Here is a 72,089-nt window from a genome sequence, read left to right on the forward strand (position 1 = left end):
GGAAAATATTATGTGCTATATCGTGGAAAATAAATAAATGTGGCTCTAGATAACACACTTTTAAATGGTAGCATTTATTCTCCCGCAGCTCCGCCGAGAGAATCCTGGCCTCCACCAGTCAAGTAAACAACGCCCTACACGACTTGAAGGATTTCATCGGAACCATGCCGAAAATTGTGAACAGCAACCAATTCTTGCAGATCGATCAGAAACTGGACGTCGAGGAGATGAAGAGGGGTATGAGAAACGCCTCGGCCAGACTGAAGGCTAAGTTCAAAGCCATGCAGGTGAGGTGTATCGTGTTATTGGAAACTCACGTTGTTCTGCGGGCAGGCCTGCCGGTTTCGACTAGATGGATTACAGCAGACCTTTACTTTTTTTCATAGCAGGTTAGGAGAACTTACTCAGAAGTTTAGAAGAATTAATGTAGCAGGTTAGGAGAATTAGGTTGAGGTTAGGAAAGGGTTATTGTCGGAGTTAGCAACAACAAAAAATCCTGACGCTATTTGAACATACAGAGTCTAGCCACAAGCAACAGCCTTCGTTTTCAATAACGCAATTCTGCTTCAGGTGAAACCAACATCAGTGTGCTGCTAACAACTTCACTTCATCAGTGGTCCTCTGATCGCGAACACACTCGACCGCCCTCCTTGAAAACATACCAATCAGTTGTGACACCAAAAAAATGAATATTTTCGATGGCACCATTGAAGACATTTTCAGCTAGATATGGAGTGAACTTAAAGCAAATTCTTAACTCCGTTACACAGGATACTCTGGAGGTCACAGGTCACGTGGCCCAGAAGGTCATCGCCTCCTCCTTCATCATGCTACTTCTGGGGAGCTCTGTCAGTTACCTGGTCAGGTAAACTACCCAATACAGCCTGAAGAGAACTGGTCACCCCTCTGAGCCTGGTTCCTCTCTAGGTTTCTTTCTAGGTTCCTGCCTACCTACTGTAGGTCTCCTTCTTCTAGGGAGGCTTGCTCTTTTGGGCGGGTATCTGTAAACTGCCTGATGTAAAAAGGATTTATAAAATACATTTGATGTGATTGAGTTTTGGTTCCAGGCACCCTTTTTATATGTTTAGACAAGAGGAGTTAGAGTTCTCTTCTTTTCCTCAGGTATCTCACAGACCTAAAGCACGGCAATGTGTATCAGACAGGCCGACTACAGGAGTTACTGAGGGCCCGGGGGGTGGAGAAGCTCCCAGAGGCATACAGGTGGGAAACCTATAGGTCTCTTCAGGTCCAGGCTGGGTATCTGTAGAGCACTTTGTGCCAACAACTGATGTAAAAAGGGCTATATAAAGTACATTTGATTGATTGATTGATTGATTACAGGAAGAGGCTGGTGAGGACCAGGGGCTGGAGGATGACACAGAGGGAGCTGAGACGATGCCTGTGGGGAGGCACCATCCTGGGCTTCTACTGCCTGGTATGTGCCCTGGTCCTAGGGCTCGACCACCTCATCTACTCTGTCCTGCAGACATCTCTGAGCTGGGCACAGGACATTCCTGAGGTGAACACTACCATCTCACTCCATGTGAAGGTCAGTATATTTAATCAGAATTACCATCTCACCCCATGTGAAGGTAAGTATATTCAATCAGAATGACCATCTCACCCCATGTGAAGGTCAGTATATTCAATCAGAATGACCATCTCACCCCATGTGAAGGTCAGTATATTCAATCAGAATTACCATCTCACCCCATGTGAAGGTTAGTATATTCAATCAGAATTACCATCTCACCCCATGTGAAGGTCAGTATATTCAATCAGAACTCATTTTGTACATAGTGTTGCTGCTACTGTATCTTATGAACGAAAATAGCTTCTGGACATCAGAACAGCTATTACTCACCTTGAACTGGACAAAGATTTTTCTTTAATGAGTCGGACGAGAGGTGTTTACTCCAGACACCCGACGAGCACGTAAGGATCCGGCGACGAGCGGCTAATCTGCCTTTGCCATCGGTACTATTGGCCAACGTACAATCGCTGAATAAGAAAATGGACGAACTACAAGCACGTATATCCTACCAATGGGACATTAAAAACGGTAATATCTTAAGTTTCACCGAGTCGTGGCTGAACGACGACATGAATAACATACAGCTGGTGGGTTATACACTCTATCGGCAGAACAGAACAGCAGCTTCTGGTAAGACAAAGGGTAGTGAACTATGTATATTTGTAAATAACAGCTGGTGAACAATATCTAAGAAAGTCTCAAGGTTTTGCTCGCATGAGGTAGAGTATCTCATGATAAGCTGAAGACCACACCATCTACCAAGAGAGTTTTCATTTATATTCTTCGTAGCCGTCTATTTACCACCACAAACCGATGCTGGCACTAAGACCGCCCTCAACCAGCTGTATACGGCCATAAGCAAACAGGAAAACGTTCATCCAGAGGCGGCGCTCCTAGTGGCCGGGGACTTTAATGCAGGGAAACTTAAAACCGTTTTACTTCATTTCTACCAGCATGTTAAATGTGCAACCAGAGGGGAAAAAAACTCTAGACCACCTTTACTTCACACAGAGAGACACGTTCAAAGCTCTCCATTTGGCAAATGTGATCACGTTCTCCGTAGCCGATGTGAGTAAGACCTTTAAACAGGTCAACATTCACAAGGCCGCAGGGCCAGACGGATTACCAGGACGTGTACTCCGAGCATGCGCTGACCAACTGCAAGTGTCTTCACTGACATTTTCAACCTCTCCCTGTCCGAGTCTGTAATACCAACATGTTTCAAGCAGACCACCATAGTGCCTGTTCCCAAGAACACTATGGTAACCTGCCTAAATGACTACCGACACGTAGCACTCACGTCTGTAGCCATGAAGTGTTTTGAAAGGCTGGTAATGGCTCACATCAACACCATTATCCCAGAAACCCTAGACCCACTCCAATTTGCATACTGCCCCAATAGATCCACAGATGATGCAATCTCTATTGCACTCCACACTGCCCTTTCACACCTGGACAAAACAAACACCTATGTGAGAATGCTATTCATTGACTACAGCTCAGCGTTCAACACCATAGTGCCCTCAAAGCTCATCACTAAGCTTAGGATCCTGGGACTAAACACCTCCCTCTGCAACTAGATCCTGGACTTCCTGACGGGCCGCCTCCAGGTGGTGAGGGTAGGTAACAACACATCCGCCACGCTGATCCTCAACACTAGGACCCCTCAGGGGTGCGTGCTCAGTCCCCTCCTGTACTCCCTGTTCACTCATGACTGCATGGCCAGGCACGACTCCAACACCATCATTAAGTTTGCTGATGACACAACAGTGATCACCGACAACGACGAGACAGCCTATAGGGAGGAGGTCAGAGACCTGGCAGTGTGGTGCCAGGACAACAACCTCTCCCTCAACGTCATTAAGACAAAATAATTGATCGTGGGCCGGGCATGCCCCCATCCACATTGATGGGGCTGAAGTGGAGCAGGTCGAGAGCTTCAAGTTCCTCAGTATCCACTTCACTAAGGAATTATCATGGTCCACACACACCAACACAGTTGTGAAGAAGGCACGACAACGCGTCTCCCCCTTAGGAGGCTGAAAAGATTCGGTACGGGCTGTCAGATCCTCAAAAAGTTCTACAGCTGCACCATTGAGAGCATCCTGACTGGCTGTATCACGGCCTGGTATGGCAACTGCTTGGCATCTGACCGCAAGGCGCTACAGAGGGTAGTGCATACGGCCCAGTACATTACTAGGGCCGAGCTCCCTGCCATCCAGGACCTCTACACCGAGCAGTGTCAAAGGAACACCCTAAAAATGGTCAAAGACTCCAGCCACCCAAGTCATAGACTGTTCTGTCTGCTACCCCACAGCAGGCGATACCGATGAGCCAAGTCTGGAACCAACAGGACGCTGAACAGCTTCTACCCCCAACCATAAGACTGATAAATAGTTAGATAAATAGTTAACCAATAGTTACCTGGACTATCCGCATGGACCCTTTATGCACTAACTCTTCAGACTCATCACATACTCTGCTGCTACTGTTGCCTAGTCATTTTATCCTTACCTATATGTACCTACATGTATCTACCTCAACTACCTCGTACCCCACTACGTCAAATCAGTACTGGTACCCTGTCTATATATTATATATATCGTTACTCATTGTGTATTTATTCCTTGTGTTATCATTTTTCTTTTATTTCTCAATTTTTCTCTCTGCATTTTTCTCTCTGCACTGCATTTCTCTCTGCATGGCCCATAAGTAAGCCTTTCACTGTTAGTTTACCACTGTTGTTTACGAAGCATGTAACAAATACAATTTTTTTTGTTGATATTCAGTCACAATTTGAGAAATATAACAAAACTTCAAGCAGACTAAGTCTTATGCCAGCCTCAATGAAAATCTCTAGGTCTGTACGTTACCTGGTTACGTTACCTGGTTACGTTACCTGTTCACATTACCTGGTTACGTTACCTGGTTACGTTACCTGTTCACATTACCTGGTTATGTTACCTGGTTACGTTACCTGTTCACGTTACCTGGTTATGTTACCTGGTCACGTTAGCTGTTCACGTTACCTGGTTACGTTACCTGTTCACGTTACCTGGTTACGTTACCTGGTTACGTTACCTGTTCACATTACCTGGTTACGTTACCAGGTTACGTTACCTGTTCACGTTACCTGGTTATGTTACCTGTTCACGTTACCTGGTTACGTTACCTGGTTACGTTACTGTCACGTCCTGACCAGTATAGGGGTTATTTGTATTTGTAGGTTGGTCAGGATGTGGCAGAGGGTATTTGTTTTATGTGGTTCGGGGGTTATGAGTATTGTAGAGGGGTGTTTTATTTATGTATTACAGGGTTTTGGTGTATGTTCTGGGTTTTGTATTCTAGATTGGTTTTCTAGTTTGTTTATTTCTGTGTGGTCTGTGTGGCTCCCGATCAGGAACAGCTGTACGTCGTTGTTCCTGATTGGGAGTCATATATTAGTTGCGTGTTTTCACCTGGGGATTGGTGGGTATTTGTATTTCGTACTGCTGTTATTTATTTAGCCTGTGAAACTGTCGGTCTGTCGTTCTTTGTTTTCTTGTGTTTTTCCGTGTTCACAAATTATTATTAAATATTATGATGAACATGCAACCCGCTGCGCCTTGGTCCTCTCTACCCAACGACACCCGTTACAGTTACCTGGTTACGTTACCTGGTTACGTTACCTGTATCAACAGTATCAGTTGTATTACCATCCACTAAACTCCACCCCCTGTCTGTTTTTTTAGATTACAATCCTAATCGTTGGTTTATTCCATGAACCTGTGGGACAACTGAACAAAAAGTATCGCTACGGGATCCGACTGTTGCCCCCGGACTGCGTTCATCCCCTGTCCCCCCCAGACCCGTCTGTCATCTCCATCATCGCAGCCCTCTTCCTCACCGCCCTGGTCATGATTCTTGGAGAGGTGAGAGGTGATCCTGTGTAGCTTAGTAGGTAGAACCCGACACTTGCAACACCTTTGTTGCGGGTACGATACCTGCTGCCACCCATTTCAAAATGTTACTACTCTACGTATAACTTTGGATAAAAGCTTCTGCAAATGCCATGTATCAATATTACGATGTTATTATGTCAGGTGTTCTCCAGGAGGATCAGGAGGAAGATCTGTTCGTCCTTCTACAGAGACAGAGAGGAGGAACGAGCCATGTACCTCCGGGACAAGATTCTGATAAAGCTGGAGGATGAGAGAAATATTTCGTAGATCGGTGTATGGAATTAGTATTTTTTGGGGGGTTATTTGATGTCTTTATGATGTCTATTCTTCAGATAAAATCAATCAATGAATGAATCAATAATGTGATTATGATATAGTAAGTCAAATTGAAATCTACTTTATAGAAACTGGAAGGAGGAACAGACCATATACATCTCGGGAACAAGATTCTACTGCAGGCCAACGATGACTGGAAGGAACAAGATCTTCTGCGTTCTACATTTTGTAGATTGGTGTATCAACATTTGTGCTGATTGTTTTTTTAGAACAACGTCGATCAATCATATACAATAATCAATTGATCAATCAATCATATATATTAATCAATCATATACATGAATCAATCAATCATATACTGTACATTAATCAGTCAATCATGTGAATAAGATAAGTTAATTTAAAAATCTTATTTATCAATCATATTAATCACTACACCAAACACGACCAGTTATTTATAGAACATAATAATCATTACACTGCGGGAGAAAATGATTACAGTTCAGGAGCAAGGAGCTTGATCCAGAAGCTGCCTACTATATGGCCCTGTTGGGTCCCAGTTTATATCAAGTCTACTATATGGCCCTGTTGGGTCCCAGTTTATATCAAGCCTACTATATGGCCCTGTTGGGTTCCAGTTTATATCAAGCCTACTATATGGCCCTGTTGTGTTACAGTTTATATCAAGCCTACTATATGGCCCTGTTGGGTACCAGTTTATATCAAGCCTACTATATGGCCCTTTTGGGTTCCAGTTTATATCAAGCCTACTATATGGCCCTTTTGGGTCCCATTTTATATCAAGCCTACTATATGGCCCTGTTGGGTACCAGTTTATATCAAGCCTACTATATGGCCCTGTTGGGTTCCAGTTTGTATCAAGCTTACTATATGGCCCTGTTGGGTACCAGTTTATATCAAGCCTACTATATGGCATGTTGGGTCCCAGTTTATATCAAGCCTACTATATGGCCCTGTTGGGTCCCAGTTTATATCAAGCCTACTATATGGCCCTGTTGGGTTACAGTTTATATCAAGCCTACTATATGGCCCTGTTGGGTTACAGTTTATATCAAGCCTACTATATGGCCCTGTTGGGTACCAGTTTATATCAAGCCTACTATATGGCCCTGTTGCGTTCCAGTTTATATCAAGCCTACTATATGGCCCTGTTGCGTACCAGTTTATATCAATGCTACTATATGGCCCTGTTGGGTTCCAGTTTATATCAAGCCTACTGTATGGCCCCGTTGGGTCCCAGTTTATATCAAGCCTATTATATGGCCCTGTTGGGTCCCAGTTTATATCAAGCCTACTATATGGCCCTGTTGGGTTCCAGTTTATATCAAGCCTACTATATGACCCTTTTGGGTCCCAGTTTATATCAAGCCTACTATATGGCCCTGTTGGGTCCCAGTTTATATCAAGCCTACTATATGGCCCTGTTGGGTTCCAGTTTGTATCAAGCCTACTATATGGCCCTGTTGGGTTCCAGTTTATATCAAGCCTACTATATGGCCCTGTTGGGTTCCAGTTTATATCAAGCCTACTATATGGCCCTGTTGGGTTCCAGTTTATATCAAGCCTACTATATGGCCCTGTTGGGTTCCAGTTTATATCAAGCCTACTATATGGCCCTGTTGGGTCCCAATTTGTATCAAGCCTACTATATCCTCTATGGGACTGGCGGGACGAATTCGTCCCACCTACGTAACAGCCAGTTGAATCCTGTGGCGCGATTTTCAAAACCTTTGAAATGCTATTACTTCAATTTCTCAAACACATGACTATTTTACAGCTATTTAAAGACAAGACTCTCGTTAATCTAACCACACTGTCCGATTTCAAAAAGGCTTTACAACGAAAGCAAAACATTAGATTATGTCAGCAGAGTACCAAGCCAGAAATAATCAGACACCCATTTTTCAAGCTAGCATATAATATCACAAAAACCCAGAAGACAGCTAAATGCAGCACTAACCTTTGATGATCTTCATCAGATGACACACCTAGGACATTATGTTATACAAAACATGCATTTTCTGTTCAATCAAGTTCATATTTATATCAAAAATCAGCTTTTTACATTAGCATGTGACGTTTAGAAAAAGCATACCCCCCGCAAACTTCCGGGGAATTTACTAACAATTTACTAAATTACTCATGATAAACGTTCACAAAAAGCATAACAATTATTTTAAGAATTATAGATACATTACTCCTCTATGCACTCGATATGTCCGATTTTAAAATAGCTTTTCGGATGAAGCACATTTTGCAATATTCTGAGTAGATAGACCGGCATCACAGGGCTAGCTATTTAGACACCCGGCAAGTTTAGCACTCACCAAATCCCATTTACTATAACAAAAATGGTCTTACCTTTCCTGTTCTTCGTCAGAATGCACTCCCAGGACTGCTACTTCAATAACAAATGTTGGTTTGGTCCAAAATAATCCATCGTTATATCCGAATAGCGGCGTTTTGTTCGTGCGTTCAAGACACTATCTGAAAGGGTAAATAAGGGTCGCGCGGATGGCGCAATTCGTGACAAAAAAAATCTAAATATTCCATTACTGTACTTCGAAGCATGTCAACCGCTGTTTAAAATCCATTTTTATGCCATTTTTCTCGTAAAAAAAGCGATAATATTCCGACCGGGAATGTCCATTTAGCTAAACAGAGGAAAGTAACAAAGCTTTCGGTCGACGCGGGCACGAGCCTGAGTCTCACAGTACTGTAACCAGCCACTACCCAAACGCGCTACTTTGTTTCAGCCAGAGCCTGCAAAGCCACGATTCAACTTTTTGCCGCCTTCTGAGACCCTATGACAGCCGTAGGAAGTGTCACGGGACAGCTAAGATCCTCACTCTTCAATAAACAGAGACAAGAAGAACGACACCTTGTCAGACAGGCCACTTCCTGCATGAAATCTTCTCAGGTTTTTGCCTGCCATATGAGTTCTGTTATACTCACAGACACCATTCAAACAGTTTTAGAAACTTTAGGGTGTTTTCTATCCAAAGCCAATAATTATATGCATATTCTAGTTACTGGGCAGGAGTAGTAACCAGATTAAATCGGGTACGTTTTTTATCCAGCCGTGTCAATACTGCCCCCTATCCCCAACAGGATATGGCCCTTTTGGGTACGAGTTTATATCAAGCCTACTATATGGCCCTGTTGGGTCCCAGTTTATATCAAGCCTACTATATGGCCCTGTTGGGTTCCAGTTTATATCAAGCCTACTATATGGCCCTGTTGGGTACCAGTTTATATCAAGCCTACTATATGGCCCTTTTTGGTCCCATTTTATATCAAGTGGCTCTTATAGCATGGTATGTACATTGTACTTACAGTGTAATGGTGTAGATATACACTGAGTATACCATCACCTCAAACCGGTGTTTTTGGCACCTACTATCATACCCCATTCAAAGGCGCTTAAATATGTTGTCTTGCCCATTCACACTCTGAATAGTACACATACACAATCCATGTCTGAATTGTCTCAAGGCTTAAAAAGCCTACTTTAACCCGTCTCCTCCCCTTCATCTACACTGATTGAAGTGTATTTAACAAGTGACATCAATAAGGGATCATAAATTTCACCTGGATTCACCTGGTCAGTCTATGTCATGGAAAGAGCAGGTGTTCTTAATGTTTTGTAGACTCAGTGTACATATTGTAACATACTGTATGCTCCCAATCAGTTGTCTGGAAAATAGTCAAATGAATCAACTCAAGGTAGTTTGTAAATACATTTTGATAATATAATTGCACAAACACCATATAGACATGCAGTTTCGAGTACTTTCCAAATAGTTAGGCTAATACCAACATTTAACATCATAGAGCATATTATGCTCATTGGGATCATGCAAAGAGAATAACCAGCATCAAATATCAACATGGCTGTTACTAAAAACATGACTGTTATTAAAAATAAGACAAACACAATTGGATCTATTTATAAAATGTACAAGAGCGCAACTTTCCCTGGGGGCGGGGGGTCAGGGTCATGTCTCCCCAACATTCTGAAATTGCATTTTTTTTGTGTGTGTGTTCAGCCTGCTGGATTTAGGACAATGTGGAAACCACAGAGCGGAATGACAGTTTGTTTGAAGCCTACTATGTGGCCCCTGTTTGGTCCCATTTTACATCAAGTGGCTCCGATAGCAAGGTATTTACAATGTACTTACAGTGTAATGATGTAGAAATACACTGACTATACCAAACATTGGGAACACCTTCCTAATATTGAGTTGTGCCCCAATACCACAAGAACTGGTCGACCACAGTCCCACAATGTTATTTTAGGCATATAGTGATCCAGCTCACCTGCCAGCCATGGTCCCAGCAATGTTGTGCCCTGTAGGCAATATCGAATGTGCAAAAATAACTTAAGAAACAGATTAAATTACCAGAGATTCTCACATGGCCCTTATATTAGGCTATCTGTGTTACTGGGCTACATCAGCCAATATGCTAGATGTAGTTTGAAGAGAGCAGAGTTGGAGAGACTTGCACTTTCTCTTTAACTATTTTTTATAGCCTACCTTTTAGGAGTGGGAAGATTTTCAGATTGAGAAATATGGGTGATCCATATTTAAGCCTTTCTAAGCAATGTGGTAAACTATAGCTTAGCCATGGGCCCATTTAGGAAGTACATTTCTTTGGCACGATAACTGTCACCGTGCTTCTCCGCCCATGCATAGGCTATAGCCCACTCTATTTAATAGAGTCCACACGAGCACCTGATCGTAAAGGTATATGGCTACTGAACTGGAAGCAGCCAGAATGATGACAGCGACACTTGCTCCATTTTGCTCAGGCCTATAAGGATATAGCCGGCAGAGTCCTCTTTTTAGGAGGACGATTTGCCGGCAGAGTCAAATAAATGGGTAATACTTATTGAAAATGAAAAGGCGCAACGCTCGCTCACCATAGTAACCTGACCTATGGTCACCATGGTAACCTAACCTATGGTCACCATAGCACCCTAACCTGTGACCACCATGGCAACCTAACCTATGGTCACCATAGTAACCTAACCTATGGTCACCATAGTAACCTAACCTATGGTCACCATAGTAACCTAACCTATCTGCGCTTTGTGCCTTTTCCTTTTCAATCACAATTACATGTTTTTCATTGTACTTCGACTCACGTTGGATGAGCACCATCTTTGTTCCTTTATCAATATTTATTTACAGACACTGTAGTAAACTACATTCTAATCATATTTAATGTAATTTCATATTTAAGTTAACTGCGACTTGTGTAGGCAGCCTACTCTATTTAATGAGACTAACCACTGAGACCACGTAACTGAATTCTCATGCACAACTAGGACAGGTAGGCTACTGAAATTGAAGCAGCGAATTGAATAATGCGAAGAATATGTGATCTTAAATACATTAGTTAGGCTAACGCATATAAAGCAGAAAGAGGACTATTTCCAAATAATCTGTGGGACAACAAAAATATATTCATCTCAAAATCGTCCGTCTGACCGTCCGCTCAGATCAATTCATGATTTAAAGTATGATTTTTCCTCCTGTGACTCCCACGGAATTGGATCTTGCGTATTCACCCGCTCTGTCCAAAAGTGTTCCAAGTCAGGAAAAATCTTCCGCGCTGCAGTGTCTGTGCGCAGATTGCGCCCCTCTGGCGTCTCCAAAGACGCGTGTTTCAAGTCCACTAGCGGATAGACGACAATGGCTCCTCTTCCCTCTGCTCCGTCCTCCTCCATATTTGGACTTGTGCTAATAACGTTGCGTTTCGAGCGTCTGCAAGTTCTGAAAAGCCACAGACCGTAGAGCCCGTGTCGCACGTCGTCATGTGCGGTGAGGAATATGACGGGAGACAGGGAGCTACATGAGTACATAAGGACCTGAGAGAAGATGACGCACCCCACAGGAGGTGTATAGTTGTTACTGTATCCCAGCCGAACCCAAGTCCACGAGATCCATTCAGGCAGTAGCATGAGCGCGTTGGCCACACTGACAGATAACCACACCGCAGTGGCCCCTTTGTTCTGGGGTTGAACACTGGTCACGTCAAGGGTACCCTCCTTCGGCTTCGTGTCCAGTAGCGTCTTGGTGTAGTGCACAACGGTAAAGAGAATAGGCACCACGTAAGTTAGGGATGGGTAGATCTTGTAGAACAAACCCATGAACCCAGATGCGCAAAATGGTATTTCAGTTACGCACAGCTTGAGGTCACGGTATGGCTGTAAAGACGTGAATATCGTAAGAGGGGTGGAGGAGACCAGTGATGCTATCCAAATGAACACTAGGGTTCCATAGATTTGCATGTGGCTAAAATATTTGCTATCAGAGGAGCTTGAAACAAAGTTAAATCTTGCCCTGGTTGTGGCCGCCAGGATGAACGTTTTGGCGATCAGGCAGGAGTGCTGAAACCAATCCGCTGTTTGGCACAACAAGCTTCCCAAGATCCAGGTCTGTCTGTAGTAGGTGACTGCGCGCACAGGTGCACACAGCAGTATGATCAATAGGTCTGTAGAGCTCAGACCGGCAAGTAGCGCTTTGATTTCAGATGCTGTCCCGTTTCTCAGGTCGTGGATGAGACTCAGTAGTATCAATAGGTTCCCTATGACGCCAGTCCAACATATTCCTATCAGAATAACAGGGAGGATTGACCTGGCGTCCTCTCCACGGAGTAGTTGAACCCCGCCGGCAAAGTCAAAAAATGAAACGTTCCTCGGTCTATCAAAATCCATATTTCCTGTAATCTATGTTTATTTGTATTTATAAAAAAAAAAAAATATGCTGTAATCAACTAGTTTATGAAACAGATTGATCTCTAGATTTTCCCTTAGAAAGAAGGATCTGTCTTTGACCTGTGGTGCTGAAATGCTGCTATCTCATAAGAGATGTTCAGCTGTAGCCTAGTTAGTAGTGGTTGAGCGGACTGGCAGGACAGCTATTTCAAGTGCTGTCGTTTATTGTCGTCAACCACTTTCGTCATTGACGGCTGTAGGCTCCAGGGTAGTATTCTGAGAGGAAGGGGGGTACTTGAGTGTGCTGTAGGCAAAATCTACACTTACTACTTACATTTTTATTGGGGGGTAAAGGCTTATTTTCTAAAAGACATTCAACTCATTCAAACTAAAATAGGCCAACGTTAGGACAAATGTTCAGTATTCAGTGCCTTATTTTGAGTAGCAGCAGTGGCATACGACCCCCCCCCGGGCCCCGTAGATAGCATATGAACACTCATAAGCCACAGAAACAAAAACATTTTTTTTTTAGAATTGCAAGAAGTTCCTTGTTTTCCTTAAAAAAAAGACTGTTTGAACCTTATGGACGAAGGTGTGTGTCCGTGTGTATTACATTGGCGCACACACACATGGCTGTCACCTCCTTACATTTCAGTCATTTAGCAGACACTCTTATCCTCAGCAATTTACAGTAGTGAATGCATATATTTCATATATTTAATTTCATGCATTTTTTTGTTTGTTTGTACTGGCCCCATGGGAATCAAACCCACAACCCTGGCGTTGCACACACCATGCTCTTCCAACTGAGCCACAGGGAAGCCATGTTCCTTGATGAGAAGGCCTGTTAGGAAGAGACATGGCCCACCATAGAGCTGTCTGTAAAGGGAAGCGTTATGAAAAAGAACATAGAGATTTAGGAGACTACCTGACTACCCACCTGTACTCAGCTAACTGACTCCCTCCTCTACACTCAGCTAACTGACTCCCTCCTCTACACTCAGCTAACTGACTCCCTCCTCTACTCAGCTAACAGACTCCCTCCTCTACACTCAGCTAACTGACTCCCTCCTCTACTCAGCTAACAGACTCCCTCCTCTTCACTCAGCTAACTGACTCCTTCCTCTACACACAGCAAACTGACTCCCTCCTCTACACTCAGCTAACTGACTAACTCTACACTCAGCTAACTGACTCCCTCCTCTACACTCAGCTAACTGACTCCCTCCTCTACACTCAGCTAACTGACTCCCTCCTCTACACTCAGCTAACTGACTCCCTCCTCTACTCAGCTAACTGACTCCCTCCTCTACACTCAGCTAACTGACTCCCTCCTCTACACTCAGCTAACTGACTCCCTCCTCTACACTCAGCTAACTGACTCCCTCCTCTACTCAGCTAACTGACTCCCTCCTCTACTCAGCTAACTGACTCCCTCCTCTACTGAGCAAACTGACTCCCTCCTCTACTCATCTAACTGACTCCCTCCTCTACTCAGCTAACTGACTCCCTCCTCTACTCAGCTAACAGACTCCCTCCTCTACTCAGCTAACTGACTCCCTCCTCTACTCAGCTAACTGACTCCCTCCTCTACTCAGCTAACTGACTCCCTCCTCTACTCAGCTAACTGACTCCCTCCTCTACACTCAGCTAACTGACTCCCTCCTCTACACTCAGCTAACTGACTCCCTCCTCTACTCAGCTAACTGACTCCCTCCTCTACTCAGCTAACTGACTCCCTCCTCTACACTCAGCTAACTGACTCCCTCCTCTACACTCAGCTAACTGACTCCCTCCTCTACTCAGCTAACAGACTCCCTCCTCTACTCAGCTAACAGACTCCCTCCTCCACTCAGCTAACTGACTCCCTCCTCTACACTCAGCTAACTGACTCCCTCCTCTACACTCAGCTAACTGACTCCCTCCTCTACACTCAGCTAACTGACTCCCTCCTCTACTCAGCTAAGTGACTCCCTCCTCTACACTCAGCTAACTGACTCCCTCCTCTACACTCAGCTAACTGACTCCCTCCTCTACTCAGCTAACAGACTCCCTCCTCTACTCAGCTAACAGACTCCCTCCTCCACTCAGCTAACTGACTCCCTCCTCTACACTCAGCTAACTGACTCCCTCCTCTACACTCAGCTAACTGACTCCCTCCTCTACACTCAGCTAACTGACTCCCTCCTCTACAGTCAGCTAACAGACACCCTCCTCCACTCAGCTAACTGACTCCCTCCTCTACACTCAGCTAACTGACTCCCTCCTCTACACTCAGCTAACAGACTCCCTCCTCCACTCAGCTAACTGACTCTCTCCTCTACACTCAGCTAACTGACTCCCTCCACTACATTCAGCTAACTGACTCCCTCATCCACTCAGCTAACTGACTCCCTCCTCTACACTCAGCTAACTGACTCCCTCCTCTACAGTCAGCTAACTGACTCCCTCCTCTACACTCAGCTAACTGACTCCCTCCTCTACTCAGCTAACTGACTCCCTACTCCACTCAGCTAACTGACTCCCTCCTCTACACTCAGCTAACTGACTCCCTCCTCTACTCAGCTAACTGACTCCCTCCTCTACACTCAGCTAACTGACTCCCTCCTCTACTCAGCTAACTGACACCCTCCTCTACATTCAGCTAACTGACTCCCTCCTCTACTCAGCTAACTGACTGCCTCCTCTACTCAGCTAACTGACTCCCTCCTCTACTCAGCTAACTGACTCCCTCCTCTACTCAGCTAACTGACTGACTCCTCTACTCAGCTAACTGACTCCCTCCTCTACTCAGCTAACTGACTCCCTCCTCTACTCAGCTAAATGACTCCCTCCTCTACACTCAGCTAACTGACTGCCTCCTCTACTCAGCTAACTGACTCCCTCCTCTACATTAAGCTAACTGACTCCCTCCTCTACTCAGCTAACTGACTCCCTCCTCTACACTCAGCTAACTGACTCCCTCCTCTACTCAGCTAACAGACACCCTCCTCAACTCAGCTAACTGACTCCCTCCTCTACACTGAGCTAACTGACTCCCTCCTCTACACTCAGCTAACTGACTCCCTCCTCTACTCAGCTAACTGACTCCCTCCTCTACTCAGCTAACTGACTCCCTCCTCTACACTCAGCTAACTGACTACCTCCTCTACTCAGCTAACAGACTCCCTCTACTCAGCTAACAGACTCCCTCCTCCACTCAGCTAACTGACTCCCTCCTCTACAATCAGCTAACTGACTCCCTCCTCTACTCAGCTAACTGACTCCCTCCTCTACTCAGCTAACTGACTCCCTCCTCTACACTCAGCTAACTGACTCCCTCCTCTACTCAGCTAACAGACTCCCTCCTCTACTCAGCTAACAGACTCCCTCCTCTTCACTCAGCTAACTGACTCCCTCCTCTACACTCAGCTTACTGACTCCCTCCTCTACACTCAGCTAACTGACTCCCTCCTCTACACTCAGCTAACTGACTCCCTCCTCTACCCTCAGCTAACTGACTCCCTCCTCTACACTCAGCTAACTGACTCCCTCCTCTACACTCAGCTAACTGACTCCCTCCTCTACACTCAGCTAACTGACTCCCTCCTCTACTCAGCTAACTGACTCCCTCCTCTACACTCATCTAACTGACTCCCTCCTCTACTCAGCTAACTGACTCCCTCCTCTACACTGAGCTAACTGACTCCCTCCTCTACTTAGCTAACTGACTCCCTCCTCTACTCAGCTAACTGACTCCCTCCGCTACATTAAGCTAACTGACTCCCTCCTCTACTCAGCTAACTGACTCCCTCCTCTACTCAGCTAACTGACTCCCTCCTCTACACTCAGCTAACTGACTCCCTCCTCTACTCAGCTAACAGACTCCCTCCTCTACTCAGCTAACAGACTCCTTCCTCTTCACTAAGCTAACTGACTCCCCCCTCTACACTCAGCTTACTGACTCCCTCCTCTACACTCAGCTAACTGACTCCCTCCTCTACACTCAGCTAACTGACTCCCTCCTCTACCCTCAGCTAACTGACTCCCTCCTCTACACTCAGCTAACTGACTCCCTCCTCTACACTCAGCTAACTGACTCCCTCCTCTACACTCAGCTAACTGACTCCCTCCTCTACTCAGCTAACTGACTCCCTCCTCTACACTCATCTAACTGACTCCCTCCTCTACTCAGCTAACTGACTCCCTCCTCTACACTGAGCTAACTGACTCCCTCCTCTACTTAGCTAACTGACTCCCTCCTCTACTCAGCTAACTGACTCCCTCCTCTACATTAAGCTAACTGACTCCCTCCTCTACTCAGCTAACTGACTCCCTCCTCTACACTCAGCTAACTGACTCCCTCCTCTACTCAGCTAACAGACTCCCTCCTCAACTCAGCTAACTGACTCCCTCCTCTACACTCAGCTAACTGACTCCCTCCTCTACACTCAGCTAACTGACTCCCTCCTCTACTCAGCTAACTGACTCCCTCCTCTACTCAGCTAACTGACTCCCTCCTCTACACTCAGCTAACTGACTACCTCCTCTACTCAGCTAACTGACTCCCTCTACTCAGCTAACAGACTCCCTCCTCCACTCAGCTAACTGACTCCCTCCTCTACACTAAGCTAACTGACTCCCTCCTCTATACTCAGCTAACTGACTCCCTCCTCTACACTCAGCTAACTGACTCTCTCCTCTACACTAAGCTAACTGACTCCCTCCTCTATACTCAGCTAACTGACTCCCTCCTCTACAATCAGCTAACTGACTCCCTCCTCTACTCAGCTAACTGACTCCCTCCTCTACTCAGCTAACTGACTCCCTCCTCTACACTCAGCTAACTGACTCCCTCCTCTACTCAGCTAACAGACTCCCTCCTCTACTCAGCTAACAGACTCCCTCCTCTTCACTCAGCTAACTGACTCCCTCCTCTACACTCAGCTTACTGACTCCCTCCTCTACACTCAGCTAACTGACTCCCTCCTCTACACTCAGCTAACTGACTCCCTCCTCTACCCTCAGCTAACTGACTCCCTCCTCTACACTCAGCTAACTGACTCCCTCCTCTACACTCAGCTAACTGACTCCGTCCTCTACACTCAGCTAACTGACTCCCTCCTCTACTCAGCTAACAAACTCCCTCTACTCAGCTAACAGACTCCCTCCTCCACTCAGCTAACTGACTCCCTCCTCTACACTAAGCTAACTGACTCCCTCCTCTATACTCAGTTAACTGACTAACTCCTCTACACTCAGCTAACTGACTCCCTCCTCTACACTCAGCTAACTGACTCCCTCCTCTACTCAGCTAACTGACTCCCTCCTCTACACTCATCTAACTGACTCCCTCCTCTACTCAGCTAACTGACTCCCTCCTCTACACTGAGCTAACTGACTCCCTCCTCTACTTAGCTAACTGACTCCCTCCTCTACTCAGCTAACTGACTCCCTCCTCTACACTCAGCTAACTGACTCCCTCCTCTACTCAGCTAACAGACTCCCTCCTCAACTCAGCTAACTGACTCCCTCCTCTACACTCAGCTAACTGACTCCCTCCTCTACACTCAGCTAACTGACTCCCTCCTCTACTCAGCTAACAGACTCCCTCCTCTACACTCAGCTAACTGACTCCCTCCTCTACTCAGCTAACAGACTCCCTCCTCTTCACTCAGCTAACTGACTCCTTCCTCTACACACAGCAAACTGACTCCCTCCTCTACACTCAGCTAACTGACTCCCTCTACACTCAGCTAACTGACTCCCTCCTCTACACTCAGCTAACTGACTCCCTCCTCTACACTCAGCTAACTGACTCCCTCCTCTACACTCAGCTAACTGACTCCCTCCTCTACTCAGCTAACAGACTCCCTCCTCTACACTCAGCTAACTGACTCCCTCCTCTACTCAGCTAACAGACTCCCTCCTCTTCACTCAGCTAACTGACTCCTTCCTCTACACACAGCAAACTGACTCCCTCCTCTACACTCAGCTAACTGACTCCCTCTACACTCAGCTAACTGACTCCCTCTACACTCAGCTAACTGACTCCCTCCTCTACACTCAGCTAACTGACTCCCTCCTCTACACTCAGCTAACTGACTCCCTCCTCTACACTCAGCTAACTGACTCCCTCCTCTACTCAGCTAACTGACTCCCTCCTCTACTCAGCTAACTGACTCCCTCCTCTACACTGAGCTAACTGACTCCCTCCTCTACTTAGCTAACTGACTCCCTCCTCTACTCAGCTAACTGACTCCCTCCTCTACACTCAGCTAACTGACTCCCTCCTCTACTCAGCTAACAGACTCCCTCCTCAACTCAGCTAACTGACTCCCTCCTCTACACTCAGCTAACTGACTCCCTCCTCTACACTCAGCTAACTGACTCCCTCCTCTACTCAGCTAACAGACTCCCTCCTCTACACTCAGCTAACTGACTCCCTCCTCTACTCAGCTAACAGACTCCCTCCTCTTCACTCAGCTAACTGACTCCTTCCTCTACACACAGCAAACTGACTCCCTCCTCTACACTCAGCTAACTGACTCCCTCTACACTCAGCTAACTGACTCCCTCCTCTACACTCAGCTAACTGACTCTCTCCTCTACACTCAGCTAACTGACAACCTCCTCTACTCAGCTAACAGACTCCCTCCTCAACACAGCTAACTGACTCCCTCCTCTACACTCAGCTAACTGACTCCCTCCTCTACACTCAGCTAACTGACTCCCTCCTCTACTCAGCTAACTGACTCCCTCCTCTACTCAGCTAACTGACTCCCTCCTCTACACTCAGCTAACTGACTACCTCCTCTACTCAGCTAACAAACTCCCTCTACTCAGCTAACAGACTCCCTCCTCCACTCAGCTAACTGACTACCTCCTCTACACTAAGCTAACTGACTCCCTCCTCTATACTCAGCTAACTGACTAACTCCTCTACACTCAGCTAACTGACTCCCTCCTCTACACTCAGCTAACTGACTCCCTCCTCTACTCAGCTAACTGACTCCCTCCTCTACACATTTAACTGACTCCCTCCTCTACTCAGCTAACTGACTCCCTCCTCTACACTGAGCTAACTGACTCCCTCCTCTACTTAGCTAACTGACTCCCTCCTCTACTCAGCTAACTGACTCCCTCCTCTACACTCAGCTAACTGACTCCCTCCTCTACTCAGCTAACAGACTCCCTCCTCAACTCAGCTAACTGACTCCCTCCTCTACACTCAGCTAACTGACTCCCTCCTCTACACTCAGCTAACTGACTCCCTCCTCTACTCAGCTAACAGACTCCCTCCTCTACACTCAGCTAACTGACTCCCTCCTCTACTCAGCTAACAGACTCCCTCCTCTTCACTCAGCTAACTGACTCCTTCCTCTACACACAGCAAACTGACTCCCTCCTCTACACTCAGCTAACTGACTCCCTCTACACTCAGCTAACTGACTCCCTCCTCTACACTCAGCTAACTGACTCCCTCCTCTACACTCAGCTAACTGACTCCCTCCTCTACACTCAGCTAACTGACTCCCTCCTCTACACTCAGCTAACTGACTCCCTCCTCTACTCAGCTAACAGACTCCCTCCTCTACACTCAGCTAACTGACTCCCTCCTCTACTCAGCTAACAGACTCCCTCCTCTTCACTCAGCTAACTGACTCCTTCCTCTACACACAGCAAACTGACTCCCTCCTCTACACTCAGCTAACTGACTCCCTCTACACTCAGCTAACTGACTCCCTCCTCTACACTCAGCTAACTGACTCCCTCCTCTACACTCAGCTAACTGACTCCCTCCTCTACACTCAGCTAACTGACTCCCTCCTCTACACTCAGCTAACTGACTCCCTCCTCTACACTCAGCTAACTGACTCCCTCCTCTACTCAGCTAACTGACTCCCTCCTCTACACTCAGCTAACTGACTCCCTCCTCTACACTCAGCTAACTGACTCCCTCCTCTACACTCAGCTAACTGACTCCCTCCTCTACTCAGCTAACTGACTCCCTCCTCTACTGAGCAAACTGACTCCCTCCTCTACTCATCTAACTGACTCCCTCCTCTACTCAGCTAACTGACTCCCTCCTCTACTCAGCTAACTGACTCCCTCCTCTACACTCAGCTAACTGACTCCCTCCTCTACACTCAGCTAACTGACTCCCTCCTCTACTCAGCTAACTGACTCCCTCCTCTACTCAGCTAACTGACTCCCTCCTCTACACTCAGCTAACTGACTCCCTCCTCTACACTCAGCTAACTGACTCCCTCCTCTACTCAGCTAACAGACTCCCTCCTCTACTCAGCTAACAGACTCCCTCCTCCACTCAGCTAACTGACTCCCTCCTCTACACTCAGCTAACTGACTCCCTCCTCTACACTCAGCTAACTGACTCCCTCCTCTACACTCAGCTAACTGACTCCCTCCTCTACTCAGCTAAGTGACTCCCTCCTCTACACTCAGCTAACTGACTCCCTCCTCTACACTCAGCTAACTGACTCCCTCCTCTACACTCAGCTAACTGACTCCCTCCTCTACACTCAGCTAACTGACTACCTCCTCTACTCAGCTAACTGACTCCCTCCTCTACACTGAGCTAACTGACTCCCTCCTCTACATTAAGCTAACTGACTCCCTCCTCTACTCAGCTAACTGACTCCCTCCTCTACACTCAGCTAACTGACAACCTCCTCTACTCAGCTAACAGACTCCCTCCTCAACACAGCTAACTGACTCCCTCCTCTACACTCAGCTAACTGACTCCCTCCTCTACACTCAGCTAACTGACTCCCTCCTCTACTCAGCTAACTGACTCCCTCCTCTTCTCAGCTAACTGACTCCCTCCTCTACTCAGCTAACTGACTCCCTCCTCTACACTCAGCTAACTGACTACCTCCTCTACTCAGCTAACAAACTCCCTCTACTCAGCTAACAGACTCCCTCCTCCACTCAGCTAACTGACTCCCTCCTCTACACTAAGCTAACTGACTCCCTCCTCTATACTCAGCTAACTGACTAACTCCTCTACACTCAGCTAACTGACTCCCTCCTCTACACTCAGCTAACTGACTCCCTCCTCTACTCAGCTAACTGACTCCCTCCTCTACACTCATCTAACTGACTCCCTCCTCTACTCAGCTAACTGACTCCCTCCTCTACACTGAGCTAACTGACTCCCTCCTCTACTTAGCTAACTGACTCCCTCCTCTACTCAGCTAACTGACTCCCTCCTCTACACTCAGCTAACTGACTCCCTCCTCTACTCAACTAACAGACTCCCTCCTCAACTCAGTTAACTGACTCCCTCCTCTACACTCAGCTAACTGACTCCCTCCTCTACACTCAGCTAACTGACTCCCTCCTCTACTCAGCTAACAGACTCCCTCCTCTACACTCAGCTAACTGACTCCCTCCTCTACTCAGCTAACAGACTCCCTCCTCTTCACTCAGCTAACTGACTCCTTCCTCTACACACAGCAAACTGACTCCCTCCTCTACACTCAGCTAACTGACTCCCTCTACACTCAGCTAACTGACTCCCTCCTCTACACTCAGCTAACTGACTCCCTCCTCTACACTCAGCTAACTGACAACCTCCTCTACTCAGCTAACAGACTCCCTCCTCAACACAGCTAACTGACTCCCTCCTCTACACTCAGCTAACTGACTCCCTCCTCTACACTCAGCTAACTGACTCCCTCCTCTACTCAGCTAACTGACTCCCTCCTCTACTCAGCTAACTGACTCCCTCCTCTACACTCAGCTAACTGACTACCTCCTCTACTCAGCTAACAAACTCCCTCTACTCAGCTAACAGACTCCCTCCTCCACTCAGCTAACTGACTCCCTCCTCTACACTAAGCTAACTGACTCCCTCCTCTATACTCAGCTAACTGACTAACTCCTCTACACTCAGCTAACTGACTCCCTCCTCTACACTCAGCTAACTGACTCCCTCCTCTACTCAGCTAACTGACTCCCTCCTCTACACTCATCTAACTGACTCCCTCCTCTACTCAGCTAACTGACTCCCTCCTCTACACTGAGCTAACTGACTCCCTCCTCTACTTAGCTAACTGACTCCCTCCTCTACTCAGCTAACTGACTCCCTCCTCTACACTCAGCTAACTGACTCTCTCCTCTACTCAGCTAACAGACTCCCTCCTCAACTCAGCTAACTGACTCCCTCCTCTACACTCAGCTAACTGACTCCCTCCTCTACACTCAGCTAACTGACTCCCTCCTCTACTCAGCTAACAGACTCCCTCCTCTACACTCAGCTAACTGACTCCCTCCTCTACTCAGCTAACAGACTCCCTCCTCTTCACTCAGCTAACTGACTCCTTCCTCTACACACAGCAAACTGACTCCCTCCTCTACACTCAGCTAACTGACTCCCTCTACACTCAGCTAACTGACTCCCTCCTCTACACTCAGCTAACTGACTCCCTCCTCTACACTCAGCTAACTGACTCCCTCCTCTACACTCAGCTAACTGACTCCCTCCTCTACTCAGCTAACAGACTCCCTCCTCTACACTCAGCTAACTGACTCCCTCCTCTACTCAGCTAACAGACTCCCTCCTCTTCACTCAGCTAACTGACTCCTTCCTCTACACACAGCAAACTGACTCCCTCCTCTACACTCAGCTAACTGACTCCCTCTACACTCAGCTAACTGACTCCCTCTACACTCAGCTAACTGACTCCCTCCTCTACACTCAGCTAACTGACTCCCTCCTCTACACTCAGCTAACTGACTCCCTCCTCTACACTCAGCTAACTGACTCCCTCCTCTACTCAGCTAATTGACTCCCTCCTCTACACTCAGCTAACTGACTCCCTCCTCTACACTCAGCTAACTGACTCCCTCCTCTACACTCAGCTAACTGACTCCCTCCTCTACTCAGCTAACTGACTCCCTCCTCTACTCAGCTAACTGACTCCCTCCTCTACTGAGCAAACTGACTCCCTCCTCTACTCATCTAACTGACTCCCTCCTCTACTCAGCTAACTGACTCCCTCCTCTACTCATCTAACTGACTCCCTCCTCTACACTCAGCTAACTGACTCCCTCCTCTACACTCAGCTAACTGACTCCCTCCTCTACTCAGCTAACTGACTCCCTCCTCTACTCAGCTAACTGACTCCCTCCTCTACACTCAGCTAACTGACTCCCTCCTCTACACTCAGCTAACTGACTCCCTCCTCTACTCAGCTAACAGACTCCCTCCTCTACTCAGCTAACAGACTCCCTCCTCCACTCAGCTAACTGACTCCCTCCTCTACACTCAGCTAACTGACTCCCTCCTCTACACTCAGCTAACTGACTCCCTCCTCTACACTCAGCTAACTGACTCCCTCCTCTACTCAGCTAAGTGACTCCCTCCTCTACACTCAGCTAACTGACTCCCTCCTCTACACTCAGCTAACTGACTCCCTCCTCTACACTCAGCTAACAGACTCCCTCCTCTACTCAGCTAACAGACTCCCTCCTCCACTCAGCTAACTGACTCCCTCCTCTACACTCAGCTAACTGACTCCCTCCTCTACACTCAGCTAACTGACTCCCTCCTCTACACTCAGCTAACTGACTCCCTCCTCTACAGTCAGCTAACAGACACCCTCCTCCACTCAGCTAACTGACTCCCTCCTCTACACTCAGCTAACTGACTCCCTCCTCTACACTCAGCTAACTGACTCCCTCCTCTACACTCAGCTAACAGACTCCCTCCTCCACTCAGCTAACTGACTCCCTCCTCTACACTCAGCTAACTGACTCACTCCACTACATTCAGCTAACTGACTCCCTCATCCACTCAGCTAACTGACTCCCTCCTCTACACTCAGCTAACTGACTCCCTCCTCTACAGTCAGCTAACTGACTCCCTCCTCTACACTCAGCTAACTGACTCCCTCCTCTACACTCAGCTAACTGACTCCCTCCTCTACTCAGCTAACAGACTCCCTCCTCTACACTCAGCTAACTGACTCCCTCCTCTACTCAGCTAACAGACTCCCTCCTCTTCACTCAGCTAACTGACTCCTTCCTCTACACACAGCAAACTGACTCCCTCCTCTACACTCAGCTAACTGACTCCCTCTACACTCAGCTAACTGACTCCCTCATCCACTCAGCTAACTGACTCCCTCCTCTACACTCAGCTAACTGACTCCCTCCTCTACAGTCAGCTAACTGACTCCCTCCTCTACACTCAGCTAACTGACTCTCTCCTCTACTCAGCTAACAGACTCCCTCCTCAACTCAGCTAACTGACTCCCTCCTCTACACTCAGCTAACTGACTCCCTCCTCTACACTCAGCTAACTGACTCCCTCCTCTACTCAGCTAACAGACTCCCTCCTCTACACTCAGCTAACTGACTCCCTCCTCTACTCAGCTAACAGACTCCCTCCTCTTCACTCAGCTAACTGACTCCTTCCTCTACACACAGCAAACTGACTCCCTCCTCTACACTCAGCTAACTGACTCCCTCTACACTCAGCTAACTGACTCCCTCCTCTACACTCAGCTAACTGACTCCCTCCTCTACACTCAGCTAACTGACTCCCTCCTCTACACTCAGCTAACTGACTCCCTCCTCTACTCAGCTAACAGACTCCCTCCTCTACACTCAGCTAACTGACTCCCTCCTCTACTCAGCTAACAGACTCCCTCCTCTTCACTCAGCTAACTGACTCCTTCCTCTACACACAGCAAACTGACTCCCTCCTCTACACTCAGCTAACTGACTCCCTCTACACTCAGCTAACTGACTCCCTCTACACTCAGCTAACTGACTCCCTCCTCTACACTCAGCTAACTGACTCCCTCCTCTACACTCAGCTAACTGACTCCCTCCTCTACACTCAGCTAACTGACTCCCTCCTCTACTCAGCTAATTGACTCCCTCCTCTACACTCAGCTAACTGACTCCCTCCTCTACACTCAGCTAACTGACTCCCTCCTCTACACTCAGCTAACTGACTCCCTCCTCTACTCAGCTAACTGACTCCCTCCTCTACTCAGCTAACTGACTCCCTCCTCTACTGAGCAAACTGACTCCCTCCTCTACTCATCTAACTGACTCCCTCCTCTACTCAGCTAACTGACTCCCTCCTCTACTCATCTAACTGACTCCCTCCTCTACACTCAGCTAACTGACTCCCTCCTCTACACTCAGCTAACTGACTCCCTCCTCTACTCAGCTAACTGACTCCCTCCTCTACTCAGCTAACTGACTCCCTCCTCTACACTCAGCTAACTGACTCCCTCCTCTACACTCAGCTAACTGACTCCCTCCTCTACTCAGCTAACAGACTCCCTCCTCTACTCAGCTAACAGACTCCCTCCTCCACTCAGCTAACTGACTCCCTCCTCTACACTCAGCTAACTGACTCCCTCCTCTACACTCAGCTAACTGACTCCCTCCTCTACACTCAGCTAACTGACTCCCTCCTCTACTCAGCTAAGTGACTCCCTCCTCTACACTCAGCTAACTGACTCCCTCCTCTACACTCAGCTAACTGACTCCCTCCTCTACACTCAGCTAACAGACTCCCTCCTCTACTCAGCTAACAGACTCCCTCCTCCACTCAGCTAACTGACTCCCTCCTCTACACTCAGCTAACTGACTCCCTCCTCTACACTCAGCTAACTGACTCCCTCCTCTACACTCAGCTAACTGACTCCCTCCTCTACAGTCAGCTAACAGACACCCTCCTCCACTCAGCTAACTGACTCCCTCCTCTACACTCAGCTAACTGACTCCCTCCTCTACACTCAGCTAACTGACTCCCTCCTCTACACTCAGCTAACAGACTCCCTCCTCCACTCAGCTAACTGACTCCCTCCTCTACACTCAGCTAACTGACTCACTCCACTACATTCAGCTAACTGACTCCCTCATCCACTCAGCTAACTGACTCCCTCCTCTACACTCAGCTAACTGACTCCCTCCTCTACAGTCAGCTAACTGACTCCCTCCTCTACACTCAGCTAACTGACTCCCTCCTCTACTCAGCTAACTGACTCCCTACTCCACTCAGCTAACTGACTCCCTCCTCTACACTCAGCTAACTGACTCCCTCCTCTACTCAGCTAACTGACTCCCTCCTCTACACTCAGCTAACTGACTCCCTCCTCTACTCAGCTAACTGACACCCTCCTCTACATTCAGCTAACTGACTCCCTCCTCTACTCAGCTAACTGACTGCCTCCTCTACTCAGCTAACTGACTCCCTCCTCTACTCAGCTAACTGACTCCCTCCTCTACTCAGCTAACTGACTGCCTCCTCTACTCAGCTAACTGACTCCCTCCTCTACTCAGCTAACTGACTCCCTCCTCTACTCAGCTAAATGACTCCCTCCTCTACACTCAGCTAACTGACTCCCTCCTCTACACTCAGCTAACTGACTCCCTCCTCTACACTCAGCTAACTGACTCCCTCCTCTACTCAGCTAATTGACTCCCTCCTCTACACTCAGCTAACTGACTCCCTCCTCTACACTCAGCTAACTGACTCCCTCCTCTACACTCAGCTAACTGACTCCCTCCTCTACTCAGCTAACTGACTCCCTCCTCTACTCAGCTAACTGACTCCCTCCTCTACTGAGCAAACTGACTCCCTCCTCTACTCATCTAACTGACTCCCTCCTCTACTCAGCTAACTGACTCCCTCCTCTACTCATCTAACTGACTCCCTCCTCTACACTCAGCTAACTGACTCCCTCCTCTACACTCAGCTAACTGACTCCCTCCTCTACTCAGCTAACTGACTCCCTCCTCTACTCAGCTAACTGACTCCCTCCTCTACACTCAGCTAACTGACTCCCTCCTCTACACTCAGCTAACTGACTCCCTCCTCTACTCAGCTAACAGACTCCCTCCTCTACTCAGCTAACAGACTCCCTCCTCCACTCAGCTAACTGACTCCCTCCTCTACACTCAGCTAACTGACTCCCTCCTCTACACTCAGCTAACTGACTCCCTCCTCTACACTCAGCTAACTGACTCCCTCCTCTACTCAGCTAAGTGACTCCCTCCTCTACACTCAGCTAACTGACTCCCTCCTCTACACTCAGCTAACTGACTCCCTCCTCTACACTCAGCTAACAGACTCCCTCCTCTACTCAGCTAACAGACTCCCTCCTCCACTCAGCTAACTGACTCCCTCCTCTACACTCAGCTAACTGACTCCCTCCTCTACACTCAGCTAACTGACTCCCTCCTCTACACTCAGCTAACTGACTCCCTCCTCTACAGTCAGCTAACAGACACCCTCCTCCACTCAGCTAACTGACTCCCTCCTCTACACTCAGCTAACTGACTCCCTCCTCTACACTCAGCTAACTGACTCCCTCCTCTACACTCAGCTAACAGACTCCCTCCTCCACTCAGCTAACTGACTCCCTCCTCTACACTCAGCTAACTGACTCACTCCACTACATTCAGCTAACTGACTCCCTCATCCACTCAGCTAACTGACTCCCTCCTCTACACTCAGCTAACTGACTCCCTCCTCTACAGTCAGCTAACTGACTCCCTCCTCTACACTCAGCTAACTGACTCCCTCCTCTACTCAGCTAACTGACTCCCTACTCCACTCAGCTAACTGACTCCCTCCTCTACACTCAGCTAACTGACTCCCTCCTCTACTCAGCTAACTGACACCCTCCTCTACATTCAGCTAACTGACTCCCTCCTCTACTCAGCTAACTGACTGCCTCCTCTACTCAGCTAACTGACTCCCTCCTCTACTCAGCTAACTGACTCCCTCCTCTACTCAGCTAACTGACTGCCTCCTCTACTCAGCTAACTGACTCCCTCCTCTACTCAGCTAACTGACTCCCTCCTCTACTCAGCTAAATGACTCCCTCCTCTACACTCAGCTAACTGACTGCCTCCTCTACTCAGCTAACTGACTCCCTCCTCTACATTAAGCTAACTGACTCCCTCCTCTACTCAGCTAACTGACTCCCTCCTCTACACTCAGCTAACTGACTCCCTCCTCTACTCAGCTAACAGACTCCCTCCTCAACTCAGCTAACTGACTCCCTCCTCTACACTCAGCTAACTGACTCCCTCCTCTACACTCAGCTAACTGACTCCCTCCTCTACTCAGTTAACTGACTCCCTCCTCTACTCAGCTAACTGACTCCCTCCTCTACACTCAGCTAACTGACTACCTCCTCTACTCAGCTAACAGACTCCCTCTACTCAGCTAACAGACTCCCTCCTCCACTCAGCTAACTGACTCCCTCCTCTACACTAAGCTAACTGACTCCCTCCTCTATACTCAGCTAACTGACTCCCTCCTCTACAATCAGCTAACTGACTCCCTCCTCTACTCAGCTAACTGACTCCCTCCTCTACTCAGCTAACTGACTCCCTCCTCTACACTCAGCTAACTGACTCCCTCCTCTACTCAGCTAACAGACTCCCTCCTCTACTCAGCTAACAGACTCCCTCCTCTTCACTCAGCTAACTGACTCCCTCCTCTACACTCAGCTTACTGACTCCCTCCTCTACACTCAGCTAACTGACTCCCTCTTCTACACTCAGCTAACTGACTCCCTCCTCTACCCTCAGCTAACTGACTCCCTCCTCTACACTCAGCTAACTGACTCCCACCTCTACTCAGCTAACTGACTCCCTCCTCTACTCAGCTAACTGACTCCCTCCTCTACTGAGCAAACTGACTCCCTCCTCTACTCATCTAACTGACTCCCTCCTCTACTCAGCTAACTGACTCCCTCCTCTACTCAGCTAACTGACTCCCTCCTCTACACTCAGCTAACTGACTCCCTCCTCTACACTCAGCTAACTGACTCCCTCCTCTACTCAGCTAACTGACTCCCTCCTCTACTCAGCTAACTGACTCCCTCCTCTACACTCAGCTAACTGACTCCCTCCTCTACACTCAGCTAACTGACTCCCTCCTCTACTCAGCTAACAGACTCCCTCCTCTACTCAGCTAACAGACTCCCTCCTCCACTCAGCTAACTGACTCCCTCCTCTACACTCAGCTAACTGACTCCCTCCTCTACACTCAGCTAACTGACTCCCTCCTCTACACTCAGCTAACTGACTCCCTCCTCTACTCAGCTAAGTGACTCCCTCCTCTACACTCAGCTAACTGACTCCCTCCTCTACACTCAGCTAACTGACTCCCTCCTCTACACTCAGCTAACAGACTCCCTCCTCTACTCAGCTAACAGACTCCCTCCTCCACTCAGCTAACTGACTCCCTCCTCTACACTCAGCTAACTGACTCCCTCCTCTACACTCAGCTAACTGACTCCCTCCTCTACACTCAGCTAACTGACTCCCTCCTCTACAGTCAGCTAACAGACACCCTCCTCCACTCAGCTAACTGACTCCCTCCTCTACACTCAGCTAACTGACTCCCTCCTCTACACTCAGCTAACTGACTCCCTCCTCTACACTCAGCTAACAGACTCCCTCCTCCACTCAGCTAACTGACTTCCTCCTCTACACTCAGCTAACTGACTCACTCCACTACATTCAGCTAACTGACTCCCTCATCCACTCAGCTAACTGACTCCCTCCTCTACACTCAGCTAACTGACTCCCTCCTCTACAGTCAGCTAACTGACTCCCTCCTCTACACTCAGCTAACTGACTCCCTCCTCTACTCAGCTAACTGACTCCCTACTCCACTCAGCTAACTGACTCCCTCCTCTACACTCAGCTTACTGACTCCCTCCTCTACACTCAGCTAACTGACTCCCTCTTCTACACTCAGCTAACTGACTCCCTCCTCTACCCTCAGCTAACTGACTCCCTCCTCTACACTCAGCTAACTGACTCCCACCTCTACTCAGCTAACTGACTCCCTCCTCTACTCAGCTAACTGACTCCCTCCTCTACTGAGCAAACTGACTCCCTCCTCTACTCATCTAACTGACTCCCTCCTCTACTCAGCTAACTGACTCCCTCCTCTACTCAGCTAACTGACTCCCTCCTCTACACTCAGCTAACTGACTCCCTCCTCTACACTCAGCTAACTGACTCCCTCCTCTACTCAGCTAACTGACTCCCTCCTCTACTCAGCTAACTGACTCCCTCCTCTACACTCAGCTAACTGACTCCCTCCTCTACACTCAGCTAACTGACTCCCTCCTCTACTCAGCTAACAGACTCCCTCCTCTACTCAGCTAACAGACTCCCTCCTCCACTCAGCTAACTGACTCCCTCCTCTACACTCAGCTAACTGACTCCCTCCTCTACACTCAGCTAACTGACTCCCTCCTCTACACTCAGCTAACTGACTCCCTCCTCTACTCAGCTAAGTGACTCCCTCCTCTACACTCAGCTAACTGACTCCCTCCTCTACACTCAGCTAACTGACTCCCTCCTCTACACTCAGCTAACAGACTCCCTCCTCTACTCAGCTAACAGACTCCCTCCTCCACTCAGCTAACTGACTCCCTCCTCTACACTCAGCTAACTGACTCCCTCCTCTACACTCAGCTAACTGACTCCCTCCTCTACACTCAGCTAACTGACTCCCTCCTCTACAGTCAGCTAACAGACACCCTCCTCCACTCAGCTAACTGACTCCCTCCTCTACACTCAGCTAACTGACTCCCTCCTCTACACTCAGCTAACTGACTCCCTCCTCTACACTCAGCTAACAGACTCCCTCCTCCACTCAGCTAACTGACTTCCTCCTCTACACTCAGCTAACTGACTCACTCCACTACATTCAGCTAACTGACTCCCTCATCCACTCAGCTAACTGACTCCCTCCTCTACACTCAGCTAACTGACTCCCTCCTCTACAGTCAGCTAACTGACTCCCTCCTCTACACTCAGCTAACTGACTCCCTCCTCTACTCAGCTAACTGACTCCCTACTCCACTCAGCTAACTGACTCCCTCCTCTACACTCAGCTAACTGACTCCCTCCTCTACTCAGCTAACTGACTCCCTCCTCTACACTCAGCTAACTGACTCCCTCCTCTACTCAGCTAACTGACACCCTCCTCTACATTCAGCTAACTGACTCCCTCCTCTACTCAGCTAACTGACTGCCTCCTCTACTCAGCTAACTGACTCCCTCCTCTACTCAGCTAACTGACTCCCTCCTCTACTCAGCTAACTGACTGCCTCCTCTACTCAGCTAACTGACTCCCTCCTCTACTCAGCTAACTGACTCCCTCCTCTACTCAGCTAAATGACTCCCTCCTCTACACTCAGCTAACTGACTGCCTCCTCTACTCAGCTAACTGACTCCCTCCTCTACATTAAGCTAACTGACTCCCTCCTCTACTCAGCTAACTGACTCCCTCCTCTACACTCAGTTAACTGACTCCCTCCTCTACTCAGCTAACAGACTCCCTCCTCAACTCAGCTAACTGACTCCCTCCTCTACACTCAGCTAACTGACTCCCTCCTCTACACTCAGCTAACTGACTCCCTCCTCTACTCAGCTAACTGACTCCCTCCTCTACTCAGCTAACTGACTCCCTCCTCTACACTCAGCTAACTGACTACCTCCTCTACTCAGCTAACAGACTCCCTCTACTCAGCTAACAGACTCCCTCCTCCACTCAGCTAACTGACTCCCTCCTCTACACTAAGCTAACTGACTCCCTCCTCTATACTCAGCTAACTGACTCCCTCCTCTACAATCAGCTAACTGACTCCCTCCTCTACTCAGCTAACTGACTCCCTCCTCTACTCAGCTAACTGACTCCCTGCTCTACACTCAGCTAACTGACTCCCTCCTCTACTCAGCTAACAGACTCCCTCCTCTACTCAGCTAACAGACTCCCTCCTCTTCACTCAGCTAACTGACTCCCTCCTCTACACTCAGCTTACTGACTCCCTCCTCTACACTCAGCTAACTGACTCCCTCCTCTACACTCAGCTAACTGACTCCCTCCTCTACCCTCAGCTAACTGACTCCCTCCTCTACACTCAGCTAACTGACTCCCTCCTCTACACTCAGCTAACTGACTCCCTCCTCTACTCAGCTAACTGACTCCCTCCTCTACACTCAGCTAACTGACTACCTCCTCTACTCAGCTAACAGACTCCCTCTACTCAGCTAAGAGACTCCCTCCTCCACTCAGCTAACTGACTCCCTCCTCTACACTAAGCTAACTGACTCCCTCCTCTATACTCAGCTAACTGACTCCCTCCTCTACAATCAGCTAACTGACTCCCTCCTCTACTCAGCTAACTGACTCCCTCCTCTACTCAGCTAACTGACTCCCTCCTCTACACTCAGCTAACTGACTCCCTCCTCTACTCAGCTAACAGACTCCCTCCTCTACTCAGCTAACAGACTCCCTCCTCTTCACTCAGCTAACTGACTCCCTCCTCTACACTCAGCTTACTGACTCCCTCCTCTACACTCAGCTAACTGACTCCCTCCTCTACACTCAGCTAACTGACTCCCTCCTCTACCCTCAGCTAACTGACTCCCTCCTCTACACTCAGCTAACTGACTCCCTCCTCTACACTCAGCTGACTCCCTCCTCTACACTCAGCTAACTGACTCCCTCCTCTACTCAGCTAACTGACTCCCTCCTCTACACTCATCTAACTGACTCCCTCCTCTACTCAGCTAACTGACTCCCTCCTCTACACTGAGCTAACTGACTCCCTCCTCTACTTAGCTAACTGACTCCCTCCTCTACTCAGCTAACTGACTCCCTCCTCTACATTAAGCTAACTGACTCCTTCCTCTACTCAGCTAACTGACTCCCTCCTCTACACTCAGCTAACTGACTCCCTCCTCTACTCAGCTAACAGACTCCCTCCTCAACTCAGCTAACTGACTCCCTCCTCTACACTCAGCTAACTGACTCCCTCCTCTACTCAGCTAACTGACTGCCTCCTCTACTCAGCTAACTGACTCCCTCCTCTACTCAGCTAACTGACTCCCTCCTCTACTCAGCTAAATGACTCCCTCCTCTACACTCAGCTAACTGACTGCCTCCTCTACTCAGCTAACTGACTCCCTCCTCTACATTAAGCTAACTGACTCCCTCCTCTACTCAGCTAACTGACTCCCTCCTCTACACTCAGTTAACTGACTCCCTCCTCTACTCAGCTAACAGACTCCCTCCTCAACTCAGCTAACTGACTCCCTCCTCTACACTCAGCTAACTGACTCCCTCCTCTACACTCAGCTAACTGACTCCCTCCTCTACTCAGCTAACTGACTCCCTCCTCTACTCAGCTAACTGACTCCCTCCTCTACACTCAGCTAACTGACTACCTCCTCTACTCAGCTAACAGACTCCCTCTACTCAGCTAACAGACTCCCTCCTCCACTCAGCTAACTGACTCCCTCCTCTACACTAAGCTAACTGACTCCCTCCTCTATACTCAGCTAACTGACTCCCTCCTCTACAATCAGCTAACTGACTCCCTCCTCTACTCAGCTAACTGACTCCCTCCTCTACTCAGCTAACTGACTCCCTCCTCTACACTCAGCTAACTGACTCCCTCCTCTACAGTCAGCTAACTGACTCCCTCCTCTACACTCAGCTAACTGACTCCCTCCTCTACTCAGCTAACTGACTCCCTACTCCACTCAGCTAACTGACTCCCTCCTCTACACTCAGCTAACTGACTCCCTCCTCTACTCAGCTAACTGACTCCCTCCTCTACACTCAGCTAACTGACTCCCTCCTCTACTCAGCTAACTGACACCCTCCTCTACATTCAGCTAACTGACTCCCTCCTCTACTCAGCTAACTGACTGCCTCCTCTACTCAGCTAACTGACTCCCTCCTCTACTCAGCTAACTGACTCCCTCCTCTACTCAGCTAACTGACTGCCTCCTCTACTCAGCTAACTGACTCCCTCCTCTACTCAGCTAACTGACTCCCTCCTCTACTCAGCTAAATGACTCCCTCCTCTACACTCAGCTAACTGACTGCCTCCTCTACTCAGCTAACTGACTCCCTCCTCTACATTAAGCTAACTGACTCCCTCCTCTACTCAGCTAACTGACTCCCTCCTCTACACTCAGTTAACTGACTCCCTCCTCTACTCAGCTAACAGACTCCCTCCTCAACTCAGCTAACTGACTCCCTCCTCTACACTCAGCTAACTGACTCCCTCCTCTACACTCAGCTAACTGACTCCCTCCTCTACTCAGCTAACTGACTCCCTCCTCTACTCAGCTAACTGACTCCCTCCTCTACACTCAGCTAACTGACTACCTCCTCTACTCAGCTAACAGACTCCCTCTACTCAGCTAACAGACTCCCTCCTCCACTCAGCTAACTGACTCCCTCCTCTACACTAAGATAACTGACTCCCTCCTCTATACTCAGCTAACTGACTCCCTCCTCTACAATCAGCTAACTGACTCCCTCCTCTACTCAGCTAACTGACTCCCTCCTCTACTCAGCTAACTGACTCCCTGCTCTACACTCAGCTAACTGACTCCCTCCTCTACTCAGCTAACAGACTCCCTCCTCTACTCAGCTAACAGACTCCCTCCTCTTCACTCAGCTAACTGACCCCCTCCTCTACACTCAGCTTACTGACTCCCTCCTCTACACTCAGCTAACTGACTCCCCCTCTACACTCAGCTAACTGACTCCCTCCTCTACCCTCAGCTAACTGACTCCCTCCTCTACACTCAGCTAACTGACTCCCTCCTCTACACTCAGCTAACTGACTCCCTCCTCTACTCAGCTAACTGACTCCCTCCTCTACACTCAGCTAACTGACTACCTCCTCTACTCAGCTAACAGACTCCCTCTACTCAGCTAACAGACTCCCTCCTCCACTCAGCTAACTGACTCCCTCCTCTACACTAAGCTAACTGACTCCCTCCTCTATACTCAGCTAACTGACTCCCTCCTCTACAATCAGCTAACTGACTCCCTCCTCTACTCAGCTAACTGACTCCCTCCTCTACTCAGCTAACTGACTCCCTCCTCTACACTCAGCTAACTGACTCCCTCCTCTACTCAGCTAACAGACTCCCTCCTCTACTCAGCTAACAGACTCCCTCCTCTTCACTCAGCTAACTGACTCCCTCCTCTACACTCAGCTTACTGACTCCCTCCTCTACACTCAGCTAACTGACTCCCTCCTCTACACTCAGCTAACTGACTCCCTCCTCTACCCTCAGCTAACTGACTCCCTCCTCTACACTCAGCTAACTGACTCCCTCCTCTACACTCAGCTAACTGACTCCCTCCTCTACACTCAGCTAACTGACTCCCTCCTCTACTCAGCTAACTGACTCCCTCCTCTACACTCATCTAACTGACTTCCTCCTCTACTCAGCTAACTGACTCCCTCCTCTACACTGAGCTAACTGACTCCCTCCTCTACTTAGCTAACTGACTCCCTCCTCTACTCAGCTAACTGACTCCCTCCTCTACATTAAGCTAACTGACTCCTTCCTCTACTCAGCTAACTGACTCCCTCCTCTACACTCAGCTAACTGACTCCCTCCTCTACTCAGCTAACAGACTCCCTCCTCAACTCAGCTAACTGACTCCCTCCTCTACACTCAGCTAACTGACTCCCTCCTCTACACTCAGCTAACTGACTGCCTCCTCTACTCAGCTAACTGACTCCCTCCTCTACATTAAGCTAACTGACTCCCTCCTCTACTCAGCTAACTGACTCCCTCCTCTACACTCAGTTAACTGACTCCCTCCTCTACTCAGCTAACAGACTCCCTCCTCAACTCAGCTAACTGACTCCCTCCTCTACACTCAGCTAACTGACTCCCTCCTCTACACTCAGCTAACTGACTCCCTCCTCTACTCAGCTAACTGACTCCCTCCTCTACTCAGCTAACTGACTCCCTCCTCTACACTCAGCTAACTGACTACCTCCTCTACTCAGCTAACAGACTCCCTCTACTCAGCTAACAGACTCCCTCCTCCACTCAGCTAACTGACTCCCTCCTCTACACTAAGCTAACTGACTCCCTCCTCTATACTCAGCTAACTGACTCCCTCCTCTACAATCAGCTAACTGACTCCCTCCTCTACTCAGCTAACTGACTCCCTCCTCTACACTCAGCTAACTGACTACCTCCTCTACTCAACTAACAGACTCCCTCCTCTACTCAGCTAACAGACTCCCTCCTCTTCACTCAGCTAACTGACTCCCTCCTCTACACTCAGCTTACTGACTCCCTCCTCTACACTCAGCTAACTGACTCCCTCCTCTACACTCAGCTAACTGACTCCCTCCTCTACCCTCAGCTAACTGACTCCCTCCTCTACACTCAGCTAACTGACTCCCTCCTCTACACTCAGCTAACTGACTCCCTCCTCTACTCAGCTAACTGACTCCCTCCTCTACTCAGCTAACTGACTCCCTCCTCTACACTCAGCTAACTGACTACCTCCTCTACTCAGCTAACAGACTCCCTCTACTCAGCTAACAGACTCCCTCCTCCACTCAGCTAACTGACTCCCTCCTCTACACTAAGCTAACTGACTCCCTCCTCTATACTCAGCTAACTGACTCCCTCCTCTACAATCAGCTAACTGACTCCCTCCTCTACTCAGCTAACTGACTCCCTCCTCTACTCAGCTAACTGACTCCCTCCTCTACACTCAGCTAACTGACTCCCTCCTCTACTCAGCTAACAGACTCCCTCCTCTACTCAGCTAACAGACTCCCTCCTCTTCACTCAGCTAACTGACTCCCTCCTCTACACTCAGCTTACTGACTCCCTCCTCTACACTCAGCTAACTGACTCCCTCCTCTACACTCAGCTAACTGACTCCCTCCTCTACCCTCAGCTAACTGACTCCCTCCTCTACACTCAGCTAACTGACTCCCTCCTCTACACTCAGCTAACTGACTCCCTCCTCTACACTCAGCTAACTGACTCCCTCCTCTACTCAGCTAACTGACTCCCTCCTCTACACTCATCTAACTGACTCCCTCCTCTACTCAGCTAACTGACTCCCTCCTCTACACTGAGCTAACTGACTCCCTCCTCTACTTAGCTAACTGACTCCCTCCTCTACTCAGCTAACTGACTCCCTCCTCTACATTAAGCTAACTGACTCCTTCCTCTACTCAGCTAACTGACTCCCTCCTCTACACTCAGCTAACTGACTCCCTCCTCTACTCAGCTAACAGACTCCCTCCTCAACTCAGCTAACTGACTCCCTCCTCTACACTCAGCTAACTGACTCCCTCCTCTACACTCAGCTAACTGACTCCCTCCTCTACTCAGCTAACTGACTCCCTCCTCTACTCAGCTAACTGACTCCCTCCTCTACACTCAGCTAACTGACTACCTCCTCTACTCAGCTAACAGACTCCCTCTACTCAGCTAACAGACTCCCTCCTCCACTCAGCTAACTGACTCCCTCCTCTACACTCAGCTAACTGACTGCCTCCTCTACTCAGCTAACTGACTCCCTCCTCTACATTAAGCTAACTGACTCCCTCCTCTACTCAGCTAACTGACTCCCTCCTCTACACTCAGTTAACTGACTCCCTCCTCTACTCAGCTAACAGACTCCCTCCTCAACTCAGCTAACTGACTCCCTCCTCTACACTCAGCTAACTGACTCCCTCCTCTACACTCAGCTAACTGACTCCCTCCTCTACACTCAGCTAACTGACTCCCTCCTCTACTCAGCTAACTGACTCCCTCCTCTACTCAGCTAACTGACTCCCTCCTCTACACTCAGCTAACTGACTACCTCCTCTACTCAGCTAACAGACTCCCTCTACTCAGCTAACAGACTCCCTCCTCCACTCAGCTAACTGACTCCCTCCTCTACACTAAGATAACTGACTCCCTCCTCTATACTCAGCTAACTGACTCCCTCCTCTACAATCAGCTAACTGACTCCCTCCTCTACTCAGCTAACTGACTCCCTCCTCTACTCAGCTAACAGACTCCCTCCTCTACTCAGCTAACAGACTCCCTCCTCTTCACTCAGCTAACTGACTCCCTCCTCTACACTCAGCTTACTGACTCCCTCCTCTACACTCAGCTAACTGACTCCCCCTCTACACTCAGCTAACTGACTCCCTCCTCTACCCTCAGCTAACTGACTCCCTCCTCTACACTCAGCTAACTGACTCCCTCCTCTACACTCAGCTAACTGACTCCCTCCTCTACTCAGCTAACTGACTCCCTCCTCTACACTCAGCTAACTGACTACCTCCTCTACTCAGCTAACAGACTCCCTCTACTCAGCTAACAGACTCCCTCCTCCACTCAGCTAACTGACTCCCTCCTCTACACTAAGCTAACTGACTCCCTCCTCTATACTCAGCTAACTGACTCCCTCCTCTACAATCAGCTAACTGACTCCCTCCTCTACTCAGCTAACTGACTCCCTCCTCTACTCAGCTAACTGACTCCCTCCTCTACACTCAGCTAACTGACTCCCTCCTCTACTCAGCTAACAGACTCCCTCCTCTACTCAGCTAACAGACTCCCTCCTCTTCACTCAGCTAACTGACTCCCTCCTCTACACTCAGCTTACTGACTCCCTCCTCTACACTCAGCTAACTGACTCCCTCCTCTACACTCAGCTAACTGACTCCCTCCTCTACCCTCAGCTAACTGACTCCCTCCTCTACACTCAGCTAACTGACTCCCTCCTCTACACTCAGCTAACTGACTCCCTCCTCTACACTCAGCTAACTGACTCCCTCCTCTACTCAGCTAACTGACTCCCTCCTCTACACTCATCTAACTGACTTCCTCCTCTACTCAGCTAACTGACTCCCTCCTCTACACTGAGCTAACTGACTCCCTCCTCTACTTAGCTAACTGACTCCCTCCTCTACTCAGCTAACTGACTCCCTCCTCTACATTAAGCTAACTGACTCCTTCCTCTACTCAGCTAACTGACTCCCTCCTCTACACTCAGCTAACTGACTCCCTCCTCTACTCAGCTAACAGACTCCCTCCTCAACTCAGCTAACTGACTCCCTCCTCTACACTCAGCTAACTGACTCCCTCCTCTACACTCAGCTAACTGACTGCCTCCTCTACTCAGCTAACTGACTCCCTCCTCTACATTAAGCTAACTGACTCCCTCCTCTACTCAGCTAACTGACTCCCTCCTCTACACTCAGTTAACTGACTCCCTCCTCTACTCAGCTAACAGACTCCCTCCTCAACTCAGCTAACTGACTCCCTCCTCTACACTCAGCTAACTGACTCCCTCCTCTACACTCAGCTAACTGACTCCCTCCTCTACTCAGCTAACTGACTCCCTCCTCTACTCAGCTAACTGACTCCCTCCTCTACACTCAGCTAACTGACTACCTCCTCTACTCAGCTAACAGACTCCCTCTACTCAGCTAACAGACTCCCTCCTCCACTCAGCTAACTGACTCCCTCCTCTACACTAAGCTAACTGACTCCCTCCTCTATACTCAGCTAACTGACTCCCTCCTCTACAATCAGCTAACTGACTCCCTCCTCTACTCAGCTAACTGACTCCCTCCTCTACTCAGCTAACTGACTCCCTCCTCTACACTCAGCTAACTGACACCCTCCTCTACTCAGCTAACAGACTCCCTCCTCTACTCAGCTAACAGACTCCCTCCTCTTCACTCAGCTAACTGACTCCCTCCTCTACACTCAGCTTACTGACTCCCTCCTCTACACTCAGCTAACTGACTCCCTCCTCTACACTCAGCTAACTGACTCCCTCCTCTACCCTCAGCTAACTGACTCCCTCCTCTACACTCAGCTAACTGACTCCCTCCTCTACACTCAGCTAACTGACTCCCTCCTCTACTCAGCTAACTGACTCCCTCCTCTACTCAGCTAACTGACTCCCTCCTCTACACTCAGCTAACTGACTACCTCCTCTACTCAGCTAACAGACTCCCTCTACTCAGCTAACAGACTCCCTCCTCCACTCAGCTAACTGACTCCCTCCTCTACACTAAGCTAACTGACTCCCTCCTCTATACTCAGCTAACTGACTCCCTCCTCTACAATCAGCTAACTGACTCCCTCCTCTACTCAGCTAACTGACTCCCTCCTCTACTCAGCTAACTGACTCCCTCCTCTACACTCAGCTAACTGACTCCCTCCTCTACTCAGATAACAGACTCCCTCCTCTACTCAGCTAACAGACTCCCTCCTCTTCACTCAGCTAACTGACTCCCTCCTCTACACTCAGCTTACTGACTCCCTCCTCTACACTCAGCTAACTGACTCCCTCCTCTACACTCAGCTAACTGACTCCCTCCTCTACCCTCAGCTAACTGACTCCCTCCTCTACACTCAGCTAACTGACTCCCTCCTCTACACTCAGCTAACTGACTCCCTCCTCTACACTCAGCTAACTGACTCCCTCCTCTACTCAGCTAACTGACTCCCTCCTCTACTCAGCTAACTGACTCCCTCCTCTACACTCATCTAACTGACTCCCTCCTCTACTCAGCTAACTGACTCCCTCCTCTACACTGAGCTAACTGACTCCCTCCTCTACTTAGCTAACTGACTCCCTCCTCTACTCAGCTAACTGACTCCCTCCTCTACATTAAGCTAACTGACTCCTTCCTCTACTCAGCTAACTGACTCCCTCCTCTACACTCAGCTAACTGACTCCCTCCTCTACTCAGCTAACAGACTCCCTCCTCAACTCAGCTAACTGACTCCTTCCTCTACACTCAGCTAACTGACTCCCTCCTCTACACTCAGCTAACTGACTCCCTCCTCTACTCAGCTAACTGACTCCCTCCTCTACTCAGCTAACTGACTCCCTCCTCTACACTCAGCTAACTGACTACCTCCTCTACTCAGCTAACAGACTCCCTCTACTCAGCTAACAGACTCCCTCCTCCACTCAGCTAACTGACTCCCTCCTCTACACTAAGCTAACTGACTCCCTCCTCTATACTCAGCTAACTGACTCCCTCCTCTACACTCAGCTAACTGACTCCCTCCTCTACTCAGCTAACAGACTCCCTCCTCTACTCAGCTAACAGACTCCCTCCTCTTCACTCAGCTAACTGACTCCCTCCTCTACACTCAGCTTACTGACTCCCTCCTCTACACTCAGCTAACTGACTCCCTCCTCTACACTCAGCTAACTGACTCCCTCCTCTACCCTCAGCTAACTGACTCCCTCCTCTACTCAGCTAACTGACTCCCTCCTCTACACTCAGCTAACTGACTACCTCCTCTACTCAGCTAACAGACTCCCTCTACTCAGCTAACAGACTCCCTCCTCCACTCAGCTAACTGACTCCCTCCTCTACACTAAGCTAACTGACTCCCTCCTCTATACTCAGCTAACTGACTCCCTCCTCTACAATCAGCTAACTGACTCCCTCCTCTACTCAGCTAACTGACTCCCTCCTCTACTCAGCTAACTGACTCCCTCCTCTACACTCAGCTAACTGACTCCCTCCTCTACTCAGCTAACAGACTCCCTCCTCTACTCAGCTAACAGACTCCCTCCTCTTCACTCAGCTAACTGACTCCCTCCTCTACACTCAGCTTACTGACTCCCTCCTCTACACTCAGCTAACTGACTCCCTCCTCTACACTCAGCTAACTGACTCCCTCCTCTACCCTCTGCTAACTGACTCCCTCCTCTACACTCAGCTAACTGACTCCCTCCTCTACACTCAGCTAACTGACTCCATCCTCTACACTCAGCTAACTGACTCCCTCCTCTACTCAGCTAACTGACTCCCTCCTCTACACTCATCTAACTGACTCCCTCCTCTACTCAGCTAACTGACTCCCTCCTCTACACTGAGCTAACTGACTCCCTCCTCTACTTAGCTAACTGACTCCCTCCTCTACTCAGCTAACTGACTCCCTCCTCTACATTAAGCTAACTGACTCCTTCCTCTACTCAGCTAACTGACTCCCTCCTCTACACTCAGCTAACTGACTCCCTCCTCTACTCAGCTAACAGACTCCCTCCTCAACTCAGCTAACTGACTCCCTCCTCTACACTCAGCTAACTGACTCCCTCCTCTACACTCAGCTAACTGACTCCCTCCTCTACTCAGCTAACTGACTCCCTCCTCTACTCAGCTAACTGACTCCCTCCTCTACACTCAGCTAACTGACTACCTCCTCTACTCAGCTAACAGACTCCCTCTACTCAGCTAACAGACTCCCTCCTCCACTCAGCTAACTGACTCCCTCCTCTACACTAAGCTAACTGACTCCCTCCTCTATACTCAGCTAACTGACTCCCTCCTCTACACTCAGCTAACTGACTCCTTCCTCTCACTCAGCTAACTGACTCCCTCCTCTACCCTCAGCTAACTGACTCCCTCCTCTACACTCAGCTAACTGACTCCCTCCTCTACACTCAGCTAACTGACTCCCTCCTCTACACTCAGCTAACTGACTCCCTCCTCTACTCAGCTAACTGACTCCCTCCTCTACACTCATCTAACTGACTCCCTCCTCTACACTCATCTAACTGACTCCCTCCTCTACACTGAGCTAACTGACTCCCTCCTCTACTTAGCTAACTGACTCCCTCCTCTACTCAGCTAACTGACTCCCTCCTCTACATTAAGCTAACTGACTTCTTCCTCTACTCAGCTAACTAACTCCATCCTCTACACTCAGCTAACTGACTCCCTCCTCTACTCAGCTAACAGACTCCCTCCTCAACTCAGCTAACTGACTCCCTCCTCTACACTCAGCTAACTGACTCCCTCCTCTACTCAGCTAACTGACTGCCTCCTCTACTCAGCTAACTGACTCCCTCCTCTACTCAGCTAACTGACTCCCTCCTCTACTCAGCTAAATGACTCCCTCCTCTACACTCAGCTAACTGACTGCCTCCTCTACTCAGCTAACTGACTCCCTCCTCTACATTAAGCTAACTGACTCCCTCCTCTACTCAGCTAACTGACTCCCTCCTCTACACTCAGTTAACTGACTCCCTCCTCTACTCAGCTAAGAGACTCCCTCCTCAACTCAGCTAACTGACTCCCTCCTCTACACTCAGCTAACTGACTCCCTCCTCTACACTCAGCTAACTGACTCCCTCCTCTACTCAGCTAACTGACTCCCTCCTCTACTCAGCTAACTGACTCCCTCCTCTACACTCAGCTAACTGACTACCTCCTCTACTCAGCTAACAGACTCCCTCTACTCAGCTAACAGACTCCCTCCTCCACTCAGCTAACTGACTCCCTCCTCTACACTAAGCTAACTGACTCCCTCCTCTATACTCAGCTAACTGACTCCCTCCTCTACAATCAGCTAACTGACTCCCTCCTCTACTCAGCTAACTGACTCCCTCCTCTACTCAGCTAACTGACTCCCTCCTCTACACTCAGCTAACTGACTCCCTCCTCTACTCAGCTAACAGACTCCCTCCTCTACTCAGCTAACAGACTCCCTCCTCTTCACTCAGCTAACTGACTCCCTCCTCTACACTCAGCTTACTGACTCCCTCCTCTACACTCAGCTAACTGACTCCCTCCTCTACACTCAGCTAACTGACTCCCTCCTCTACCCTCAGCTAACTGACTCCCTCCTCTACACTCAGCTAACTGACTCCTCCTCTACACTCAGCTAACTGACTCCCTCCTCTACTTAGCTAACTGACTCCCTCCTCTACTCAGCTAACTGACTCCCTCCTCTACATTAAGCTAACTGACTCCTTCCTCTACTCAGCTAACTGACTCCCTCCTCTACACTCAGCTAACTGACTCCCTCCTCTACTCAGCTAACAGACTCCCTCCTCAACTCAGCTAACTGACTCCCTCCTCTACACTCAGCTAACTGACTCCCTCCTCTACACTCAGCTAACTGACTCCCTCCTCTACTCAGCTAACTGACTCCCTCCTCTACTCAGCTAACTGACTCCCTCCTCTACACTCAGCTAACTGACTACCTCCTCTACTCAGCTAACAGACTCCCTCTACTCAGCTAACAGACTCCCTCCTCCACTCAGCTAACTGACTCCCTCCTCTACACTAAGCTAACTGACTCCCTCCTCTATACTCAGCTAACTGACTCCCTCCTCTACACTCAGCTAACTGACTCCTTCCTCTCACTCAGCTAACTGACTCCCTCCTCTACCCTCAGCTAACTGACTCCCTCCTCTACACTCAGCTAACTGACTCCCTCCTCTACACTCAGCTAACTGACTCCCTCCTCTACACTCAGCTAACTGACTCCCTCCTCTACTCAGCTAACTGACTCCCTCCTCTACACTCATCTAACTGACTCCCTCCTCTACACTCATCTAACTGACTCCCTCCTCTACACTGAGCTAACTGACTCCCTCCTCTACTTAGCTAACTGACTCCCTCCTCTACTCAGCTAACTGACTCCCTCCTCTACATTAAGCTAACTGACTTCTTCCTCTACTCAGCTAACTAACTCCATCCTCTACACTCAGCTAACTGACTCCCTCCTCTACTCAGCTAACAGACTCCCTCCTCAACTCAGCTAACTGACTCCCTCCTCTACACTCAGCTAACTGACTCCCTCCTCTACTCAGCTAACTGACTGCCTCCTCTACTCAGCTAACTGACTCCCTCCTCTACTCAGCTAACTGACTCCCTCCTCTACTCAGCTAAATGACTCCCTCCTCTACACTCAGCTAACTGACTGCCTCCTCTACTCAGCTAACTGACTCCCTCCTCTACATTAAGCTAACTGACTCCCTCCTCTACTCAGCTAACTGACTCCCTCCTCTACACTCAGTTAACTGACTCCCTCCTCTACTCAGCTAAGAGACTCCCTCCTCAACTCAGCTAACTGACTCCCTCCTCTACACTCAGCTAACTGACTCCCTCCTCTACACTCAGCTAACTGACTCCCTCCTCTACTCAGCTAACTGACTCCCTCCTCTACTCAGCTAACTGACTCCCTCCTCTACACTCAGCTAACTGACTACCTCCTCTACTCAGCTAACAGACTCCCTCTACTCAGCTAACAGACTCCCTCCTCCACTCAGCTAACTGACTCCCTCCTCTACACTAAGCTAACTGACTCCCTCCTCTATACTCAGCTAACTGACTCCCTCCTCTACAATCAGCTAACTGACTCCCTCCTCTACTCAGCTAACTGACTCCCTCCTCTACTCAGCTAACTGACTCCCTCCTCTACACTCAGCTAACTGACTCCCTCCTCTACTCAGCTAACAGACTCCCTCCTCTACTCAGCTAACAGACTCCCTCCTCTTCACTCAGCTAACTGACTCCCTCCTCTACACTCAGCTTACTGACTCCCTCCTCTACACTCAGCTAACTGACTCCCTCCTCTACACTCAGCTAACTGACTCCCTCCTCTACCCTCAGCTAACTGACTCCCTCCTCTACACTCAGCTAACTGACTCCTCCTCTACACTCAGCTAACTGACTCCCTCCTCTACTCAGCTAACTGACTCCCTCCTCTACTCAGCTAACTGACTCCCTCCTCTACACTCAGCTAACTGACTACCTCCTCTACTCAGCTAACAGACTCCCTCTACTCAGCTAACAGACTCCCTCCTCCACTCAGCTAACTGACTCCCTCCTCTACACTAAGCTAACTGACTCCCTCCTCTATACTCAGCTAACTGACTCCCTCCTCTACAATCAGCTAACTGACTCCCTCCTCTACTCAGCTAACTGACTCCCTCCTCTACTCAGCTAACTGACTCCCTCCTCTACACTCAGCTAACTGACTCCCTCCTCTACTCAGCTAACAGACTCCCTCCTCTACTCAGCTAACAGACTCCCTCCTCTTCACTCAGCTAACTGACTCCCTCCTCTACACTCAGCTTACTGACTCCCTCCTCTACACTCAGCTAACTGACTCCCTCCTCTACACTCAGCTAACTGACTCCCTCCTCTACCCTCAGCTAACTGACTCCCTCCTCTACACTCAGCTAACTGACTCCCTCCTCTACACTCAGCTAACTGACTCCCTCCTCTACACTCAGCTAACTGACTCCCTCCTCTACTCAGCTAACTGACTCTCTCCTCTACACTCATCTAACTGACTCCCTCCTCTACTCAGCTAACTGACTCCCTCCTCTACACTGAGCTAACTGACTCCCTCCTCTACTTAGCTAACTGACTCCCTCCTCTACTCAGCTAACTGACTCCCTCCTCTACATTAAGCTAACTGACTCCTTCCTCTACTCAGCTAACTGACTCCCTCCTCTACACTCAGCTAACTGACTCCCTCCTCTACTCAGCTAACAGACTCCCTCCTCAACTCAGCTAACTGACTCCCTCCTCTACACTCAGCTAACTGACTCCCTCCTCTACACTCAGCTAACTGACTCCCTCCTCTACTCAGCTAACTGACTCCCTCCTCTACTCAGCTAACTGACTCCCTCCTCTACACTCAGCTAACTGACTACCTCCTCTACTCAGCTAACAGACTCCCTCTACTCAGCTAACAGAATCCCTCCTCCACTCAGCTAACTGACTCCCTCCTCTACACTTAGCTAACAGACTCCCTCCTCTACTCAACTAACTGACTCCCTCCTCTACACTCATCTAACTGAGTCCCTCCTCTACTCAGCTAACTGACTCCCTCCTCTACACTGAGCTAACTGACTCCCTCCTCTACTTAGCTAACTGACTCCCTCCTCTACTCAGCTAACTGACTCCCTCCTCTACATTAAGCTAACTGACTCCCTCCTCTACTCAGCTAACTGACTCCCTCCTCTACACTCAGCTAACTGACTCCCTCCTCTACTCTGCTAACAGACTCCCTCCACAACTCAGCTAACTGACTCCCTCCTCTACACTCAGCTAACTGACTCCCTCCTCTACACTCAGCTAACTGACTCCCTCCTCTACTCAGCTAACTGACTCCCTCCTCTACTCAGCTAACTGACTCCCTCCTCTACACTCAGCTAACTGACTCCCTCCTCTACACTCAGCTAACTGACTCCCTCCTCTACTCAGCTAACTGACTCCCTCCTCTACTCAGCTAACTGACTCCCTCCTCTACACTCAGCTAACTGACTACCTCCTCTACTCAGCTAACAGACTCCCTCTACTCAGCTAACAGACTCCCTCCTCCACTCAGCTAACTGACTCCCTCCTCTACACTAATCTAACTGACTCCCTCCTCTATACTCAGCTAACTGACTCCCTCCTCTACACTCAGCTAACTGACTCCCTCCTCTACACTCAGCTAACTGACTCCCTCCTCTACTCAGCTAACTGACTCCCTCCTCTACACTCATCTAACTGAGTCCCTCCTCTACTCAGCTAACTGACTCCCTCCTCTACACTGAGCTAACTGACTCCCTCCTCTACTTAGCTAACTGACTCCCTCCTCTACTCAGCTAACTGACTCCCTCCTCTACATTAAGCTAACTGACTCCCTCCTCTACTCAGCTAACTGACTCCCTCCTCTACACTCAGCTAACTGACTCCCTCCTCTACTCAGCTAACAGACTCCCTCCTCAACTCAGCTAACTGACTCCCTCCTCTACACTCAGCTAACTGACTCCCTCCTCTACACTCAGCTAACTGACTCACTCCTCTACTCAGCTAACTGACTCCCTCCTCTACTCAGCTAACTGACTCCCTCCTCTACACTCAGCTAACTGACTACCTCCTCTACTTAGCTAACTGACTCCCTCCTCTACTCAGCTAACTGACTCCCTCCTCTACAATCAGCTAACTGACTCCCTCCTCTACTCAGCTAACTGACTCCCTCCTCTACTCAGCTAACTGACTCCCTCCTCTACTCAGCTAACTGACTCCCTCCTCTACACTCAGCTAACTGACTCCCTCCTCTACTCAGCTAACAGACTCCCTCCTCTACTCAGCTAACAGACTCCCTCCTCTTCACTCAGCTAACTGACTCCCTCCTCTACACTCAGCTTACTGACTCCCTCCTCTACACTCAGCTAACTGACTCCCTCCTCTACCCTCAGCTAACTGACTCCCTCCTCTACACTCAGCTAACTGACTCCCTCCTCTACACTCAGCTAACTGACTCCCTCCTCTACACTCAGCTAACTGACTCCCTCCTCTACTCAGCTAACTGACTCCCTCCTCGACACTCATCTAACTGACTCCCTCCTCTACTCAGCTAACTGACTCCCTCCTCTACACTGAGCTAACTGACTCCCTCCTCTACTTAGCTAACTGACTCCCTCCTCTACTCAGCTAACTGACTCCCTCCTCTACATTAAGCTAACTGACTCCTTCCTCTACTCAGCTAACTGACTCCCTCCTCTACACTCAGCTAACTGACTCCCTCCTCTACTCAGCTAACAGACTCCCTCCTCAACTCAGCTAACTGACTCCCTCCTCTACACTCAGCTAACTGACTCCCTCCTCTACACTCAGCTAACTGACTCCCTCCTCTACTCAGCTAACTGACTCCCTCCACTACTCAGCTAACTGACTCCCTCCTCTACACTCAGCTAACTGACTACCTCCTCTACTCAGCTAACAGACTCCCTCTACTCAGCTAACAGACTCCCTCCTCCACTCAGCTAACTGACTCCCTCCTCTACACTAAGCTAACTGACTCCCTCCTCTATACTCAGCTAACTGACTCCCTCCTCTACACTCAGCTAACTGACTCCCTCCTCTACTCAGCTAACAGACTCCCTCCTCTACTCAGCTAACAGACTCCCTCCTCTTCACTCAGCTAACTGACTCCCTCCTCTACACTCAGCTTACTGACTCCCTCCTCTACACTCAGCTAACTGACTCCCTCCTCTACACTCAGCTAACTGACTCCCTCCTCTACCCTCAGCTAACTGACTCCCTCCTCTACTCAGCTAACTGACTCCCTCCTCTACACTCAGCTAACTGACTACCTCCTCTACTCAGCTAACAGACTCCCTCTACTCAGCTAACAGACTCCCTCCTCCACTCAGCTAACTGACTCCCTCCTCTACACTAAGCTAACTGACTCCCTCCTCTATACTCAGCTAACTGACTCCCTCCTCTACAATCAGCTAACTGACTCCCTCCTCTACTCAGCTAACTGACTCCCTCCTCTACTCAGCTAACTGACTCCCTCCTCTACACTCAGCTAACTGACTCCCTCCTCTACTCAGCTAACAGACTCCCTCCTCTACTCAGCTAACAGACTCCCTCCTCTTCACTCAGCTAACTGACTCCCTCCTCTACACTCAGCTTACTGACTCCCTCCTCTACACTCAGCTAACTGACTCCCTCCTCTACACTCAGCTAACTGACTCCCTCCTCTACCCTCTGCTAACTGACTCCCTCCTCTACACTCAGCTAACTGACTCCCTCCTCTACACTCAGCTAACTGACTCCATCCTCTACACTCAGCTAACTGACTCCCTCCTCTACTCAGCTAACTGACTCCCTCCTCTACACTCATCTAACTGACTCCCTCCTCTACTCAGCTAACTGACTCCCTCCTCTACACTGAGCTAACTGACTCCCTCCTCTACTTAGCTAACTGACTCCCTCCTCTACTCAGCTAACTGACTCCCTCCTCTACATTAAGCTAACTGACTCCTTCCTCTACTCAGCTAACTGACTCCCTCCTCTACACTCAGCTAACTGACTCCCTCCTCTACTCAGCTAACAGACTCCCTCCTCAACTCAGCTAACTGACTCCCTCCTCTACACTCAGCTAACTGACTCCCTCCTCTACACTCAGCTAACTGACTCCCTCCTCTACTCAGCTAACTGACTCCCTCCTCTACTCAGCTAACTGACTCCCTCCTCTACACTCAGCTAACTGACTACCTCCTCTACTCAGCTAACAGACTCCCTCTACTCAGCTAACAGACTCCCTCCTCCACTCAGCTAACTGACTCCCTCCTCTACACTAAGCTAACTGACTCCCTCCTCTATACTCAGCTAACTGACTCCCTCCTCTACACTCAGCTAACTGACTCCTTCCTCTCACTCAGCTAACTGACTCCCTCCTCTACCCTCAGCTAACTGACTCCCTCCTCTACACTCAGCTAACTGACTCCCTCCTCTACACTCAGCTAACTGACTCCCTCCTCTACTCAGCTAACTGACTCCCTCCTCTACACTCATCTAACTGAGTCCCTCCTCTACTCAGCTAACTGACTCCCTCCTCTACACTGAGCTAACTGACTCCCTCCTCTACTTAGCTAACTGACTCCCTCCTCTACTCAGCTAACTGACTCCCTCCTCTACATTAAGCTAACTGACTCCCTCCTCTACTCAGCTAACTGACTCCCTCCTCTACACTCAGCTAACTGACTCCCTCCTCTACTCAGCTAACAGACTCCCTCCTCAACTCAGCTAACTGACTCCCTCCTCTACACTCAGCTAACTGACTCCCTCCTCTACACTCAGCTAACTGACTCACTCCTCTACTCAGCTAACTGACTCCCTCCTCTACTCAGCTAACTGACTCCCTCCTCTACACTCAGCTAACTGACTACCTCCTCTACTTAGCTAACTGACTCCCTCCTCTACTCAGCTAACTGACTCCCTCCTCTACAATCAGCTAACTGACTCCCTCCTCTACTCAGCTAACTGACTCCCTCCTCTACTCAGCTAACTGACTCCCTCCTCTACTCAGCTAACTGACTCCCTCCTCTACACTCAGCTAACTGACTCCCTCCTCTACTCAGCTAACAGACTCCCTCCTCTACTCAGCTAACAGACTCCCTCCTCTTCACTCAGCTAACTGACTCCCTCCTCTACACTCAGCTTACTGACTCCCTCCTCTACACTCAGCTAACTGACTCCCTCCTCTACCCTCAGCTAACTGACTCCCTCCTCTACACTCAGCTAACTGACTCCCTCCTCTACACTCAGCTAACTGACTCCCTCCTCTACACTCAGCTAACTGACTCCCTCCTCTACTCAGCTAACTGACTCCCTCCTCGACACTCATCTAACTGACTCCCTCCTCTACTCAGCTAACTGACTCCCTCCTCTACACTGAGCTAACTGACTCCCTCCTCTACTTAGCTAACTGACTCCCTCCTCTACTCAGCTAACTGACTCCCTCCTCTACATTAAGCTAACTGACTCCTTCCTCTACTCAGCTAACTGACTCCCTCCTCTACACTCAGCTAACTGACTCCCTCCTCTACTCAGCTAACAGACTCCCTCCTCAACTCAGCTAACTGACTCCCTCCTCTACACTCAGCTAACTGACTCCCTCCTCTACACTCAGCTAACTGACTCCCTCCTCTACTCAGCTAACTGACTCCCTCCACTACTCAGCTAACTGACTCCCTCCTCTACACTCAGCTAACTGACTACCTCCTCTACTCAGCTAACAGACTCCCTCTACTCAGCTAACAGACTCCCTCCTCCACTCAGCTAACTGACTCCCTCCTCTACACTAAGCTAACTGACTCCCTCCTCTATACTCAGCTAACTGACTCCCTCCTCTACACTCAGCTAACTGACTCCCTCCTCTACTCAGCTAACAGACTCCCTCCTCTACTCAGCTAACAGACTCCCTCCTCTTCACTCAGCTAACTGACTCCCTCCTCTACACTCAGCTTACTGACTCCCTCCTCTACACTCAGCTAACTGACTCCCTCCTCTACACTCAGCTAACTGACTCCCTCCTCTACCCTCAGCTAACTGACTCCCTCCTCTACTCAGCTAACTGACTCCCTCCTCTACACTCAGCTAACTGACTACCTCCTCTACTCAGCTAACAGACTCCCTCTACTCAGCTAACAGACTCCCTCCTCCACTCAGCTAACTGACTCCCTCCTCTACACTAAGCTAACTGACTCCCTCCTCTATACTCAGCTAACTGACTCCCTCCTCTACAATCAGCTAACTGACTCCCTCCTCTACTCAGCTAACTGACTCCCTCCTCTACTCAGCTAACTGACTCCCTCCTCTACACTCAGCTAACTGACTCCCTCCTCTACTCAGCTAACAGACTCCCTCCTCTACTCAGCTAACAGACTCCCTCCTCTTCACTCAGCTAACTGACTCCCTCCTCTACACTCAGCTTACTGACTCCCTCCTCTACACTCAGCTAACTGACTCCCTCCTCTACACTCAGCTAACTGACTCCCTCCTCTACCCTCTGCTAACTGACTCCCTCCTCTACACTCAGCTAACTGACTCCCTCCTCTACACTCAGCTAACTGACTCCATCCTCTACACTCAGCTAACTGACTCCCTCCTCTACTCAGCTAACTGACTCCCTCCTCTACACTCATCTAACTGACTCCCTCCTCTACTCAGCTAACTGACTCCCTCCTCTACACTGAGCTAACTGACTCCCTCCTCTACTTAGCTAACTGACTCCCTCCTCTACTCAGCTAACTGACTCCCTCCTCTACATTAAGCTAACTGACTCCTTCCTCTACTCAGCTAACTGACTCCCTCCTCTACACTCAGCTAACTGACTCCCTCCTCTACTCAGCTAACAGACTCCCTCCTCAACTCAGCTAACTGACTCCCTCCTCTACACTCAGCTAACTGACTCCCTCCTCTACACTCAGCTAACTGACTCCCTCCTCTACTCAGCTAACTGACTCCCTCCTCTACTCAGCTAACTGACTCCCTCCTCTACACTCAGCTAACTGACTACCTCCTCTACTCAGCTAACAGACTCCCTCTACTCAGCTAACAGACTCCCTCCTCCACTCAGCTAACTGACTCCCTCCTCTACACTAAGCTAACTGACTCCCTCCTCTATACTCAGCTAACTGACTCCCTCCTCTACACTCAGCTAACTGACTCCTTCCTCTCACTCAGCTAACTGACTCCCTCCTCTACCCTCAGCTAACTGACTCCCTCCTCTACACTCAGCTAACTGACTCCCTCCTCTACACTCAGCTAACTGACTCCCTCCTCTACACTCAGCTAACTGACTCCCTCCTCTACTCAGCTAACTGACTCCCTCCTCTACACTCATCTAACTGACTCCCTCCTCTACTCAGCTAACTGACTCCCTCCTCTACACTGAGCTAACTGACTCCCTCCTCTACTTAGCTAACTGACTCCCTCCTCTACTCAGCTAACTGACTCCCTCCTCTACATTAAGCTAACTGACTTCTTCCTCTACTCAGCTAACTAACTCCATCCTCTACACTCAGCTAACTGACTCCCTCCTCTACTCAGCTAACAGACTCCCTCCTCAACTCAGCTAACTGACTCCCTCCTCTACACTCAGCTAACTGACTCCCTCCTCTACTCAGCTAACTGACTGCCTCCTCTACTCAGCTAACTGACTCCCTCCTCTACTCAGCTAACTGACTCCCTCCTCTACTCAGCTAAATGACTCCCTCCTCTACACTCAGCTAACTGACTGCCTCCTCTACTCAGCTAACTGACTCCCTCCTCTACATTAAGCTAACTGACTCCCTCCTCTACTCAGCTAACTGACTCCCTCCTCTACACTCAGTTAACTGACTCCCTCCTCTACTCAGCTAAGAGACTCCCTCCTCAACTCAGCAAACTGACTCCCTCCTCTACACTCAGCTAACTGACTCCCTCCTCTACACTCAGCTAACTGACTCCCTCCTCTACTCAGCTAACTGACTCCCTCCTCTACTCAGCTAACTGACTCCCTCCTCTACACTCAGCTAACTGACTACCTCCTCTACTCAGCTAACAGACTCCCTCTACTCAGCTAACAGACTCCCTCCTCCACTCAGCTAACTGACTCCCTCCTCTACACTAAGCTAACTGACTCCCTCCTCTATACTCAGCTAACTGACTCCCTCCTCTACAATCAGCTAACTGACTCCCTCCTCTACTCAGCTAACTGACTCCCTCCTCTACTCAGCTAACTGACTCCCTCCTCTACACTCAGCTAACTGACTCCCTCCTCTACTCAGCTAACAGACTCCCTCCTCTACTCAGCTAACAGACTCCCTCCTCTTCACTCAGCTAACTGACTCCCTCCTCTACACTCAGCTTACTGACTCCCTCCTCTACACTCAGCTAACTGACTCCCTCCTCTACACTCAGCTAACTGACTCCCTCCTCTACCCTCAGCTAACTGACTCCCTCCTCTACACTCAGCTAACTGACTCCTCCTCTACACTCAGCTAACTGACTCCCTCCTCTACTCAGCTAACTGACTCCCTCCTCTACTCAGCTAACTGACTCCCTCCTCTACACTCAGCTAACTGACTACCTCCTCTACTCAGCTAACAGACTCCCTCTACTCAGCTAACAGACTCCCTCCTCCACTCAGCTAACTGACTCCCTCCTCTACACTAAGCTAACTGACTCCCTCCTCTATACTCAGCTAACTGACTCCCTCCTCTACAATCAGCTAACTGACTCCCTCCTCTACTCAGCTAACTGACTCCCTCCTCTACTCAGCTAACTGACTCCCTCCTCTACACTCAGCTAACTGACTCCCTCCTCTACTCAGCTAACAGACTCCCTCCTCTACTCAGCTAACAGACTCCCTCCTCTTCACTCAGCTAACTGACTCCCTCCTCTACACTCAGCTTACTGACTCCCTCCTCTACACTCAGCTAACTGACTCCCTCCTCTACACTCAGCTAACTGACTCCCTCCTCTACCCTCAGCTAACTGACTCCCTCCTCTACACTCAGCTAACTGACTCCCTCCTCTACACTCAGCTAACTGACTCCCTCCTCTACACTCAGCTAACTGACTCCCTCCTCTACTCAGCTAACTGACTCCCTCCTCTACACTCATCTAACTGACTCCCTCCTCTACTCAGCTAACTGACTCCCTCCTCTACACTGAGCTAACTGACTCCCTCCTCTACTTAGCTAACTGACTCCCTCCTCTACTCAGCTAACTGACTCCCTCCTCTACATTAAGCTAACTGACTCCTTCCTCTACTCAGCTAACTGACTCCCTCCTCTACACTCAGCTAACTGACTCCCTCCTCTACTCAGCTAACAGACTCCCTCCTCAACTCAGCTAACTGACTCCCTCCTCTACACTCAGCTAACTGACTCCCTCCTCTACACTCAGCTAACTGACTCCCTCCTCTACTCAGCTAACTGACTCCCTCCTCTACTCAGCTAACTGACTCCCTCCTCTACACTCAGCTAACTGACTACCTCCTCTACTCAGCTAACAGACTCCCTCTACTCAGCTAACAGACTCCCTCCTCCACTCAGCTAACTGACTCCCTCCTCTACACTTCGCTAACAGACTCCCTCCTCTACTCAACTAACTGACTCCCTCCTCTACACTCATCTAACTGAGTCCCTCCTCTACTCAGCTAACTGACTCCCTCCTCTACACTGAGCTAACTGACTCCCTCCTCTACTTAGCTAACTGACTCCCTCCTCTACTCAGCTAACTGACTCCCTCCTCTACATTAAGCTAACTGACTCCCTCCTCTACTCAGCTAACTGACTCCCTCCTCTACACTCAGCTAACTGACTCCCTCCTCTACTCTGCTAACAGACTCCCTCCACAACTCAGCTAACTGACTCCCTCCTCTACACTCAGCTAACTGACTCCCTCCTCTACACTCAGCTAACTGACTCCCTCCTCTACTCAGCTAACTGACTCCCTCCTCTACTCAGCTAACTGACTCCCTCCTCTACACTCAGCTAACTGACTCCCTCCTCTACACTCAGCTAACTGACTCCCTCCTCTACTCAGCTAACTGACTCCCTCCTCTACTCAGCTAACTGACTCCCTCCTCTACACTCAGCTAACTGACTACCTCCTCTACTCAGCTAACAGACTCCCTCTACTCAGCTAACAGACTCCCTCCTCCACTCAGCTAACTGACTCCCTCCTCTACACTAATCTAACTGACTCCCTCCTCTATACTCAGCTAACTGACTCCCTCCTCTACACTCAGCTAACTGACTCCCTCCTCTACACTCAGCTAACTGACTCCCTCCTCTACTCAGCTAACTGACTCCCTCCTCTACACTCATCTAACTGAGTCCCTCCTCTACTCAGCTAACTGACTCCCTCCTCTACACTGAGCTAACTGACTCCCTCCTCTACTTAGCTAACTGACTCCCTCCTCTACTCAGCTAACTGACTCCCTCCTCTACATTAAGCTAACTGACTCCCTCCTCTACTCAGCTAACTGACTCCATCCTCTACACTCAGCTAACTGACTCCCTCCTCTACTCAGCTAACAGACTCCCTCCTCAACTCAGCTAACTGACTCCCTCCTCTACACTCAGCTAACTGACTCCCTCCTCTACACTCAGCTAACTGACTCACTCCTCTACTCAGCTAACTGACTCCCTCCTCTACTCAGCTAACTGACTCCCTCCTCTACACTCAGCTAACTGACTACCTCCTCTACTTAGCTAACTGACTCCCTCCTCTACTCAGCTAACTGACTCCCTCCTCTACATTAAGCTAACTGACTCCCTCCTCTAGTCAGCTAACTGACTCCCTCCTCTACACTCAGCTAACTGACTCCCTCCTCTACTCAGCTAACAGACTCCCTCCTCAACTCAGCTAACTGACTCCCTCCTCTACACTCAGCTAACTGACTCGCTCCTCTACACTCAACTAACTGACTCCCTCCTCTACTCAGCTAACTGACTCCCTCCTCTACTCAGCTAACTGACTCCCTCCTCTACACTCAGCTAACTGACTACCTCCTCTACTCAGCTAACAGACTCCCTCTACTCAGCTAACAGACTCCCTCCTCCACTCAGCTAACTGACTCCCTCCTCTACACTAAGCTAACTGACTCCCTCCTCTATACTCAGCTAACTGACTCCCTCCTCTACACTCAGCTAACTGACTCCCTCCTCTACACTTAGCTAACAGACTCCCTCCTCTACTCAACTAACTGACTCCCTCCTCTACACTCATCTAACTGAGTCCCTCCTCTACTCAGCTAACTGACTCCCTACTCTACACTGAGCTAACTGACTCCCTCCTCTACTTAGCTAACTGACTCCCTCCTCTACTCAGCTAACTGACTCCCTCCTCTACATTAAGCTAACTGACTCCCTCCTCTACTCAGCTAACTGACTCCCTCCTCTACACTCAGCTAACTGATTCCCTCCTCTACTCAGCTAACAGACTCCCTCCACAACTCAGCTAACTGACTCCCTCCTCTACACTCAGCTAACTGACTCCCTCCTCTACACTCAGCTAACTGACTCCCTCCTCTACTCAGCTAACTGACTCCCTCCTCTACTCAGCTAACTGACTCCCTCCTCTACACTCAGCTAACTGACTCCCTCCTCTACACTCAGCTAACTGACTCCCTCCTCTACTCAGCTAACTGACTCCCTCCTCTACTCAGCTAACTGACTCCCTCCTCTACACTCAGCTAACTGACTCCCTCCTCTACACTCAGCTAACTGACTCCCTCCTCTACTCAGCTAACTGACTCCCTCCTCTACTCAGCTAACTGACTCCCTCCTCTACACTCAGCTAACTGACTACCTCCTCTACTCAGCTAACAGACTCCCTCTACTCAGCTAACAGACTCCCTCCTCCACTCAGCTAACTGACTCCCTCCTCTACACTAATCTAACTGACTCCCTCCTCTATACTCAGCTAACTGACTCCCTCCTCTACACTCAGCTAACTGACTCCCTCCTCTACACTCAGCTAACTGACTCCCTCCTCTACTCAGCTAACTGACTCCCTCCTCTACACTCATCTAACTGAGTCCCTCCTCTACTCAGCTAACTGACTCCCTCCTCTACACTGAGCTAACTGACTCCCTCCTCTACTTAGCTAACTGACTCCCTCCTCTACTCAGCTAACTGACTCCCTCCTCTACATTAAGCTAACTGACTCCCTCCTCTACTCAGCTAACTGACTCCCTCCTCTACACTCAGCTAACTGACTCCCTCCTCTACTCAGCTAACAGACTCCTTCGTCAACTCAGCTAACTGACTCCCTCCTCTACACTCAGCTAACTGACTCCCTCCTCTACACTCAGCTAACTGACTCACTCCTCTACTCAGCTAACTGACTCCCTCCTCTACTCAGCTAACTGACTCCCTCCTCTACACTCAGCTAACTGACTACCTCCTCTACTTAGCTAACTGACTCCCTCCTCTACTCAGCTAACTGACTCCCTCCTCTACACTCATCTAACTGACTCCCTCCTCTACTCAGCTAACTGACTCCCTCCTCTACACTGAGCTAACTGACTCCCTCCTCTACTTAGCTAACTGACTCCCTCCTCTACTCAGCTAACTGACTCCCTCCTCTACATTAAGCTAACTGACTTCTTCCTCTACTCAGCTAACTAACTCCATCCTCTACACTCAGCTAACTGACTCCCTCCTCTACTCAGCTAACAGACTCCCTCCTCAACTCAGCTAACTGACTCCCTCCTCTACACTCAGCTAACTGACTCCCTCCTCTACTCAGCTAACTGACTGCCTCCTCTACTCAGCTAACTGACTCCCTCCTCTACTCAGCTAACTGACTCCCTCCTCTACTCAGCTAAATGACTCCCTCCTCTACACTCAGCTAACTGACTGCCTCCTCTACTCAGCTAACTGACTCCCTCCTCTACATTAAGCTAACTGACTCCCTCCTCTACTCAGCTAACTGACTCCCTCCTCTACACTCAGTTAACTGACTCCCTCCTCTACTCAGCTAAGAGACTCCCTCCTCAACTCAGCTAACTGACTCCCTCCTCTACACTCAGCTAACTGACTCCCTCCTCTACACTCAGCTAACTGACTCCCTCCTCTACTCAGCTAACTGACTCCCTCCTCTACTCAGCTAACTGACTCCCTCCTCTACACTCAGCTAACTGACTACCTCCTCTACTCAGCTAACAGACTCCCTCTACTCAGCTAACAGACTCCCTCCTCCACTCAGCTAACTGACTCCCTCCTCTACACTAAGCTAACTGACTCCCTCCTCTATACTCAGCTAACTGACTCCCTCCTCTACAATCAGCTAACTGACTCCCTCCTCTACTCAGCTAACTGACTCCCTCCTCTACTCAGCTAACTGACTCCCTCCTCTACACTCAGCTAACTGACTCCCTCCTCTACTCAGCTAACAGACTCCCTCCTCTACTCAGCTAACAGACTCCCTCCTCTTCACTCAGCTAACTGACTCCTTCCTCTACACTCAGCTTACTGACTCCCTCCTCTACACTCAGCTAACTGACTCCCTCCTCTACACTCAGCTAACTGACTCCCTCCTCTACCCTCAGCTAACTGACTCCCTCCTCTACACTCAGCTAACTGACTCCTCCTCTACACTCAGCTAACTGACTCCCTCCTCTACTCAGCTAACTGACTCCCTCCTCTACTCAGCTAACTGACTCCCTCCTCTACACTCAGCTAACTGACTACCTCCTCTACTCAGCTAACAGACTCCCTCTACTCAGCTAACAGACTCCCTCCTCCACTCAGCTAACTGACTCCCTCCTCTACACTAAGCTAACTGACTCCCTCCTCTATACTCAGCTAACTGACTCCCTCCTCTACAATCAGCTAACTGACTCCCTCCTCTACTCAGCTAACTGACTCCCTCCTCTACTCAGCTAACTGACTCCCTCCTCTACACTCAGCTAACTGACTCCCTCCTCTACTCAGCTAACAGACTCCCTCCTCTACTCAGCTAACAGACTCCCTCCTCTTCACTCAGCTAACTGACTCCCTCCTCTACACTCAGCTTACTGACTCCCTCCTCTACACTCAGCTAACTGACTCCCTCCTCTACACTCAGCTAACTGACTCCCTCCTCTACCCTCAGCTAACTGACTCCCTCCTCTACACTCAGCTAACTGACTCCCTCCTCTACACTCAGCTAACTGACTCCCTCCTCTACACTCAGCTAACTGACTCCCTCCTCTACTCAGCTAACTGACTCCCTCCTCTACACTCATCTAACTGACTCCCTCCTCTACTCAGCTAACTGACTCCCTCCTCTACACTGAGCTAACTGACTCCCTCCTCTACTTAGCTAACTGACTCCCTCCTCTACTCAGCTAACTGACTCCCTCCTCTACATTAAGCTAACTGACTCCTTCCTCTACTCAGCTAACTGACTCCCTCCTCTACACTCAGCTAACTGACTCCCTCCTCTACTCAGCTAACAGACTCCCTCCTCAACTCAGCTAACTGACTCCCTCCTCTACACTCAGCTAACTGACTCCCTCCTCTACACTCAGCTAACTGACTCCCTCCTCTACTCAGCTAACTGACTCCCTCCTCTACTCAGCTAACTGACTCCCTCCTCTACACTCAGCTAACTGACTACCTCCTCTACTCAGCTAACAGACTCCCTCTACTCAGCTAACAGACTCCCTCCTCCACTCAGCTAACTGACTCCCTCCTCTACACTTAGCTAACAGACTCCCTCCTCTACTCAACTAACTGACTCCCTCCTCTACACTCATCTAACTGAGTCCCTCCTCTACTCAGCTAACTGACTCCCTCCTCTACACTGAGCTAACTGACTCCCTCCTCTACTTAGCTAACTGACTCCCTCCTCTACTCAGCTAACTGACTCCCTCCTCTACATTAAGCTAACTGACTCCCTCCTCTACTCAGCTAACTGACTCCCTCCTCTACACTCAGCTAACTGACTCCCTCCTCTACTCTGCTAACAGACTCCCTCCACAACTCAGCTAACTGACTCCCTCCTCTACACTCAGCTAACTGACTCCCTCCTCTACACTCAGCTAACTGACTCCCTCCTCTACTCAGCTAACTGACTCCCTCCTCTACTCAGCTAACTGACTCCCTCCTCTACACTCAGCTAACTGACTCCCTCCTCTACACTCAGCTAACTGACTGCCTCCTCTACTCAGCTAACTGACTCCCTCCTCTACTCAGCTAACTGACTCCCTCTTCTACACTCAGCTAACTGACTACCTCCTCTACTCAGCTAACAGACTCCCTCTACTCAGCTAACAGACTCCCTCCTCCACTCAGCTAACTGACTCCCTCCTCTACACTAATCTAACTGACTCCCTCCTCTATACTCAGCTAACTGACTCCCTCCTCTACACTCAGCTAACTGACTCCCTCCTCTACACTCAGCTAACTGACTCCCTCCTCTACTCAGCTAACTGACTCCCTCCTCTACACTCATCTAACTGAGTCCCTCCTCTACTCAGCTAACTGACTCCCTCCTCTACACTGAGCTAACTGACTCCCTCCTCTACTTAGCTAACTGACTCCCTCCTCTACTCAGCTAACTGACTCCCTCCTCTACATTAAGCTAACTGACTCCCTCCTCTACTCAGCTAACTGACTCCCTCCTCTACACTCAGCTAACTGACTCCCTCCTCTACTCAGCTAACAGACTCCTTCGTCAACTCAGCTAACTGACTCCCTCCTCTACACTCAGCTAACTGACTCCCTCCTCTACACTCAGCTAACTGACTCACTCCTCTACTCAGCTAACTGACTCCCTCCTCTACTCAGCTAACTGACTCCCTCCTCTACACTCAGCTAACTGACTACCTCCTCTACTTAGCTAACTGACTCCCTCCTCTACTCAGCTAACTGACTCCCTCCTCTACACTCATCTAACTGACTCCCTCCTCTACTCAGCTAACTGACTCCCTCCTCTACACTGAGCTAACTGACTCCCTCCTCTACTTAGCTAACTGACTCCCTCCTCTACTCAGCTAACTGACTCCCTCCTCTACATTAAGCTAACTGACTTCTTCCTCTACTCAGCTAACTAACTCCATCCTCTACACTCAGCTAACTGACTCCCTCCTCTACTCAGCTAACAGACTCCCTCCTCAACTCAGCTAACTGACTCCCTCCTCTACACTCAGCTAACTGACTCCCTCCTCTACTCAGCTAACTGACTGCCTCCTCTACTCAGCTAACTGACTCCCTCCTCTACTCAGCTAACTGACTCCCTCCTCTACTCAGCTAAATGACTCCCTCCTCTACACTCAGCTAACTGACTGCCTCCTCTACTCAGCTAACTGACTCCCTCCTCTACATTAAGCTAACTGACTCCCTCCTCTACTCAGCTAACTGACTCCCTCCTCTACACTCAGTTAACTGACTCCCTCCTCTACTCAGCTAAGAGACTCCCTCCTCAACTCAGCTAACTGACTCCCTCCTCTACACTCAGCTAACTGACTCCCTCCTCTACACTCAGCTAACTGACTCCCTCCTCTACTCAGCTAACTGACTCCCTCCTCTACTCAGCTAACTGACTCCCTCCTCTACACTCAGCTAACTGACTACCTCCTCTACTCAGCTAACAGACTCCCTCTACTCAGCTAACAGACTCCCTCCTCCACTCAGCTAACTGACTCCCTCCTCTACACTAAGCTAACTGACTCCCTCCTCTATACTCAGCTAACTGACTCCCTCCTCTACAATCAGCTAACTGACTCCCTCCTCTACTCAGCTAACTGACTCCCTCCTCTACTCAGCTAACTGACTCCCTCCTCTACACTCAGCTAACTGACTCCCTCCTCTACTCAGCTAACAGACTCCCTCCTCTACTCAGCTAACAGACTCCCTCCTCTTCACTCAGCTAACTGACTCCTTCCTCTACACTCAGCTTACTGACTCCCTCCTCTACACTCAGCTAACTGACTCCCTCCTCTACACTCAGCTAACTGACTCCCTCCTCTACCCTCAGCTAACTGACTCCCTCCTCTACACTCAGCTAACTGACTCCTCCTCTACACTCAGCTAACTGACTCCCTCCTCTACTCAGCTAACTGACTCCCTCCTCTACTCAGCTAACTGACTCCCTCCTCTACACTCAGCTAACTGACTACCTCCTCTACTCAGCTAACAGACTCCCTCTACTCAGCTAACAGACTCCCTCCTCCACTCAGCTAACTGACTCCCTCCTCTACACTAAGCTAACTGACTCCCTCCTCTATACTCAGCTAACTGACTCCCTCCTCTACAATCAGCTAACTGACTCCCTCCTCTACTCAGCTAACTGACTCCCTCCTCTACTCAGCTAACTGACTCCCTCCTCTACACTCAGCTAACTGACTCCCTCCTCTACTCAGCTAACAGACTCCCTCCTCTACTCAGCTAACAGACTCCCTCCTCTTCACTCAGCTAACTGACTCCCTCCTCTACACTCAGCTTACTGACTCCCTCCTCTACACTCAGCTAACTGACTCCCTCCTCTACACTCAGCTAACTGACTCCCTCCTCTACCCTCAGCTAACTGACTCCCTCCTCTACACTCAGCTAACTGACTCCCTCCTCTACACTCAGCTAACTGACTCCCTCCTCTACACTCAGCTAACTGACTCCCTCCTCTACTCAGCTAACTGACTCCCTCCTCTACACTCATCTAACTGACTCCCTCCTCTACTCAGCTAACTGACTCCCTCCTCTACACTGAGCTAACTGACTCCCTCCTCTACTTAGCTAACTGACTCCCTCCTCTACTCAGCTAACTGACTCCCTCCTCTACATTAAGCTAACTGACTCCTTCCTCTACTCAGCTAACTGACTCCCTCCTCTACACTCAGCTAACTGACTCCCTCCTCTACTCAGCTAACAGACTCCCTCCTCAACTCAGCTAACTGACTCCCTCCTCTACACTCAGCTAACTGACTCCCTCCTCTACACTCAGCTAACTGACTCCCTCCTCTACTCAGCTAACTGACTCCCTCCTCTACTCAGCTAACTGACTCCCTCCTCTACACTCAGCTAACTGACTACCTCCTCTACTCAGCTAACAGACTCCCTCTACTCAGCTAACAGACTCCCTCCTCCACTCAGCTAACTGACTCCCTCCTCTACACTTAGCTAACAGACTCCCTCCTCTACTCAACTAACTGACTCCCTCCTCTACACTCATCTAACTGAGTCCCTCCTCTACTCAGCTAACTGACTCCCTCCTCTACACTGAGCTAACTGACTCCCTCCTCTACTTAGCTAACTGACTCCCTCCTCTACTCAGCTAACTGACTCCCTCCTCTACATTAAGCTAACTGACTCCCTCCTCTACTCAGCTAACTGACTCCCTCCTCTACACTCAGCTAACTGACTCCCTCCTCTACTCTGCTAACAGACTCCCTCCACAACTCAGCTAACTGACTCCCTCCTCTACACTCAGCTAACTGACTCCCTCCTCTACACTCAGCTAACTGACTCCCTCCTCTACTCAGCTAACTGACTCCCTCCTCTACTCAGCTAACTGACTCCCTCCTCTACACTCAGCTAACTGACTCCCTCCTCTACACTCAGCTAACTGACTGCCTCCTCTACTCAGCTAACTGACTCCCTCCTCTACTCAGCTAACTGACTCCCTCTTCTACACTCAGCTAACTGACTACCTCCTCTACTCAGCTAACAGACTCCCTCTACTCAGCTAACAGACTCCCTCCTCCACTCAGCTAACTGACTCCCTCCTCTACACTAATCTAACTGACTCCCTCCTCTATACTCAGCTAACTGACTCCCTCCTCTACACTCAGCTAACTGACTCCCTCCTCTACACTCAGCTAACTGACTCCCTCCTCTACTCAGCTAACTGACTCCCTCCTCTACACTCATCTAACTGAGTCCCTCCTCTACTCAGCTAACTGACTCCCTCCTCTACACTGAGCTAACTGACTCCCTCCTCTACTTAGCTAACTGACTCCCTCCTCTACTCAGCTAACTGACTCCCTCCTCTACATTAAGCTAACTGACTCCCTCCTCTACTCAGCTAACTGACTCCCTCCTCTACACTCAGCTAACTGACTCCCTCCTCTACTCAGCTAACAGACTCCCTCCTCAACTCAGCTAACTGACTCCCTCCTCTACACTCAGCTAACTGACTCCCTCCTCTACACTCAGCTAACTGACTCACTCCTCTACTCAGCTAACTGACTCCCTCCTCTACTCAGCTAACTGACTCCCTCCTCTACACTCAGCTAACTGACTACCTCCTCTACTTAGCTAACTGACTCCCTCCTCTACTCAGCTAACTGACTCCCTCCTCTACATTAAGCTAACTGACTCCCTCCTCTAGTCAGCTAACTGACTCCCTCCTCTACACTCAGCTAACTGACTCCCTCCTCTACTCAGCTAACAGACTCCCTCCTCAACTCAGCTAACTGACTCCCTCCTCTACACTCAGCTAACTGACTCCCTCCTCTACACTCAACTAACTGACTCCCTCCTCTACTCAGCTAACTGACTCCCTCCTCTACTCAGCTAACTGACTCCCTCCTCTACACTCAGCTAACTGACTACCTCCTCTACTCAGCTAACAGACTCCCTCTACTCAGCTAACAGACTCCCTCCTCCACTCAGCTAACTGACTCCCTCCTCTACACTAAGCTAACTGACTCCCTCCTCTATACTCAGCTAACTGACTCCCTCCTCTACACTCAGCTAACTGACTCCCTCCTCTACACTTAGCTAACAGACTCCCTCCTCTACTCAACTAACTGACTCCCTCCTCTACACTCATCTAACTGAGTCCCTCCTCTACTCAGCTAACTGACTCCCTCCTCTACACTGAGCTAACTGACTCCCTCCTCTACTTAGCTAACTGACTCCCTCCTCTACTCAGCTAACTGACTCCCTCCTCTACATTAAGCTAACTGACTCCCTCCTCTACTCAGCTAACTGACTCCCTCCTCTACACTCAGCTAACTGATTCCCTCCTCTACTCAGCTAACAGACTCCCTCCACAACTCAGCTAACTGACTCCCTCCTCTACACTCAGCTAACTGACTCCCTCCTCTACACTCAGCTAACTGACTCCCTCCTCTACTCAGCTAACTGACTCCCTCCTCTACTCAGCTAACTGACTCCCTCCTCTACACTCAGCTAACTGACTCCCTCCTCTACACTCAGCTAACTGACTCCCTCCTCTACTCAGCTAACTGACTCCCTCCTCTACTCAGCTAACTGACTCCCTCCTCTACACTCAGCTAACTGACTACCTCCTCTACTCAGCTAACAGACTCCCTCTACTCAGCTAACAGACTCCCTCCTCCACTCAGCTAACTGACTCCCTCCTCTACACTAATCTAACTGACTCCCTCCTCTATACTCAGCTAACTGACTCCCTCCTCTACACTCAGCTAACTGACTCCCTCCTCTACACTCAGCTAACTGACTCCCTCCTCTACTCAGCTAACTGACTCCCTCCTCTACACTCATCTAACTGAGTCCCTCCTCTACTCAGCTAACTGACTCCCTCCTCTACACTGAGCTAACTGACTCCCTCCTCTACTTAGCTAACTGACTCCCTCCTCTACTCAGCTAACTGACTCCCTCCTCTACATTAAGCTAACTGACTCCCTCCTCTACTCAGCTAACTGACTCCCTCCTCTACACTCAGCTAACTGACTCCCTCCTCTACTCAGCTAACAGACTCCTTCGTCAACTCAGCTAACTGACTCCCTCCTCTACACTCAGCTAACTGACTCCCTCCTCTACACTCAGCTAATTGACTCACTCCTCTACTCAGCTAACTGACTCCCTCCTCTACTCAGCTAACTGACTCCCTCCTCTACACTCAGCTAACTGACTACCTCCTCTACTTAGCTAACTGACTCCCTCCTCTACTCAGCTAACTGACTCCCTCCTCTACATTAAGCTAACTGACTCCCTCCTCTAGTCAGCTAACTGACTCCCTCCTCTACACTCAGCTAACTGACTCCCTCCTCTACTCAGCTAACAGACTCCCTCCTCAACTCAGCTAACTGACTCCCTCCTCTACACTCAGCTAACTGACTCCCTCCTCTACACTCAACTAACTGACTCCCTCCTCTACTCAGCTAACTGACTCCCTCCTCTACTCAGCTAACTGACTCCCTCCTCTACACTCAGCTAACTGACTACCTCCTCTACTCAGCTAACAGACTCCCTCTACTCAGCTAACAGACTCCCTCCTCCACTCAGCTAACTGACTTCCTCCTCTACACTAAGCTAACTGACTCCCTCCTCTATACTCAGCTAACTGACTCCCTCCTCTACACTCAGCTAACTGACTCCCTCCTCTACACTCAGCTAACTGACTCCCTCCTCTGCTCAGCTAACTGACTCCCTCCTCTACACTCAACTAACTGACTCCCTCCTCTACTCAGCTAACTGACTCCCTCCTCTACACTGAGCTAACTGACTCCCTCCTCTACTTAGCTAACTGACTCCCTCCTCTACTCAGCTAACTGACTCCCTCCTCTACATTAAGCTAACTGACTCCCTCCTCTACTCAGCTAACTGACTCCCTCCTCTACACTCAGCTAACTGACTCCCTCCTCTACACTCAGCTAACTGACTCCCTCCTCTACTCAGCTAACTGACTCCCTCCTCTACTCAGCTAACTGACTCCCTCCTCTACACTCAGCTAACTGACTACCTCCTCTACTCAGCTAACAGACTCCCTCTACTCAGCTAACAGACTCCCTCCTCCACTCAGCTAACTGACTCCCTCCTCTACACTAATCTAACTGACTCCCTCCTCTATACTCAGCTAACTGACTCCCTCCTCTACACTCAGCTAACTGACTCCCTCCTCTACTCAGCTAACAGACTCCCTCCACAACTCAGCTAACTGACTCCCTCCTCTACACTCAGCTAACTGACTCCCTCCTCCACACTCAGCTAACTGACTCCCTCCTCTACTCAGCTAACTGACTCCCTCCTCTACTCAGCTAACTGACTCCCTCCTCTACACTCAGCTAACTGACTCCCTCCTCTACACTCAGCTAACTGACTCCCTCCTCTACTCAGCTAACTGACTCCCTCCTCTACTCAGCTAACTGACTCCCTCCTCTACATTCAGCTAACTGACTACCTCCTCTACTCAGCTAACAGACTCCCTCTACTCAGCTAACAGACTCCCTCCTCCACTCAGCTAACTGACTCCCTCCTCTACACTAATCTAACTGACTCCCTCCTCTATACTCAGCTAACTGACTCCCTCCTCTACACTCAGCTAACTGACTCCCTCCTCTACACTCAGCTAACTGACTCCCTCCTCTACTCAGCTAACTGACTCCCTCCTCTACACTCATCTAACTGAGTCCCTCCTCTACTCAGCTAACTGACTCCCTCCTCTACACTGAGCTAACTGACTCCCTCCTCTACTTAGCTAACTGACTCCCTCCTCTACTCAGCTAACTGACTCCCTCCTCTACATTAAGCTAACTGACTCCCTCCTCTACTCAGCTAACTGACTCCCTCCTCTACTCAGCTAACAGACTCCCTCCTCAACTCAGCTAACTGACTCCCTCCTCTACACTCAGCTAACTGACTCCCTCCTCTACACTCAGCTAACTGACTCACTCCTCTACTCAGCTAACTGACTCCCTCCTCTACTCAGCTAACTGACTCCCTCCTCTACACTCAGCTAACTGACTACCTCCTCTACTTAGCTAACTGACTCCCTCCTCTACTCAGCTAACTGACTCCCTCCTCTACATTAAGCTAACTGACTCCCTCCTCTAGTCAGCTAACTGACTCCCTCCTCTACACTCAGCTAACTGACTCCCTCCTCTACTCAGCTAACAGACTCCCTCCTCAACTCAGCTAACTGACTCCCTCCTCTACACTCAGCTAACTGACTCCCTCCTCTACACTCAACTAACTGACTCCCTCCTCTACTCAGCTAACTGACTCCCTCCTCTACTCAGCTAACTGACTCCCTCCTCTACACTCAGCTAACTGACTACCTCCTCTACTCAGCTAACAGACTCCCTCTACTCAGCTAACAGACTCCCTCCTCTACACTCAGCTAACTGACTCCCTCCTCTACACTCAGCTAACTGACTACCTCCTCTACTTAGCTAACTGACTCCCTCCTCTACTCAGCTAACTGACTCCCTCCTCTACATTAAGCTAACTGACTCCCTCCTCTACTCAGCTAACTGACTCCCTCCTCTACACTCAGCTAACTGACTCCCTCCTCTACACTCAGCTAACTGACTCCCTCCTCTGCTCAGCTAACTGACTCCCTCCTCTACACTCATCTAACTGACTCCCTCCTCTACTCAGCTAACTGACTCCCTCCTCTACACTGAGCTAACTGACTCCCTCCTCTACTTAGCTAACTGACTCCCTCCTCTACTCAGCTAACTGACTCCCTCCTCTACATTAAGCTAACTGACTCCCTCCTCTACTCAGCTAACTGACTCCCTCCTCTACACTCAGCTAACTGACTCCCTCCTCTACACTCAGCTAACTGACTCCCTCCTCTACTCAGCTAACTGACTCCCTCCTCTACTCAGCTAACTGACTCCCTCCTCTACACTCAGCTAACTGACTACCTCCTCTACTCAGCTAACAGACTCCCTCTACTCAGCTAACAGACTCCTTCCTCCACTCAGCTAACTGACTCCCTCCTCTACACTAATCTAACTGACTCCCTCCTCTATACTCAGCTAACTGACTCCCTCCTCTACACTCAGCTAACTGACTCCCTCCTCTACACTCAGCTAACTGACTCCCTCCTCTACTCAGCTAACTGACTCCCTCCTCTACACTCATCTAACTGACTCCCTCCTCTACTCAGCTAACTGACTCCCTCCTCTACACTGAGCTAACTGACTCCCTCCTCTACTTAGCTAACTGACTCCCTCCTCTACTCAGCTAACTGACTCCCTCCTCTACATTAAGCTAACTGACTCCCTCCTCTACTCAGCTAACTGACTCCCTCCTCTACACTCAGCTAACTGACTCCCTCCTCTACTCAGCTAACAGACTCCCTCCTCAACTCAGCTAACTGACTCCCTCCTCTACACTCAGCTAACTGACTCCCTCCTCTACACTCAGCTAACTGACTCCCTCCTCTACTCAGCTAACTGACTCCCTCCTCTACTCAGCTAACTGACTCCCTCCTCTACACTCAGCTAACTGACTACCTCCTCTACTCAGCTAACAGACTCCCTCTACTCAGCTAACAGACTCCCTCCTCCACTCAGCTAACTGACTCCCTCCTCTACACTAAGCTAACTGACTCCCTCCTCTATACTCAGCTAACTGACTCCCTCCTCTACAATCAGCTAACTGACTCCCTCCTCTACTCAGCTAACTGACTCCCTCCTCTACTCAGCTAACTGACTCCCTCCTCTACACTCAGCTAACTGACTCCCTCCTCTACTCAGCTAACAGACTCCCTCCTCTACTCAGCTAACAGACTCCCTCCTCTTCACTCATCTAACTGACTCCCTCCTCTACACTCAGCTTACTGACTCCCTCCTCTACACTCAGCTAACTGACTCCCTCCTCTACTCAGCTAACTGACTCCCTCCTCTACCCTCAGCTAACTGACTCCCTCCTCTACACTCAGCTAACTGACTCCCTCCTCTACACTCAGCTAACTGACTCCCTCCTCTACTCAGCTAACTGACTCCCTCCTCTACACTCATCTAACTGACTCCCTCCTCTACTTAGCTAACTGACTCCCTCCTCTACACTGAGCTAACTGACTCCCTCCTCTACTTAGCTAACTGACTCCCTCCTCTACTCAGCTAACTGACTCCCTCCTCTACTCAGCTAACTGACTCCCTCCTCTACACTCAGCTAACTGACTACCTCCTCTACTCAGCTAACAGACTCCCTCTACTCAGCTAACAGACTCCCTCCTCCACTCAGCTAACTGACTCCCTCCTCTACACTAAGCTAACTGACTCCATCCTCTATACTCAGCTAACTGACTCCCTCCTCTACAATCAGCTAACTGACTCCCTCCTCTACTCAGCTAACTGACTCCCTCCTCTACTCAGCTAACTGACTCCCTCCTCTACACTCAGCTAACTGACTCCCTCCTCTACAATCAGCTAACAGACTCCCTCCTCTACTCAGCTAACAGACTCCCTCCTTTTCACTCAGCTAACTGACTCCCTCCTCTACACTCAGCTTACTGACTCCCTCCTCTACACTCAGCTAACTGACTCCCTCCTCTACACTCAGCTAACTGACTCCCTCCTCTACCCTCAGCTAACTGACTCCCTCCTCTACACTCAGCTAACTGACTCCCTCCTCTACACTCAGCTAACTGACTCCCTCCTCTACACTCAGCTAACTGACTCCCTCCTCTACTCAGCTAACTGACTCCCTCCTCTACACTCAGCTAACTGACTCCCTCCTCTACTCAGCTAACTGACTCCCTCCTCTACACTGAGCTAACTGACTCCCTCCTCTACTTAGCTAACTGACTCCATCCTCTACTCAGCTAACTGACTCCCTCCTCTACTCAGCTAACTGACTCCCTCCTCGAAACTCAGGTACCTGACTCCCTCCTCTACTCAGCTAAAAGACTCCCTCCTCTACACTCAGCTAACTGACTCCCTCCTCTACTCAGCTAACTGACTCCCTCCTCTACTCAGCTAATTGACTCCCTCCTCTACACTCAGCTAACTGACTCCCTCCTCTACTCAGCTAACAGACTCCCTCCTCTTCACTCAGCTAACTGACTCCCTCCTCTACACTCAGCTTACTGACTCCCTCCTCTACACTCAGCTAACTGACTCCCTCCTCTACTCAGCTAACTGACTCCCTCCTCTACCCTCAGCTAACTGACTCCCTCCTCTACACTCAGCTAACTGACTCCCTCCTCTACACTCAGCTAACTGACTCCCTCCTCTACTCAGCTAACTGACTCCCTCCTCTACACTCATCTAACTGACTCCCTCCTCTACTTAGCTAACTGACTCCCTCCTCTACACTGAGCTAACTGACTCCCTCCTCTACTTAGCTAACTGACTCCCTCCTCTACTCAGCTAACTGACTCCCTCCTCTACTCAGCTAACTGACTCCCTCCTCTACACTCAGCTAACTGACTACCTCCTCTACTCAGCTAACAGACTCCCTCTACTCAGCTAACAGACTCCCTCCTCCACTCAGCTAACTGACTCCCTCCTCTACACTAAGCTA

Source organism: Salmo salar, chromosome 09 (genome assembly GCF_965601325.2).
Source record: "Salmo salar chromosome 09, fSalSal1, whole genome shotgun sequence".
In the NCBI taxonomy this organism is placed as follows: Eukaryota; Metazoa; Chordata; class Actinopteri; order Salmoniformes; family Salmonidae; genus Salmo; species Salmo salar.